We start from the raw sequence: 72,089 nt of genomic DNA on the forward strand, positions 1-72,089 counted from the left end.
GGTTAAAGAAAGAAAAAGGGGGGGGACGGGTTATATAATTGTGTGTACGTTTTTAATCGAGCCAGCAACAACAATGGGGCACTTACTTACCATTTAACTTTACCCAATTCTTCTGTAGAGGGCCCATAATCCACACACCTCTCCAACATACATCTTCCAATTGAATGTAGGCAGGGATATTCCCTTTCTTCCATATTGCTAATTTGTTTCTCTCATGGATCTTTTCTTTTGGGTCAGCAAGCCAATCCCTGGGCCAAAAACTGATTGTTGTTCTGTCCCTGCAGCTAGCAGTTATGCCAATGAATGGCAGGTGTTTAGGAGCCCTCCAGTTTGGTCCATAAATCCCCCTTTACTCTGTAAACCTAACAGGGCGTTAACTCCCTGAAGCTAACAATAACAAATGCAAACTGTTCATATTTAAACATTTTCCCTTATCTCTTCTCAAAAAGAGAAGAAAATTTTAAAAACCTCCAAACCTCTCCTAGCACTACATACTACAATTACTTAAAAAGCTTGTTCATTCCAGTACTTAATTAATTTAGAGCTCAAGTGTTGGCAGGTTTGCAAACAGGGGGAAAGTTTCTAAACACTGCATCTTAGTACAGTCAAAACTACGTCAGCCTCCAGCATGATACCAAAGTTTCAAAAAATGCTGCACCAGTGTCCTCCTTCCTTTCTCCCAATTTGCTTCAGACCTGGTCCCATACAACAAAAATCTTTCATTTCCATGGAAAATACCTGGACCACTAAATTCCTCTGACTTTTACCACTCAGGTAATGCTTAGTGAGGAAGACAGACAGCAAACACTGGGTGTTAGACCTGGACATAATTTATTAAGAGTTTTAAGATAACCATTTGGAGGGTACACCCACAAAATCCCCCCCCCTGCACCTTTATAAAGGTATGTCACCTTTATCTTTATGCTTCCAGGCTTTTAGTGGCTTGTGCCGTACTGTTACTGCACTTTGTATGTTGTGTGGTAGGAACTGCTGGTTTTTCCCCCCAAGGTAACTGATAAATCGACCTAAGCTCTAAAGAGGGCAGAAGTTCAGACCTGACCTTGTGTTTAGCTTTTCCTATTGGCTAACTCTAGGTGGCTTTCTCTGCAGCCCCCAGCCTCTTTTGATCCCCCTTCAGAGGCACGTTACAGTGTCATGTTACACCTTGCGCTTAGGATATATTAACTTGCACTTGTAACGTGAGTCTCTGTGCTCTCAAACAGTAAAACATGTGCTAAGTGTGATCATATCATAGTAAAGTTACAACTTTTTGTTGGAGGAGTTTCTCCAGGTTGTATTAGGTAGCATGCATTCAGCTATCATTGGATTGCTCCCTTGAGGTCATATGAGCAATTGTGATCCATGGGATTCAGTGGCAGGTGTAGTACCCGTTCCTAGGCTCAGCTCTCTTTGTCTCCCTCCACTTGCCACTGGTGGCAAAGACCCAGCTCACCTCAGCACACCTGGGATGGGTTTGGCTGGACTGGCCAGGCCATTGCTGGGCACACTGTGGGGAGGACACAGGCTCCAGGTGTAGGGAGGGTGTTCACCCTCACAGGTGGACACACAAGCTGCAGCACCCAGTGCTAGGATCAGTGGCTGGGTGAAGGTGGAGGCGTGGGTGGGTCAGGGCTTAATGGTCCCAACTGCCCTGGATGCAAGGGCTGGGGAGATCCTGCTGCACTGGTGCCTCACTGCATGCACAGCCTGGCCAGAGCCTTCCTGCAGGCAGGCATGGTGCCCACCTGCCCTGCTGTGCCTCATGCCACTTGGTCACTGCTCTGGGTACAACCAGCTGGCAAGTCTGCCCAGGTATTGCAGGCAATTCTTCTGACTCCAAGAGGGGAACCCACCTTTCAGGGTGGCTTCTATGATGCAGTTCAGTGAGGCACTGTCTCCAGGCTGCCACTCTGATGAGGGAGCTTTTCTCCTGCCTGCTGCATGTTCCTCACTTCTAATACTTGCTTTTAATATGTCTGGGATGCCGCAGAGGAGACAGAGCCACCTTGAGCCTGTGCAGAGAGGGCCGAGATCATAATAAGCATTACTGGTGTCACTGCTCAGAACACGTGCCAATATCTAATTTGGCATGATAATGCTTCCTACCCTCATAGATAAAACAGGTGCTAAACAGCCCATGCAACGAGGCCTAAACTCTCCCCTTCAACAGTGCAGAGAACCAAGGCAACTAACCCACATTCCTTTGAATCTCTCTTCACATGCCTATTTCTGAGGCATGCCACAGCTTAAATTGGAGGTACCTAACTGGATTCTGCCCAGGCATAAAAGAAAAAGCAAGCACAGACTCACACACCCAGGCATGGCACAAAAGTAAGGGTTGCCTATGCATTAAAATTATTCTGGAAGAAGGTAGGGTTTGTATTTAAAACAGAGTAGTTATCCCTAAATAAAGCTGATCACCTTCACCATCAGCCATAAAGCTGGCAAGTCAGTCAGCAACACTGAAGTCCTTGACTTCAGGAAAGCCAACTTGGACAAGCTCAGGCGGCTTGTCAGTGAGGCCCTAAAGGACCATGACCCCAGGGGGAGGGGAGTTCAGGAAGAGTGGTTGCTCCTCAAGGGAATGATCCTCAATGCACAAGCTAATTCTTTTCCATCTTGGAGGAAAGGCAGCAAGAGGGCACAGCAGCCCCCCTGGATGGAGGATGGGATTCACCTCCAAGGAAGAATATTCTGCACTGGTCTGGTCCTGCAGGGAGCAAACCAGGAAAGCCAAGGCTGCAACTGAACTCCAACTAACTTCGAGTATCAAGGACAATAAAAAGTCCTTTTTCAGATATGTGGGGAGCTGGAGGAAGAGCAAGGGCAACATTGGACCCCTGCTGAACCAGATGGGACAATTGACAACTTATCTGGGGGAATGTTTGTTCACCAGAGTGCCCCAAGGGATGATGAGGTCGAATGGTTATAAAGTACTGCAAGACCATTTCAGGCTGGACATAAGGAAGAATTTCTTTACTGTCCGAGCCCCCAAGGTCTGGAATAGCCTGCAGTCAGAGGTGGTTCAAGCACCTACATTGAACACCTTCTAGAAAAAAATTGGATGCTTATCTTGCTGGGATCCTATGACCCCAGCTGACTTCCTGCCTTTGGGCGGGGGGCTAGACTCGATTTTCCGAGGTCCCTTCCAGCCCTAATGTGTATGAAATCTAGGAAATCCATGTGTAGATCTAGGAGAGATACTAGGAAACATTAAGTGTAAATTCCCTAGCTTGTGAAGGGTTAAACTGAGCATGCTTTACCACTCTTTTAATATAGAGTTTGAGCCATATCCCGAGTGAAGCTAAGCAGCCTCAACTCCAACTACAGCAAATGGATGCTGAGGGTAATCGGTCCCTTTAAGGTCAAGACATGCCAACAATAGATCTCTCTGTACAAAGACATTGTTTATATGCAGCAGTTCTCATAATTCACAAAATCCCTGGCATCACACCATAGGATTTTCCTTAAGATGCAGTCACTTCTCCTCCAGATCCAGTTTTTCACGTCCTGGTAGCAGCTGACCCTACAACCATTTTCAGACATAAAAGTCACTGTTTTCTTAACCTGAGAGTGCCCTACTGTAAGCATGCTCATCAGGCAGCTGCACTCTTAGTCCAAACCTCTTGGGAAGGAGCAGAGGTTACTAAAAAGTTTCACTAGTGGAACTTTACCAATGTTAGGACAGTGCACCCTGGTGGATTGCTGAGAAAAATCCCACTTAACTCATGCCATCCTCGTTGACCTTGACAGAGAAGGTGATGGGATAAGACTCCTGTAATCATGTTCCATCTGGTAGCCTGATGAATGAGACTGGAACTTAGTCTCCACACTTACAATTACAAGCATGGCTAAACCAGTATAGTCATAATACATGGTCATTATTATGCAAAGCAGATACATGTGAGAATACAGAGAAGGAGCAAACAGGGGCAATACAGAAGTACCATTTTTGCCAAGTCTCTTTCAGATGAGCTACTTCCTTGTTTTTCCTTAGACAAGATGATTTTTTTGTTAAATTTTTATTCATTCCTTTCTTATTTCAAAAGATCGTAATAGTTAAATATGGGGATGTGGGATGGAGCCAGTTTCCCTGAAGTTTAAGTCAGCAATCTTCCAACAGAGGACAGCTAAGTGTTAATTGATATGGAATTTAATTTCAGCCAGACCTTGGCAGCCACTCAGACAATAATGCCTTTTGTCAAAAGCATCTCAGAGATGTCAACTCCTGGTTGGAAAACTGGTTTTCAGAAGCTCAGTAAGAGAGACCATCCCATAGACCAAATTTACAGAACAGTGAGCAGTAGTTTCTGCAAATGAATGTTTACAGCTGGCTGGTTTATATTAGTTTATTATATAAGTTAATGGCAACCAGGTTTCTAGTAAGAAATCCTAATATAAAATTCTCCAAAATCAAAATTTCTTCTTAATACTATTATTCTTCAAGTAATTATTTTTATAAGCCATGATTGTAACTGTATTTTTCAGCCAGCGCCTTTGCACAACATCCTTATTAAATCTCACAGAATGAGATAATACAGAACTGAGTTGACCTGTGAAACCTGGTTGTACAATCATAAATGTTCAGTGTCCCAAACACAGAGGGAATGAACAAGCCCTAAACTGAACTATTATAAGAAAAAGATTCCTCCATGTTCTCCTGAAGATTTTATATTTACGGAGATAGAAAGCACCATCAGGAAACAAAGACATGGTATTTCAGCATCCCATCTCTATCAACAGTCTGTTTAGAACAGGGATTGGCATGGCAACCCCTGGGACTCATGCCAGAGTATGGCACATGAGGTCATTTTGCTTGGCATGCTACAGCCAACCTGGACTCTGGGCATCTTCTGCCAGCAGCTACCTAGAGCCCGGGCCAGCTGCAGCTGGCAGGCTGCAAACAGCTGCATAGGGCTCTGCAGCCCCAGCATCAGTTCAAGGCTTGTAGCAGCTGTGCACATACCTCTGGGCACATGGCTGGGAAGGCCTGGAGCAGCGCAACCCCCACCATCTGCCCAGAGGCACGTGTGCAGCTGCTACTGCCATGAAGCTGGTGCCAGGGCTGCAGAGCCTGGCACAGCTGCTTGCAGCCTTCCAGCTGCCTGCTTACAGCTGCCCAAAGCCTGGACTGGCTGTGGAAAGCAGCCAGGAGGCTACAAACAGCTGTGCTGGGCTCCGAAGCACTGACACCAGTTCCACGGTGGTGGTGGGTGCACATGCAGCTCGCAGCACTTGACAGGAAACCTGCCTTGTCAGCACAACCCTGACTCCTCCCCCACCATCCACCCCAAAGCATGCGTGCAGCCGCTGCCAGCAATGAGGATTGGGCCCTGTGTGGCTCCCCCATCTCTGGCATGCCAAAGCAAGGCATGGGTGCGGGTTGGGACGATTGTGGCACTGTGGCCAAAAATGTTGCTGATCTCCGATTTAGAAGCTTCACTGAAAGACAAAAACCCCCCTAAACAAACCTGGTCACTTATGAATCATGGAAAATACCATTTTTTAGCAACCCAATTAGTGATATGCTTGTATCTGAAGCATGGGAACCTATCATGTTGCCTTAGCTAAATTAAATTTTAGATGCTATTTTCTATATTCTTGGTATTAAGAGGGGGTTAGGGTGGTGCGGGCATCAAGGTACATGGTTGACAGCCCAAAGTTTGCAAGTTCAAGGCCACAGTAGAAATGCTCAATGGCAAAGCCCTGTTAGATTCCAACAAATCTGCATATTCTGCTAAATATCTTGTTACAAAAGCACAAAAAAGCAAAGGTATTAAAAGAAACTAGCCTGAATAAAAAATAATCTGACAGAATCAGCCAAAACTGAGAGAGAGAGAGAGAGACACAAAGAAGGAAAGAAATAGATGGTTGAATATTGTATTCACCCTTCTTTGATTTCAGCTTTCCATTTTGCTATACAGGCTGCAGCACTAAATTATAGTAGCTCAAAAAAAAAAAAAAAATTAAATCAGGAACCTTCTTGCTATTCCTTGGCTTGAGAAAATTCATTACATATTTGTAGTGGTGCTGAGGAAGGGAAAAAGAAAATTTTCTGGTATAGATGTCTCAATATCACACTCACAAATCCACCCCCTCTCCCACCACATTTAACTAATGTACAGGATTAGATCACTAGAACACACCACCACACACAAAATCTATGACTACATTAAAAATCGATGAAGGAAGAAAAAAATGACACAGAAGCCAGGAAACCTATGACCTTGGGCCACCAAAGCACTCAGCCTTGTTGCATCAGTGGCTACAAGACAAAGCCCACAATTAAAGTCTCCCACAACATACTGGAATGGGATGCTCTTACACCCACCCAGATGATACTTCAAAATTAGACCATATCGCTGCCTTATTAGTGGCATACAAAATTAGTTGCAGCTACCTATATCCAGTAGCCCATCTTGAGGAAATAAATATTTTCTTAGCAATATGGAACATCCTTTCCTTGTTACAGAGCCAACCAGACAGACCACCCACAGCTTCGTGCCTACATATGGTGAGACTGTATCCATCTTTTAGTTTCAAACCCTATGTTGTTTAACTGAAGTTTCCACTGTCACCTTTTTTTATTTATTTATTTTTTTTTAGGAGCATGAAAATTTATCCTTTGGGAAAACAAATGAACTACTAATATAGGGTTTGATTCAGAATCTAATCAAAGCTACCAGAAAAGCTCCCATTGACTTCAACAGTTCAGGAACAGATGCTTAATACCAAGCATTCCTCCTGGATATAGCTCCGTTTGCAAACCTCAATCTAATTTGCAGCACAAAGATCTGTACCAATGTTTATCTCAGATCCTCCCTTGGTAAGGTATGTAGCAAGTAATATTGTATACTCCTGAGCCCTCAGAACCATCTATAGAGGTTTTTCAGTCCTGGCCTTTAAAACCCTCCTTCTATTCAAATCCTGGACCCCTGTTCAGTTCTGCCAACACATTACAGTTTTAACTTATAGGTGGATCTTGCCTCCATGAATTTGTCCAATTTCCTTTTGAACTGGCTTAAACTGTCAGCCTCTATCTAAAGCATTCAAACAAAAACAAGTAGCCAGGCACTGATTAAATAGATAAATAAATAAATGGTTAACAAGCAAGATCTCAGAGGTTAAATTCTAGTGTAAATCTCACTGGACCTCCTGCCCTCCCAGCCCCAACTTTTGCTGCATTTTGTTTTTTTATAGTAAAACTGGCATTTATATAATTTGGCCTAAATTTAAAATTGTGGCTATTCCCATGGAGTTAATTTAATAAGTACACTACGAGACCATTAAAAACCATTATACAAAGTGCACTGTCCCCCAAATTACCAATAAATCTTAAGCACTAAAATCAGCAAGAGGATATACATTCTCCAGAGGGGATGCATAGGCATTTTCTTCTCTATTCTTACAGGTGCTGTATGCTTCCCTGAAGATTGAGCAGTTTCACCTATTCAGGATATCTTGCCTCTGTTTGAGGATAGACTGTACAGGTTTCCCCTGATGACAGTTGCCATTAGCACATGCTCATTTAATGATTTCTCTTGCATTTCTGAAATTCTTTCCTTCTAGTGAACAGGTAAGGTTACTCCTGTCATAACCCTTTACATCATAAGGAGCTAAGTTGCATTCAGGTAAGATATCCCTCATCACACCCACTAGATCAAAGAGTTTCCAAAACAAAGACTTTTTTTGGAAACTAGGAGGAGTCATTGATCTTCCATCCTCTGGTTAGTATTCATCCCATATGATGCATGCCATGATGGATGAGAAGAGCATCCTGCAATTATCCTGCAGTTAGTTCAGATGTGAAGGTTCATAAATTACTTCATGAAATAATATGAAACTCATGTAATATTACCACAGGGCCATAGCTCTACAATATATTTTCTATACAAAGAGAAAAGCTCGTCCAGCTGAAGATAGTAACCTCTGGGAGGTCTATTTCAATATACAGGAATATAATGACACCTCCTGCAAGGGCTCTGTCTAGATAGCTCTATAAGGAACAGGATGACATTTCAAGGTTGTGGTCTTTGACCTCGTAGGTTTGAAATTATGTCAAGATCCGAAGGAAACGTTTAATGTTGGGAATTCATTAAAGCTTCCTTTTCTTGGACATACTAAAGAACACTATATTACGGAAACTTAACCTTTTTGCTTTTTCACTCTCCATAAAACCATCAAGGCTATGTTTCACTGATTTAACATGGTAGTTAAAACTATGGACTTTGCATCAGCCAGTAGAGCAATTTCTACTTACTGACTTATTTCTACTTTTGACTCCTTTTGACATTCATGCCATTAATTCTCTCTTCATACAAGTGTGGCAGACTTACCCAATCAAACTCCAACGTGTCCAGGGGTTTGAGAATCCTCAGTTCTGATTGGTGGAGACAGCTTGAGCCTGTAAACCCAGCAAGCAGCTGGGTGGGCAGTGCATGGATCAGCTCACAGAGAGCCGGCCCTGGGAGCAGCTCGAGGCTGCTTGGGCCCCACATGGTGCATGGGTCGGCACATGGAGAGCTGACCTCGAGAGCAGGTTGAGGTTGTTCAAGATAGCCCCAGCTCTAGGCTGAGTAACCAGAGCCTTACAGTGTGTCTCTGCATTAAACTAAAAGAGCCCCAGGGCCCAGGAAGGGGAAAAACCCCTGGCGTGCGGCCAGGGAAACAGAGTCAGCAAGGGCTCAGCTCTCGTAGGAGTGCCTGGTGCCCAGTGTGGGGCACCGGGCCATCAAGAGGAGCCGGAGGTGCTGCTGGAGAGAGGCCCTTGCGGGACTGGTCACCAGAGGATGAGTCCCGTCTGCTTCAGAGCGGGAGTTGCTGGGGAAGTGGGTCCCACAGGGGAGGCGGGCACAGGACAGGAGGGTCTAAAGCCTCCATTGTGGGAGGGAGCATGTCCACATCCTGGGGCCCTGAAGGGGAGGGGCTCCAGGGAACACCCCATATTTTGTGATTGATGTTGCTTCATACTGTAGAAGTTTATATAGTTATGGGTACTCCTTTAGGGAGTTTATATGGGCTTAGCCGTCTTCATTACCTATATGTGTTTACTGCCTATTATTGGAACTTACCTGTATTGTTGCCTGTGTAGGTCTATTGCATTGTTACCTCAGCTTACCTGGGTTTTTCTAAGTTGATACTTGTACGTGTTTATTGTGTTGTTGCCTTGACTTACTTGTTCCAGGGTATTAATGTTAATCTCTGCAGGGGGTTAATTATTGCCTATGCTGTGTGTCATGGCAGGGGTCCTCCAGGGGGGCCGTGATCCCCTTAAGGCCTCTTCCTCTGTGCCAAGTCGGCCCAAGGGCACCCTCTGATTCTTGCCCGCCATGTCTTTGATGTTTGAATAAGTTTGGGAGGCTGCCTTATGCCCTCTTGGTCACTTCTCGGTGTTGATTCAGTCCCCGTGGTTTCCCACACTCTTCGTGGGTCTCGCTCAAGGCTAGGGTGCCCGGGAAGCACCCATCATAATGGGCTATGCATGGCTCCAACCACTCCTTATACCATGTCCCAAGTCTCACAGTTGGAATAGATGTTGTTTGGTCTCTTGGTCTGCTATCTCGCCCGTCTCCCGGGCCTCCTCCGTACTGACGCCCCCTCCTGGGGCTCTCTATGCCCACTCTGGGCCTTCTTGGTCAAGCCACCTGTCTCGCAGGCCCACCGCACTGCTACCCCCTTTCTCCAGGGCTCACCGCACTGCTACCCCCTTCTCTCCGGGGTTTACCACACAGCTACGCCTTTCTCCAGGGTTTACCATAGGGCTAGGCCCTTCCTCAGGGGCTCGCCACGCCCGCCCTGGGGCTTCTCAATAAAGCCCCTTCTCTGGGGCTCGGGTCTAAGCACCCCGTAAGCTACGCTCTTACTGGCGCTGGGGCCCCCACGCTGCTGTGGGTCCCCTATGAGTATGCTGCGCCCTCACTGGCGTCAGGGTCCCCACACCGCTGTGGGTTCCCCATGAGGCCTCCTCCAACCCCTAATAGCCTCACCCAAACCACCGGTGTAATACATAACAACAAAGCAAACACAAGCCTCTTGGCTATAACTTAACTTAAGGCCGCCTGGCTATAACAACATTGCTCCAATGTCCTGGAGCCACCATCCTTTACTCGGCTCGAGTAGTACCTGCGATCCTCGCATCTTAACTCCAGGAGCTCCAGCTCCTGCTCCTGCTCCTCTGGCTGCTGGCAGGGAACTGCCAGCCTGGCCTCAGCCCCTGAGCTTTATGAGGGCCAGGCCCTGCCCCTTCTGGTCAGCTGACCTCCTGGTTGCCCCTGGCAACCCGCAGCTGTGCTCCTTATTCCCTGCCAGGGCTCTCTCCCTGGCAGTTTCCCCTCTCTAGGAGCAGAGCACCGAGGTGCCCTGCGACACTGTGATTCACCTGTTCTATGTTTTGCAGTCCCTCAAAGTGGTGCAATGTGTTGGTTGTAGGTTATTGTGCAAGGTGTCACATACTAGTTCTACTGTAAATATTTTGTGTCTATTTTTTATATTTATTTTGTATAGCAATAAATTTGTATATAGGCAAGTGCTTTGTCCTGGCCTGACTCTATAGAGAAAAGAGGGAACTGCTCCCCAGTGGCAGGCCCCTCTCACAGCACTCTTGCCTGACCACCCCATCCCTTCCACTTGTGGACAGGGCACACCCCCGGGTCTACCCAGGCTACACAAGTACTAATTTTAAACCTGTCTGGCTGTGGATGGAAGGCAGTGTTGCTGAACATGGAAATGGTACAAAACTGTTCCCAAAATGTTAGTAAAATATCCATTGGTCTCATTTAATCAAAGCTATTGATCACCTGGCACCAGAGTGCAACTCTAGATAGGGTTGAAAAATGTGTAGATAACTCAGAGCAACAGAAGGCATCTACCAGATTTTCTCTGGTATCATATTCCTCTCTATTGTATGGCAAGAGTTGGAATTATGAGTCAAATTTCATGACAGTTCCAGATACCATAGAAAATGTTATGGAAAGCTGAGGTTATCTGGAAACTGAGCCTGAAAACCCAAATGCCACCATAGGTTATGGCTGGACACCAGACTGAAAATGTACTGAAAAGAATAGTGTTTGAAATAAAGTTTGGGATTCTCCTCAGAAAACTTCTGCAGGAGGAAGATCCAGTTCAGCCTGCCAGCCACTGTAGGAACCAAAAATAAAAATAAAACAGGAAACTTCAGTGGGAGCGGAGTTCCCCAGGGAATGAGAGGTCTAACTCTTTCCTCAAGCTGAAAGCAGACTCCAGCACCAAGAAGAACCACCTCAGGCTTTGGCCCACTGGGAAATAAGAGAGATTAGCAGATCCCAAATTAAACCAGTTGGAGCTGGGAGAGCTATAGTGTCCCATTTGGAAACTTTTACTTGATTACTTGGGGTTGTGTGAGCCCAGCGTATGCTCCTGCCAGTGGTGGGGGGGGTCAGACTAGATGATCTATTTAGGTCCTTTCTGACCCCTAACTACCATGAAACAATGAATTCTTGGGTGTTTTCCTCTTTTGGCTACACAAACCTCCCCCCCCCCCTCCAAAAAAAAAAAAAAAAATCAATATCAATAGAATGAAAGCAAAACAATCCCCCAGCCCAAATATAGACTGAAGTAAAACCAAATTCCAGATTATATTCCTTAATCTCTCTTCCATTTAGGCATAACTGAGTCATCAATTCTTCTTCAGAGACTGGAAGAATGGACAGGACATACTTCCAGCTATATCTTATTCCATATTTCTGGGAATAACATGGCAAACACATGTTTGACCCCTAATTTAAAGACACAGGGAGGAACCATTGAGAAGCATGCTGAGGACTAGCCCAGGATAATATTCTTTGACTCAGATGATCTTGTGCAGCTACTCTTTCAGTTTGTCAGTCTGGAAAATGTTCCATGTTTAAGGGAAACATTACTGAGGAATTTTTAATCATAATGAAATTACTTTTTCCTCGCTCTTTATATTAAAACTATATATTACAATTATATGGCACTTTTTTGTCCTGTAAAAAAAAAAAAAAAAAAAAAAAAAAAAAAAAAAAAAAAAAAAATTAAGCTCTTTACAATTTTTCTGACTATTGCATCCTGAAACACAAAGCTTCTAGAATCAGAGGCCTGCAAGTACTTTCACCAAAGGCACAGTGGGCAAAAATACAATCTGGCTCTTTATTGCTACACCATACTAAGGACAGGAAATGCTTCTGGATGTCAGACAAGATACAAAGGCACACAAGAAAACCCATCGATCAAGTACAAATCTCCTCTTCCCCTTTTTTTCCCCCCCTTTTTTTAACCATAGATGCACTTTGGGAATGAACACCAAGCTCAACATGGAGTTTTGCTTGAGTTAAAAACTGCAGGATTAGTCTGTTTCTTAGTTTCCTTTTTTCCTATGAAGAGATATAGTAACAAGGAGCAAGGGCATGTACATCTGAAACTGTATAGGGAAAACCAGCAAATAAAAGTTGGCAAAGAGCTAGTTTATTGCAGGGAATAATGATTATACTGCATTTGATTCTGAAGGCCTCCATCCCCCACATTACTAAGCCATACTGGGATACAAGATGGAACTGTGCGCTAGGTAGCGGTATTTACAATGCCTCCAGGAGCAAAAGAAACACTCACCATAACAACATGTGTTATACCGTTTCTATTGCCAAGCACCACCCAGAAGGAGGGGAGTGCTCAGATCCTCTTAAAAATTCCTCATCAGCTAGCAGCCTTATGCCCAAACAGACATAGGTATAGTCAGGATGATTAGCATATGATATTATAAAATATCTATTCATTACCAGACATCCCAACTAGATGCTCCCAATATCCAATTCATACATACAGCTTCCCTCTTTGCCTCTTCCCAGTTGGGACTGAACTTGAAATTCAGCTGCAAATATTTCAACATTGATGATTCACCATTTAAAGGACATCCAGGGAGGTTCTACAGTACCTCCAGACCAAGTTCTCTCCTCTGTATTTCCTTGGCTTGCATGCAGGCTTATTACCCTCCAGGGAGAGCTGAGTTAGAACATGTCCAGATACCACTGAGTTCCAGGCCTATGCCTGTACTGATGGACCCTGGAGTTCCTAATGATTATTACATAGTGGAATCAGCTGAATGAGATGCTAAATTGCAATCTCATTCCCACACTGAGCCTCTCCACAGACACAGCTGATGTTGATCCTCAAGTGGAAGAATGGGAGGAGGAAGGAAGATCCATCTGTTGCTCATTTGACTCAGAGAAACCACTTACTTTCTGATCTGAAAAATAACCTGAATAAAATAGAGTATGTTAAATAATGTCCTCCACCCTTTCATTTAAAAGTGGTCACTCTCCATGAATCCAAAAACGTAACTAAAAAAGTAATGGTATATCCTGTTGCAAAATAGCCCCTTAAAATAAATCTTCTTTTCCTAGGTTATTGCAGATTTTTAAACCTTATTCTTCCTAGAAAGATTGGCAAAAATCTTCTTTAATATTGAGCTCTCTTAGGAGTAATATGGCTGATGCAGCATTACACATTTAGGGTCCAGATTCAAATAAAAAAAAATGTTACCATGGCAAAGAGTCTTGTTGCAAGGACAACATAAACAATGCAAGGTTAAAGAAAAAAAACATAAAAGTTCCCCAAAATATTTCAGAAGCCCTGCTATAGTGTAGGATTTTTCTTCTATTACATAATGGTGAGTTTGTTGCTGCTTTAGTAGAGTAACTGTGATGACACAGCCTAGACACTTATGAACACGTAGAAAATGTAAAAGCTTAATTGAGAATGCAAATTTCTAAATCAATACTCCTCTGAGACCATGTTCTCACATATCTATGCCCATTTGTTAATGGAACACTGCTTTTATTACTGTTGGTATTACAGTGTGTTGTGAGTCCCACATCGGGGATCAAAGAGATCTCCACTGTATAAGGTGCTGCACAAATGTTATTAAAAGGCAGGCTGTGCTCCAAAGTGTTTATAATCTTAGTGATAAGAAACTGCTGGTTCAAGAAAACAAATGAGATTATGGATGGTGTGAAAGGGAAATGTTTGATAAGGGAACAGTATTATGAGCACAGTTGTTCATATGCTTTAATGTGCAACCTGTCTACCTGTTATCAATGAGTATTATTCTGTAGGCATCAAAGAACAAGTTTGTTTTAGGGAAGATTTGAAAAAAGTATCAAGTAATACCTTAATAGGCTTGGGGATGGATTGTACCACATATGAGAGAGAGGCATGAGAAAAAAACATGAAGGTGCTTATGAGAGTAAACTAACAGGTAGCAAAGCTAGGTTTGAGGTTAAAAGGTTTTCTCCATTGATGGAGAAATAATACCCAATTGGTAGGGCAGGGCTAAATTGGAAAAGATAAGAACAAGTCAGTAGAAAGGCTCCAGAGGCATGTGTGACATAGTCAAGTTGATAGGCCAGGATGATGATCTAAGCCACAGATTTTGTATGGATATTGGGAGGGTGAGGCCGCAAGAGCCCAGGCCAGAGACAAACAGATTGCTATACTCGAGACGAACTGAGGAAGGCTGGAAAAAGCGTTGTGTTTGTGTGGAGAAAGGAGAGATCAGATCTTGCCTATGTTATGTAAAAAGAAGCAGCGGGATTTGCATGTGGCCGAGAGGGGGCAGTCTAAAGAGAGGACAGAGTCACAAGGAGGTGACCCAGATTACAGGCTGGGGCAGTTAAGAGCAGTAACAGAATAAAAGGAAAATGCAGAAAAGGTGTACTGGGATTTGAGGGGGGGGATAAGGATCCAAGAAGAAAAGTATGCAAAATGGGTGGGAACTTCAGAAGGGGGTGCTAATAGGAAATGAGTAGAGAGAGCAAATCAGTGAAGATGATGGTGAGAGCAGGAGAAGGAAGTCAGTCCATGATGGAGCAGTGTGGTCAGAGCCATAAGTGAATGGCAGGAAGACACATAAACCATTAAGCTGTGAAAAAGTAAATGATGAATTTCCTAAGCACAATATTAATGGGGAAAGCCTATAAAGCCAGAGAGGACTTAAACTGCTGGCCATAGCTCTTCTCTGAATTAATTCTTTGAACTTGTGTGTTAATTGGTATAAAGAAATACATTTATTGCATATATATTATCTTCCACAAACATCAATGAATGAGCAGTCTTGCAATCATCCACAGTGCATCCCCAGCACATCTGGGGCTTTTCAGGCACGTGGCCATCTTGGTGTAATTTCCAGATATCAGTCAGGTATCAGTCATTGCATGGTGGGATGGGCCTACAAAGTTCTGTGGGAATGATAAAGCTGCGTTGTTTCTGGCTTCCTGTCAATGTTGAAGGAAACTGCTGTATTCTGCATTGATTTACCTAGATCTGTGCTAACCACTTGCTTACTGGTGTTCCATCTACTACATTCAATACTTAAAAATGGCCTGAGGCAGCTGTTTTATGTGGATTCAGAGCCACATTAAAGAAGTTAGAGGTCCTACACGCACCAAAACCCAGGCCTCTCTGGGACTCTGTATTCACTATAAAATAGTTCTCTATTCTTAACTAACTATAACCACCCTTGCTCCAGGAGGCAGAAGGAGCAGTATATGAACCCTTTGACAGCAGCATCTCTGCCCCAGACTGGCCTCCAGCTCTTTTTAATGTTTTTTTTTTAATTTTTTGAAAGCTAAGATTCTCAAAGTAAAAACAAGACTGGTGGGGATCTCTGTGGGTCACCTAGTATAGCCCCCTAGCAGGATCATTAAAAAACTTACAGTGACCTAAATATTCCACCACCCCTTCACCATCCCCCTAGCTTCACCACCCTACTAGCTAGAAATTGCTTCCTAACATCCTTGTGGCAATTTAAGTTCATTACTTCTTGTCCTGTTCCCTGTGGACACAGAGGACAATTGATCCCCATCCTCTTTTTGTATCTGAAGACTGTTATCAAGCTCCCCTCAGTCTTCTCTTCTCTAGACTAAACAACCCCAGTTCTCCCAACCTTTCTTCATCTGTCATGTTTTCTGAACCTCTAATAATTTTTGTTGCTCTCCCCCAGACTTTTTCTATTTTTACCATGTTTTTCTGGAAGTATGGTGTCCAAAACTGGACACAGTACTCTAGATGAGGCCTCACCACTCCTAAATAGAGTGGAAGGATCTTTTCCTATACTTTGCATATGACATGTCTACTAATAAACTCCAGTATGCTGTTAGGTCACTTTGCAATGGTGTTAAACTGTTTCTGTAGCTTGTAATCCACTATAACCCCCAGGTCCTTTTCTGCAGTGCTGCAGCCTAGCCAGCCATTCTCCATTTTGTATTTATGCATTTGATTGTTTCTTCTTAAGTGTAGCTTCTGGCCCTTGTCCTTATTGAATTTCATCCTATTTATTTTGGACCATTTTCCCAATGTATCAAGGTCATTTTGGATGCTAATCCTGCCCTATAAAGTGTCTACTACCCCACCCAGCTCAGTGTCTTCCACAACTTTACTAAGTGTACACTCAATTCCATCCTTCAAGTCATTAATGAAAATATTTAACAGTGCTGAGCCCAGGACAGATGTCTGGGGAATCCCATTTAATACCTCCTCCCAGTTTGACATGGAGCCACTGATGACTACTCTTTGAGCAGAATTATCCAACCAGTTATTCATTTACTTCATAGTAGTGCATTTAGACTGCGTGTCCATAACTTACTTATACAGATGTTGGGAAGGCAGTATCAAAAACCTTACTAAAATAAAGATAGATCACATCTACTGCTCCCCACATCCACAAAGCTCATCACCCTGTCACAAAAGGAAACCAACCTGATTTCCTTCTCTGGCAAGGGAATGGGCTTTGTGACAAGAAGAATCAGGTGATGTGATACAACTCAACTTCAGCAATCGCAGGACTCCCAGAGTCCTGTCCTAGAGCTGATTCCCTTGACATGTGCTTCACAGGCCTATACTAAGGCCTTTGATCTGGTATCCCATGATGTCCTCACAGGGAAATTGGAGAATTGTGGGCTTAACTGCTCAACAGGTAGGTGGGTAGGAAGCTGGCTGCGGGGTAGGACCCAGAGAGTTCTAATGAACGGATCCGTGTTCTCCTGGAGAGAAGTAGCCAGTGGTGTCCCTCAGGGGTCTGTGCTTGGTCCAGTGCTTTTCAATATCTTTATCAATGATTTGGATGTGGGGGTGAAAAGCTCACTGACCAAGTTCACGGACGACACTAAGTTAAGGGGGAGCATGGTCATGCTTGAAGGTAGGCTGCAGATACAGGGGGACCTGGACAGGCTGGCAAGTTGGGCGGATCGGAACCAGATGAAGTTCAACATTGAGAAGTGTAAAGTGATCCAGCTGGGGACGAACAACCCCTAACATATTTACAGGCTCGGTGGTGTCAAACTGACTAGCACCACGAATGAAAGGGACCTAGGGGGAATAATAGACCATAGTATGACCATAAGCTGTCAGTGCAATGCTGTAGCCAGCAGGGCAAACAATACTGTGGCATGCATCAACTGATATATCTAAAGCAAAACCAAAAAAGTGATTCTTCTGCTTTACTCAGCATTGGTAAGACCACAGTTGGAGTACTGCATACAGGTCTGGGTGCCACACTTCAACAAGGACGTGGAAAAGCTTGAGAGAGTCCAGAGAAGAGCTACCGTATGATCAGAGACTTGTAAGGCAAGCCATATGAGGAAAGGCTGAGGGATGTGGGGCTCTTCAGCCTAAAAAAGAGAAGGCTGAGAGGGGACTTGGTAGCAGCTTACTGCTACATCAGGGGAATACATCAAGGGCTCGGTGAACGACTGTTCACCAGGGCACCCTTGGGAAAAAACAGGAGTTATGGCCACAAACTCCTGGAAGACTGTTTCAGGTTTAACACTAGGAAAAACTTCTTCACAGTCAGGGTGTCCAGTCTGTGGAATAAGCTCCCTCCAGAGGTGGTGCAATCACCTACCCTGGAAATCTTCAATCGGAGACTAGACAGTCACCTTGCTGGGGTCACCTGACCTCAGTTGTCTTTCCTGCCTAGAGTGGTGGGGCTGGACCCGATAATCTTGTGAGGTCCCTTCCAGGCCCTTACAATCTATGAATCTATACCTATGCCTTAATCTAGTCCCCTAGGGACTCAACCTATTGTACAACTCTTGCCAAACAAGCATTCAGCAGAACTTTTCAGTGTATCATAGTTGATACCCAGGAGGCATTGCAAAGATCTTATTGGCATATTGCGCCTCTTTCCACTTATTCCTGCTCCTCATCCTCCGGATTTGTGTCAAGCAGGCTTTTCACACTGCCTAAGTACAAGCAGGAAGACCATTGAGAGCACCAGAGAAACACTCTTCCTGCCCACAGTTCCTGTGTCCAGAATCACAGCAACCATGAGCGACCAGGGAGAAATGACTGCTGGAATCCTGCAACTCATCCCTTGCATGCCCAGGATGGGCCATGCCAGGTCATTCTGGACCAGCTAGACTCTTCTATTTCTGCACAGGAGCTGTATGGGGACAGACAGGCCCAGGTCAGATAGACTGCAGCTGTCTAGCAAATGTTCCAGGGGCAGGCAAAAATGGATTTTCCAGGTTTATTTTTAGGTTTGGCCAAACTTAGGCAACACTTCATGGAGACAGCAAAAGGCACAAGACCCTGACATCAGGACTTGCATTCACCCCTGCAGCATTTCAAGTCTCCATTACTAAACAAAGGGACACCAGAACTTCTGGACCAAACAGCAATGAGATTTTTTTTTTAAACATAAGAAAAATCTATTTTCTCTCTAAACTTCATTCAGAAAAATACATGAACCTTTCCAAAAAAATTCTACCTCAGGCAGAGTCCTGCCAGGAATGCTTCGACTCCAAGAGTTTACGTTTGGCAAAGTTATGGGCAACTGAAAACAGGGTCTTGCCATAGAATCTTTTAGGCAGCCTTATGTCAGGCATTATTTGTGCTGCCTTTAATACTTTATTTTCTTTAACAGGAACTGTGTTGCAGGACTGCTATATACCCTGGGGCTTCCTGTCTTTAATTTCCTTCAAATACAGTCTTGGTCTTAAGCCTTCCTTCCTAAATAACCTCTGTCTCTAATTATTTTTTTAACCAAAATTACAACTTAACAAGCACACATTCTCATGGGGCAGAGTCTTTAATTATCATGATGGCAATGCCCATTAAAACCTGAATTTCACAGCATTTCAATGACCAATTCAATAGGTCAGCAAATAATTATACAACCATCATTACCAAAAATGGTTAAATACAATCTTTTAATAAGTCTTTATGGATACCTTTAAGTTGTGTTATTCTGTTACATCAACTGAACAATTGCTGTGGTGGGGATATTTATAAAGTCAGCCGCAAGAAGCTACATATGCATAGTATTAAGTGGGTACATAGCTTACTAAATCATTCAAAAGTCATGTCAAATTATTTTTGGTAGAATAAATTCTACAGTTGTTTCTCAGCCTTTATTCAGGCAAAATTTTCATCAAAATCAATGGAAGAGCCAGATCTCACTGAAGACAACCCCCAAGCTGGAATGAGAGAAGACCAGTTCTATGCTTTGCATACAACACCCCTACTAACATACTCCAGTATGCCATTAGGTTGTTTTACAGTGGTAGTACACTGTTTCTAAATGTGTCTTTAGATCATGGTTTAATCTTCTAGGACCACAGGACTGAGTTGGTCTTTCAGTATTTCAGGTAATGCGAGCCAACCTTTTTCAGCAGGCAAGCCCACTAATTATAGCCCTGCAACCTCTGAGGGCCACTCCAATTCATCTCCCTTCCCAGTCTACTGCTCAGCTTTTTGCTCCCTGCCCTGTGCTGCCTGACCAAGCTGCTGCTCTGCTTTCTGCTTCTGTCCATTTGCTCCCTGCCTCTGCTGCTCTTCTTTCTGCTTCCTGCCCTATTTGCCACTATGCTGCCTGTTCCCTCCCCAATCTGCCACCCAGAGGCTGCCCGTGACACCCCACTCTAAAGGATAAAAACACAGGTCTTTGCATTTTATTGCATGTGAGGTCTGGATCTTCCAGAGAAAATGTAGGACAAGTTCGCTCCCATGTTCTTGGCCAAATTCTCAGTGTACAGGGCTGAGGTAGAGGTGGTGTTTATACTAATATACCATATTTTGAAGCTCTGAATTGGTTGTTTGCCTGTCTGCTGCTGTGTGGCTACTTTACAGTGGGCACGTCTACGCAAGATGCTACTGCAAATTTATTTAATACTTGTATAATCAAGTACTAAATAAACGCACAGTAACCAAAGTTACTGTGCAGTAGCACTGGTGAACACCTGTTTAGTGACTCCAGTGCACAGTAGCCTAATAGTACTGCACAGTAGCGTATTAGCACTGTCAGTGCTATTATGTACTACCGCACAGTATTATTCGGCTACTGCACAGTTAGTGTCTTGTGTAGATGCGCCCTGTGGTCTGTATTCCCAGGATAAAGTATTATTATAACTCTCATTTTTTTCAAAATGATGCTATAAAATATCCATCCAGTGTAAATCTGTGTTTAAAGTGAATTTGGGACTCTCAGTCAGGTGCTACTAGAATACAAAAAATGAACAACAACAATATAATGACAGAGATACTTGATTGAACCTGACGGTGACATTCTCAGTTCATCCACACAACAGATACAGCCTGGAGAATGACACTGCAGTTTCCTCACTCTGCCTAAATAAATGTGTCTGAACTCTGACTTAGAGGCACCATTGTAATAAAGCCAAGTGCTGCAGGCAATTACTGTATACATCATATTCTCATCCCAGGGCGGGATAGGACTAGTCCTCCAGATCCCAAACCAGGTCAGGACTATCTGAATTAAAGGAAAACTTTTAACTATTGCTAGTTTGAGGGTCAGCTATCCACTCTATAGCCTAGTAACAAAACCTCTCTCTCTCCTCCTCCACCATCCGCACCTGTGTATGTGCACCAGCACGTACAAGTACCCCCCTCACCTACGTGAGGATAGCTCAGTTTAAGTGGCCTGTTTGTTTCTTTTCTCTCTCTATCGGGACTGCCAACAAGATTTTCAGTCGTTTGGGGATATAGACTCATCCGCTGTGAGTTGTTCTGACAGATCCACTGACTCTTGTGCCTTTGGACACTGCACAGCCACCAGACAGTAATGGCTTTCAGTTGTTATAGATCTTGGATCAATTTGAACAGGGGAAGTAGAATTGGAGACATCCGTGTCCTTTTACCACACGTCCCAAGCCACCCAGTCAGTTCCTCTACTATAAATCCTCATATTCTTCATGTGATATTAGGGGCTTCTGCAGATTAAAAATTAAAAGTAATTTGCCTTTCCAGATAGATTAGTGACTAACAAAGCAACATTTCTCAAAGCCTCAGAGTCATGTCCTGGGAATAGAGAATTACCAGTTGTTTCCTCTCAGGCTTGTACTCAGATGGAGGGAAAACAAGTCAAATGCATAAATCTTTCCCTTAATCATCTGTTACATACACAGTGATGTTTTTAATCTCCAAATTTGAATATGGATGAAAATTCCTGAAATACTTCATTACCTTATTGAAGGTAAAGGCCTGACTCGAGGAAAACTGATCCATCTTAAAAGCAAAATAGAAAATAAAGGCTACACAAGTCTCCATGCATGTTATACTAGTCTAAATAAAATGATGACTAACATCACCTCAGCTTGAACTTTCCACAGCAATTAGCTAATGTATCTCAATTTATCTTTCCCTGACAGTTTATGATTTTAAGGAAATTTGAGATGTTTGTTTTTTAAAAAAGTGGACATTTTAGCACCATCTGCTGGTGTTAAAACTAGCTCTTGAAACTAAACACCAGCTACCTACTTCATTTTTATTCTCTCAAAGCCTACTTCTGGCTCTTATTAGTAAAGGTTAATTGCTTGCCTTTCAACTACAGATCTTGGGATTGGTCTTGTAGCTCATTTGTGTGAGACTTGCATCCTGATAAAATAAACCCTCTAGGGGCCATATGTCAAGAATGACACAACGTAAAAGAAATATCACATCTACAGTTATTTCCAGGAGTGCCTGTTTCTTAAGCTTAAAAAACAAAGAAACCTAATGTTCTATAGGATAACCAGACTTTTTTTTTTAAAAGCAAGGAAACCTAATATCTTATGAGGTAATCAATTTGCTTTTTCTGAACTGTTTTGAATTTGATGTTATTTGGCTGCAGTATGATGTTGAGAATTTTAAGTCCAATACTCATAATCCCAAACACTTTCTGAACTCACCTCCTTTGCCCCATCTGACTTCATCATTCTGCCCTTTCTTAACCCGTCCACTGCCACATCCATTTCTTTGTCATACCCACTGATGCACTGGAGCAAAGTTTAAAAAGTGCCCCATCATCACCTTCCTGCAACTAATGGTGGGAGAAGTTGGGATCCACTTTAGCTCCCATGGTACATTAGAAAAGCTTCAGGGTTATGCCAGCCTAATGACATTCAGGGATTCTCCTACATGACAGGAATCTTGATCTCTTTGGACATCCATTCCTTCAGCACTTCTCTTCCAGGGAATGAGTGTGTGTTAAGGATCAGGCTTCTTGTTTTCACCTGAAAAACCCAACATAAATCTATTTTGATAATATACCAAATTCTGCTTAGTCTGGATGGCCCTCTCATCTACTATACCCACAGTCATCTATGTCTTTTCTTCCATGTTGCCTGATAAAGTATACCCTCTCAATCCAGATCTGCAGTCATTACTTTCACTTCATTTAATTTCCTCCTAAATATTTACATCTAGACTCTATCTTCCCTCTGGTGGTAGAAATGATTCTTCCGCTGAGAATGCCCTGTTACCTCCTCCTGTAAATTTATATCTGGGCTTCTTCTGTTTTTACATTGTACCATGTTATACACTAATAGTCTCTTCAATAACCAAGCCAGGCACCACTTGGTGCTCTGAAAATAAGGACCATGCCCTTGAGATAGACTTGGGATTGGATTAGCAGTCAGTGTAGGGTGCAAGTTTAACAGTGTAATATGTGTTGCTATGGTGTGCTTATTAAAGGGCTATGAAAATAACTGGGAACTTCTTGCTCTGCCAAAGGATCACATACATGCTTTTTAATTCAGATATGACTTGGGATGCAAGCTCCAGTATTGGAGTATCCTGCTGTGATCAGCTTAAGCAGCTGCTGACCCAAGGAAACTAAATGGCCATGAAAACATTAATTGCCTCTTGCTTTCCCTCCCACCCGCACAGATAAGGTAAGCAATGCCCATTCCCAGGCTGCCAATAAATTCTGTGTCCCAAAGAATGGTGACAGAAGGACTTTTCAGATAGATGGCGGGGGGTAAGTTTCAAAGTGGTGCTCAAGAGGGTCAAGTCAAAAATAAATCCGATTATTTGTTAAAAAAGATTTGTGGGTGTGTGCCCCCCACACTCACTGCTTTGAAATGGACCCCTTAATGTCTGGAGGGGACACAAGGCCTAAGGGTCTTCTATGGTTTCAGAAGATAGAAAGGCCCTGACCTTTAATAAAGATAATTCTACATCAACAATTCTATTGCTTTTGCATAACCTTTTACATTAGACAGCTGACAAAAGGTGCAGTGCAGTAACCCAAACCGATTCTCTAAGAACTGTGGAGAATCCAAGAGCACCCTTGTTATATGAGTTGATGAACAAACTAACCTTATAGATTAGAGACAGGCATGGATCCAGTAGTTACGCTCGCTCTTTATAGAGTACAAAAGAGGCCAGATTAGTAGTGTTAGCCCATCTGTAATTTTGGGCGATGGCTAACATCAGTTCTAAGTTTATCTGAATCACTTCATCCATCTCTAAATTACTTTTATAGCTCTGCATATCAATTGCACATACACAGCTGCCATCAATAGCACTAGAAGTCATTTAAGGGGTTGTCAGACATTGCAAATTTGGAATTTTAAAACTTTTTTTTCCCATTGGAAAATGCTGTTTCTTATTTTTAAATAAAGAATTCAGTTGAACTTAAAATCAAAATTACTTTTTGATTTCTGACATTCAAATTAATTTCTAGTAAAAACACATACAAAATGAAAATGAAATATGTCATAGTAATATAAATGAAACATTTCAACTGACCTGATCCAATTCCCACCCCCAGATTTTCAGTTTACAATTATCTTCAAGACTGGATGGTTTTTTTAGAAAAAAAAGTTTGAAAACTTGATCATTCTTGCAATTTTCTCTGCAGAAATGGGTGATGGTTATAGCTGAGTGGGGCTTTACCAATGATTTGTGAAGATAATTTAATGTTTTTATTTGGCCTTGGGGATACAGGAGGATTTTTGACATTATGTTTTTAAAAAGTATGTTTTCAAAAAGACTGTCATGGGCACCTAAAGCATTGAACTGGTGCACTTTCATTCTAGAATAGTGAAACCCCAAGTGAATGAATGGCTAAATGACATTTGGATGTCTAACTTTTAAATAGTTCAAAGTTCTGGCTTATTCTGATCCAAAAAGTTTGTCCAGACCTGCTTTTAGGTAGTAAGGACGAAATAAGTTTGCAAAATCCAAAAGGAACATCATTCAGAAAGCAGTCTGCTCTACCTGTGGTACCCAAGTTGGTTTCCCACTCAGTACTTTGTTGCCTATACAACAGTTTGCATGCCTTGAGCTGAGAGACAGCAGGCTGTGGCATCACCATTGACAGGAAACCGTAATTTTTGTGTCTGTTTCATTTATATATGTTTCAAAAGCCCACATTCTACATCAATCCCTGTTACTGCCTCCATTGATGGAGATGCTATATCTCCCAGAAAAAGATCATTTCATGACTTCAGGGTCTGTTATTTTCTGATGTAAAACCCAAGATTGTTAATGGGAAAATGAACACAGAGGAAGAAGCAAACTAAACCTTCAATAAATAAGCAACTTATTGTGTATATTATTGTATTGCTTAATTTATTTAAAATCAAGAATGGACAGTCTGTTCAACACTGTATGGGATAGAAGGAGGGAGCGTCCTAACCCCGAAATTCTCAATTTGAGAGGTTGAGCAAAGTCAACAATTGAAAACAAAATAAACTCAGGCACAAATAGTCCCAGCTAGTGGAAATGTATTGCAGAACAGCAGGAGTTTTGTCTATTAAAGTTTTAATGAGCCATAGCACTAACCCTTGAAAAGTGTTCATAGAATAGGTGGGTTCTTTGGAGAGAATATAAGAATTGAAGCTTGCTACATAAGGAAGGCTCTAAATCTAAGGAGCTGCTTAGGAGACACCCAAGTAGTTCATCAGGAAAATGATCAAAGGGAGTAGTCAGGGCTACGATGTTGCTGAAGTGAAAAAGAGACAGGAAGTGGTAAAATGTAAGGATGCAGTATTATGGCTGAAGTTTAATAGCAGGGAATTTAACAGGTTACTGAAGATGAAGGGAAATTTCTGGAGGATCACCAGAGACAGTGAGGTGACTGTGGACAATTTTTTGTGTGGTAGAACTTTGGGTAGTCTACAGGCTGAAAAGAAATAGGGCAGGTGTTGGTATGGTGAAGGGGATTGCTGATTAAGTAATAATCAAAAATTGAACAAGGGTATTAGTAACAGGCATGCTACAAGGATATTAGTACAGGCAGGCATGATTTTATGGAGTGGTACAGAGTGTGTTCACTGTTTTCATCCCCTCACTCCTGGATGGCTATGATAACTTCTTCTACCAAAATTAAAGCCTGCTCATTATGGCAGGTTCTAGCTTTAGCTGCAAACTGATACCTGTGTAGGTTGTGTAGATTCAAGGCAAGAGAGTCACAGCAGGAGGTGGAGGTGGAACACACAAGTTGTGCAACTCCTCCACCCCAAACCAAAAGGAACAGGGACTTAATGTATCCCAAGGCCGCAGTGACTCTCCTGAGCCACCCGTGCTGGTGAAAAGTGCAACTGAGCTGAGGCATCCCAGGTCTTAGCCAATACACTTGAGACAGTCATCTTGCCCATGACCAGTAGCAACTAAGCAAGATGTAACCTTAGGAAAGGACATGGCTCACAACAATAAAACAAGAGCTTTACCTGAGGGAGATGTCAAGGCACACACCCAGTATGTAGCTGCATGACACAGTGCAGTAGTATGCAGGGACCCCTCAACCTAGCTGTGACTGCATTAGGTCAAATACTGGAGTCTGAGGCCGTGTGTAGACAAAATGGAGCCCTAAATTGAAGCGGTGGGTTTTAAAAAAACACTGTTTCAATTTAGGGCTGATTAAACCCCCTGTTTCATGCACACACCCCGCTGACTTACCTGCCTCTCCGGCGGGGAGGGGAGGGCAAGCTGCTGGTGGGCAGAGTGGTCCCTGGGCTGCTAGTGCTTTTCTCCACGGCAGTGGCGGTCCATCACCTGCCCTCAGGCACCCAGCTCGGGTGGTCCCAGAGGGCACCGCAGCCATGGAGGGAAGCACTGGGTCCTCGCGCAGCTCAGGTTGGCAGGCTCTGGGGGGTGAATCAGGCTTGCCACTTTTTTGGGGGCAGAGCCAGGTTTCCCGGGCTGCTGCCAGGCTGCCTGCAGGGCTGTGGAGCTGCACAGAGCCCCGTGCTTTGCTCTGCAGCTGTAGGGGCAGCAAACTAAAACTCCTCTTCAGCAAACTAAAACTTCTTCGAGGACTTTTAGTTTGCTGCGCCCCAAGTCATTTAAGGCACATTATGCCGCTGAATTTCCTACAGCCGCTGGAATCAATGCACAATACGCCGCCGAGGTGTGCAAACACCAACATCATTAAAGTGGTGCCAAAGCATTTAGCCCACTAAAGTGTCGTAAATATACACCTTAAGACAGTAAGGGACAGAAATTAGTCTGGTCACTTTTGGTTCCAAAGCTAGTGCATGATCAACTGGCTTGGGTAACTGCAGCATTGCTACAAAATCAGCGGTCACAAAATTTATCCAAAACCTAATGCAAAATCTCAATTCTATCATGTATCATTCTGAACATTAGAGATAGCCCATGAAAACAAAGTTTAGATGTGGCTTTCAAAGAAGAGATTTAGCTCTAGGAGTTTGGTTCAAGCACATTTCCAAAAAATATTATATTATTTTCTCGTTCTCCCTAAAATATGCTCCTTTTTCCCAGAGTCAATGTTACAGTTTTTAGTTTGAGCTTAGGAAATGAGTGAAACAAATTTATTCAAAGAATGGTGATGACGTGGGAGTGGGAGAGAGGTTATCACCTTTCCTATTTTAGATAAGTTCTAAGCCATTGGTAGGCAACCCCCAGCACAGGTGCCAGAGAGTGGCACATGATGGCATTTTGCTTGGCACACATGCATCAGGACAGATGATGGGGAAGGGGCCGGGGCTGCACTGCTGTAACAGGAATCAGGCCCCTTGCAGCTTCCCCACTGTCTACCCCTGGCACACCAACATCTTACAAGTCAAGGTCGTGGGTGTTTTTGGCGCACTGTCCACAAACATTGCTGACCCCTGCTCTAAGCCCAAAATCTTTGACATTCTTTATGCTTTAAGACTGTTCCTTTAGGAAATAGGCAACTGGAAGATCTGTATGTAAAATTCCTAGTTATTTACTCAGAAAGTTTTGGTTCTGGGTTCATATTTTATCCAAAGAAAATGCATGATGTAACTCCAGATACTGTGTGTCAGAAAATTGAGAAAATCTGTTGTTATATTTGCTTCATCGAACCATCTGACCAGTAAATTATGGAGAAAGTTTTGCATTTTAGAGGGATTAGCAAAATTAAAAACAGGTGATAGGAATAGACTTTAGACAAATCTGAAAGACCTATCTAAAGTCTGTTTTTTCACCAATTGTGTCACCTTGTAACCAAACATGTGAAATTCAAAAATAAAGCAAATCTTGCCTGGAAACAAGGACCCTCCTATCAAATAAATATGTGAATAAAAAAAGACTTACAGCTTCTTGCTAGATTTTCCTATTTGCCCTCCCTCTCAGCTTTGGTTTCAAGCCTGGTCATTTTGGGGAAAAGAAATGTTATATCTGATCATCTGACAAGGGCTCCTGAAGCAGCAGCTTATTTTTTCACATTTTAGAGAAGAAGAAAAGGAAACCTTCTCACATATAAAATATTTTAGCTTAATGGCTAATTCTTGGCTTAGCTGCAATTTTTCTTTCACAAAAAGTGCAACCTCACAAGGTTTCCATACTTTTGCAGGCAGTGCAGAAAAACTTAAGTGCAGCAAGGATAGCTTTTGAGTTAGATGGTTAGGTGCCCTAGAATCCCTTACCCCATCTGCTTCTTCAAAGCCATTGTGCTAGTTTAAGTTCCAGCCTATACCAACAGACCAGGACGAAACTTCCCAAGTAACAGTGGGGAGCACAAAAAAAAATCAAGCATTGGAATAATTAGTTTTTACCATCTTGCTAACTATGATTTTCACTGATGAATGAACAAAGATTGTAATGGATCAGCAGCCTATAATACCAGCAGGGAATCAAACTCACCATTCTGTGGTTGTATTCTGGCAACCTGACATAAAGTGCAAATGATTCCCCACCTCCATCACATTAACAGTGTTGTACAATTGGCTAAGGGAATTCTTCCTCTAGGTATTTCAGTACTATACAAAGCAGTGTAATACCCAATGATCTACTCTGATGTAGAAGATTCAGCACTAATTCAATATGTCAGTAAGTGGAAGCTCCCCAACCCCAAATAACAAAATTAAACCATTGACAAAGACTCTGAGAACGTAGATATGTCTTGATCTTAAGAGTAACAGTTCACTTCAGTAGCACTCTGTTTTGAGAATCTTAATTCCTCAAGCACAACAGAAGATTTTTATTATTTCTATTTTGCTAGTACCCATAGAGTCCACTCAGGATCCTCTCTAGGGGTTTGTGGTATTTTATGCTGAAGGTTTTGAGTTTGGTCCATAACTGTGTTGACATCAGCAGCGATGGACAGGAGATGTTATGTAAGCAGAGCTGGCCTTAGGGAAAATGGTGCCCTGGACAAACTTGTATTTTGCCCCCACGCGGAGTCATCAGTGCTGCTGTAGGAAGGCAGGAGTGTGGGGCACAGTCCAGTGGGGAGGCAGACTGACATAGTGCACCAGGCAGGAAGGTGGCAAGACACCGCTGCTGCTGCTGTTGAAGAGCAAGGCAGGTAAACTGGAGCAGGTGCCACCCCACCCACATGTGTCTGGCCCAGCTCCTCCTGAGCAGCAGCTGGAGGTGGGGGGGTGGGCTCAGCTGGGCACCGCTCCTACTACCTGGGGCCGGGATTGGCCAGGGTGGGGTAGGTGCTGCGAGCATGGGCTACTCACACGTATGCATGTGTGGGAGTGTGTTTGGTGTCCCCCTGACCATGGCACCCTGGGTGGCTGACCATGTTGCCCAACCCTAAGGCCAGTTCTGTACATAAGGGTAAAAGTACTGAAGTTTTGGTTCAAACCACTTCCAAAATTCCCAAAGTTTAAGGAATTTGGAGCCAGGGCTTTGACTCTGGCCCAACTCTGCTTCCCAAAAAACACCATCTGGCTGGGAACAGTAGGCCCAATTTTAAGTATCAGGCATACCCAAAAATCAGAATAGGATCTGTGACTATACTGCAATGAAGCCCTACTTAAGGCACCACCGGCACTGTCTGATTCTTTTCTAAGGAGGCTTATTAACACTGAAAAATATGATTGAATAAACTGGCAAACAAACCCTTAGGGTATTTCTCAGGTGGGAAAAAAAGAAAACCCTGATCAGAATCCTTTCAAATCATAGTGAAAAAGTTGAAGCACAACCTCAATATAGCGTGATGAAATTTAAAAAGATGTCATGTAGTCCTGTCAGCCACATCTGTGACCCATATGCTGCATGTAACAAGAGCATGTGCCTTTACCTAAAGAGAACATTATATGTTGGATAAGGCAAGGGCAAATGTAAAAATGAAGTAGAACACCTTTCCATTACAAACACAGTTTGTTATTTGTGTCACATCAAAGAAAGAGTCTCTAGGAATTATTGCCCTCTGAAGTCATTTAATTATGATTAAGTGAACTAAGAACTAGTGTAAATGGTATTTTATACCCCAGTGAATTAAAGTATGAGATCTAGTCAAGGTGAATAAAATTTATGGCCTAAACTCATGCAACCTTACAGTAATTTCATGACACTTTTACTACCAGCCTAGCCATTGCGGTTCTTGAAACAATTAAAAGTACACAGGCAAATTCTATTCTTTGGACACTTACAAGAAACTTTGGGTAGAATAGAGAACAGGTTACTTGCTTCTTGAGTGATTTATACAGTTCTCTTTCCATTATAGGAGGGACAAAGATAATGCAGGGCAAACATGAGCTCTGAGCTTGTTTAAGAAAGAGAGAGCGAGAGTTAGCATACGTGGATATACACACCTCTCTCTCTCAATTGAACCAAAACTGACCAGAACAAAACCTTCCCATCACAAGGGGAGAGCGTGTAGCCGATTCCAAACTCTTCTCTTCCAAAGAGCATGTTGGCTGTGCTGAGACCCAAACATGAAGCCAGCTGGGAGGTCTGTAGGCTCATATATATAAAAGAAAAAAGAAAAAAAAAAGGGAAAAAAGACACACTCTGACCTTTCTGAGCCTTTAGTTCTACAAAGAAACATTTCCAGACATTTGTCTGCAATTCCTTTAAGAAGGTCCAATAAAAGGGAGAAATACAAAATGTGTCAAAAAATATTACATTTCACAGTTTTTCCACCTGAGAAAAAAGGCTCCTCTTCCAGTGACATGTTAATCCAATCCTCTGTGACTGTGCAAAAAGACTCCAGGAAAGAGAGCATAATTGTGCAAAGTCCAGCTAAAGTGCAGAAACTTGGCTAGACAGGGAACTAGAAGGTGAAAGTTCCAGGTAGCTGCTAGGGAAGGAAACCAATGAAAAGAAGAATAAGAGTGAATTATGAGAGATGTAGAAATAAGGGTTGAAGCTGAATTTTAATAATATAACTGACCAAATATCTTCAGGATCAAGATTAGATCCCATGGAAGCTTCCCGAGTTGTAAACCCAAAAAGTCTTGCTTTCAGAGAATCTCTAAAAATGCACACACAGCTAATACAACCAGAAACCCATCCTATGGGAAGCAGGATTTGCACACCCATACATTTATGCATATTTTGAATGTGCAAATATGTGAAGGCAAGCAAATATCAACAAATATTACAAGTGTGCTTTCAGAGACCCTTTAGGAACTTAAACTCACATTTAGATGAATCTGTGTAGAATGGTAAAGCTAAAGAGGAAGCAGGTTATCTATCCTCAGCTACCGTAACCAGCTTGGCAACATTTACACATTGTTAAGATAAAGATTATTAAAGCCACCAAAATCTAAATTAGAACATGTGCGCTGACCCACAAACTTGTGTTCAGTTTATAGTTTTGCTCATCTCAGCCCATCTTCATCCACTGTAGATCAGTGAAACCTTCTTTGTCTAGAACTAATACATGACTTCATTAGTTGGCTTTGTAATAATGCTGTCCCAAAAGGATGTTGATGACACTAAATTAAAATATTTTGAGCATCCAATATGTAATATATGATGTTTCCCAACCCATAGCTAGTTCAGTCAGGGAGTGTCCACACGTCGCCTTATGGCGACGTAGCAATGCAGTACGTTGCCGTACAGCACGCTACAGCAACATAGTGATCACACAGGTCTACATGTGATCTCCAGTGACATTGCCGTAGCAGTGTGCTCTCCAGCTATAGCATGCTGCTACAGTGACATAGCAGCTAAATCTAACCGTGCACCGTGCCCATACTGCACCATGCTTTAATACTTTCAAAAGGAAGTACTAAAGCATGGCAACATGTAAATATGCCCTCAGAAAACTATACAGTGACCTCATATAATACACCAATCCTGCAGACCAGAATTGATTCTCGTGCAATTTTGTTGAGGTATCTATTCTCACTGGGACTGTTTTCAAATGGTCAGAATCTCACTTAATGTACTTTGTGAGATCACTGGCACCATTGGCTACATCATGAATTTAATAACAGAAACAGATTAGAGCTTTTTTCCTCTATGCCAAACACAGATACATCAGTGCCACTCCAAACAGCCTTTACCACCCATCAATCAGGAGCAGCTTTCCTGAATCTGCCCACTGTCCCTTGCCTCTAGCTCTTCATTTTCCTCTGTTATATACTGCTTAAGCTCTACAGGTTGATATTATTATCTCTGACGTACAATTTATAAAAGAGTAAAAGAAGTGTTTAATGCCATGAACTGGATCTAGTGGTGAGGCAGGGGGTTGTACATAGGCATTTACTGTGGTACAAACTGTAACATTAAAGACTATGCCTCTCAGTCAACAGAAGCCTAAATGTTAGACAAAACAAGACTCAAAATGAGAGGACTGTGGAAATAGTAAACTTTTTCTCTCTGTGTAATGCATCTTTAAATGGCTAAAGATTTAATTGTGGCTACTGAGACCAGAAGTCATTTTGTGTCACAGCAGACCGTCACACAGAAGAGATATACACACACACACTGTCTCTCAAGGAGACATTGTTTTGTTCTTTCTTGCTTGCCAATTTTGCTGAAATAAAATCCTTCATACCACAAGTCTATAACTGTTCTCTAAATATAAAAAATAAAATATAAGGCAGAAAGTAATAAGTGTACCTGTCTGGGATAGAGGTATATTCAAGGATTGACGTAACTCCTAAGTAGCTTAATATCTTTATTCTGCACTAAGATAAACAATTTATCCAGTGAGGGTTCACTGGCATACAGAATGAAACAATAACAGGGAAGTGAATTCACAAGCGTGTATCAGAAAGGTGAAAGTGAAGGAAATGTTTGTTCATATCTGTACATGTCCATAGAGCAGATACTGCATCTTGATGTACATGTTGTATTTGTATTGGCATCCCTGGCTATACTGTCAAATGTGACTTTGCAGTGCTTTGCACCACAGTTATCAGAGAACATTGGTTCTCTCTTGTCAAACTAAGTTGGCTCTATCTCCAGGTGAAAGGGGCACACATGAATGAATGGGCTTGACTAGCCCATGTACCTTCCATCTGCAGACTTCCCTAGATGTGGGCTCTATGCTGTGTTGGCTGGAAGAATGTGTGCCTTCAAGGGATATTTGCTCACGAGCACAATTTACTCAGAGATGTGCCTGCAAGATCAGTCTGCAATACCCTTACCCCAAGGAAAAACAAAAAGAAGAAATGTAAGGTAAGACTGGAAATTAAAAAGCAAAAAGGATAGAAATCATCAAAACCAAAAATCTGTTTAAAGCCAAACAATACAGGAAAGTTTAGTCTGCCTTAAACAAAAGACATTCCCATGCACCTTTTCCAGCAGCTGCCTACTCCCTCTCCATGACAGTGTTGGAAAGAAAACTCCTGTACCCCTCCCTTCCCTCCCTCTGTTATCGTTGTCTTGGCAGATTTCTTCACACCCTTCATTAAGCCTGATTCTCTTGCTCATTAGGTAAAGCCAGCATGATTTCCATTTGATGCTTTGTATCACTGTTCATCTCAGGGAAAGTACAGTAATGCCTTCCACCAGCGATTCCCAATTTAGCAGGTCTGTGACTGTACAGTATCAGGGAAAGCACAGCTGGAGAAATAAAACCCGTGTAAATAGCTAAAAAGATAGGTAAAAGTCTGGGCACAGATCCAAAAACACTAAACTATAGACTCCCAACATCTGGTTCAGGGTGGACTCCCTAACACTGAGTAAGGAAAGACTGGAAAAAAAGAAAGAAAAAAATTATTACTGCACATTTTTCATGGTTTTTTTTTTCTTTTTTGATTTAACAAAAATGTTTCAAATTGTTACAGCTAGGTTCTCTATTCTTGTTACCTCCTGCTCAGTTTAATTAAAAAGAATTGGTGTCTTGAAAAGGCTTCTGACCACCCTAGAGTTTCATACTTGTATATTTTATTGTGATGAAAGCAAATGGTGGGTAAAGAATTCCAATCATGCTGATTATTCAGTTTCTTCTTTTTCTTATCTGGGACTGTGTTTATAATAACATATGTGTGATAGCTTTTTACTGATCTCTGCAGTCTTCCTATAAATTGCTAAGTACCTTCCAGTCCTGTTTACTTCTAAAGGAGATGATGGTGCTTAATACCAGTGACATTTAGGACTTCAACCTTATCAGACCATTACTTTGAGAAAGCTCAAGAAGGTTTCTGGTTTAACCATTATACTGTCTGAATAGCTGAGCAGTTTTGTTGCTTGATGAAACTAGAGATGGAATGAGGAATTCTTCAAAAGCACATAAGTGGCATAAATTCAATTAACTTTCAGCAGCTTCAATGGGATTTGTGTTCCTATATTGCTATGGCTCTTTTGAAAATCCCACCCCACAATGTTTAGTTTAAAAAAAAGAAGCAGCTTTCCACAATACATGCACCTGAGATAATAAGCTAAAATTTACACATTGCCTCCAGTCTCCAATCATCTCAGAGGGTGCATCCACGGCCGTGTCCATGGCCATGTGGCTGTGCCTACAACAGGCCATGGCGCATCACCACCTGACCCTCATGCAGAACAGGCTCGGCTGGCCTGATGTGACCCAGCCTGGCCCGCCCAGCTAGCACGTACCTTTGGACAGGAGCCATGTATCCTGGAGCCGTGCTTCCCAGTCTTGTCCAAAAGCACGCTAGTGGGCCATGCTGGGTTGGGTACAGCCAGGCCTGTTCTCCCTGCACAGACTGTGAATCTGGCAGCTCTGCCACCAGCATGGCCCAGTTGGTGCTGCGCCCAGGGGGGGCTGGTGGAGATGGCAGATATGTGGTGGCCTCCCCACAAACCCCACATCTCCCCCCATACCCACCCACACACCCCACATCCCTCGACCCCATTCCTGCAAACGCTACACCACCTCCACACCCACCCACATAGCTTCACACTCCCCTCCTGCAAACCTCACATCCCCCTATCACCCAGTGTGCCCAGCTGCCAGACAGGACAAGATATGCTGTCCCTGAACAAAACCAGCTGTCCCCATATCCTGGTTAGTGAAGGGGTCAGGCGGAGCTCTAATTTTTCTATGATAAGAAAGCCAAAAGAAAACATCAAAGCATGTAGAGATTTAGAATTTATTTCATTATGATGATACAGACACTGGTAGGCTTCCAAATTGCTTTAAAATTGCAAATATATTGCCCAACTGATCTCTCTCTCTATATCTATATAGATATATAGCGGTCTTTTGTTTTAATTGTACAAGAACATGGATTTTGGAGTATTTTAGAGTGAATTTTTGAATTTTATTTACCAGAGAATTTGCAGTTTTTAAATAGGGAACACAAGGATTCCTGCTAGTGAGGCAAGTGGTAGGACCAGGCAGAGGAGCTTTCTCAGGTGTGGCACCCGGGGCCTAGCTGGAGGGTAAATGAGGTGGCTGACCTCCTGGCCATTTGGGGCCAGGAGGATGCTTTGACAGTTCAAAGCAGGCCACCACACTGAGAACACCTTCTGGGCAATAGCTGCCCAGATGGCAGGCCGAGGGCACACATGGCAGCAGTGCTGCACAAAGGCCAACTCTGCAGCCATAGCCCATTGGCAGCTGGCCCAGAGGAGCAGATGCCTCTGCTGTGGCAATGTGGTCCCTGTCCAGGTCTGTCAGGTACACAGCCTTGGGGCCACATGCTATCGCAGGTGGCAGCAGGTCATATCCAGGCAGCAGCCCCCACTGCCAGACTGCTGCAGTGGGTAGAGGGTGCAGGGAACTCTAGATTAGGGCTGCTTCAGCAGTCCAGCTGGCACAAGGGGCTAGTGTCCCCAGATATCAATTGACCAGGCCCCAGAAGCTCCTGTCTATCTGTATCTTTCAATCATCGTGGGCCCTAAGGCCCAACCGGCTAACTAATAGCCCCTGCTGTGTGGGGCCAATGGATGAAAGATACAACACAATTCTTGGAACAAAGGCAGCAAAAAACAGGACAGGAGTGATCTGAGGGTCACCCCAGAAGATTCTGAATGCAAGTAGCCTTGAGTTGCTTGCCAGGGCAGCTTTTTATACTGCTGGGGCCAGGCTCTAGCTCCCCCTGGCTGCAGATCTGGGAGGAGCTGGGCAGGGTCATTTTGCCCCGAGTGGCACAATTTGCCCCACACCAAAGTGCATGTCCAGGCATGTGCGCAGAGGCAAAAATCCCCGGCACAAATTTGTGCCACTCCTATTTGAGCTGCTGCAAGCATACATGCCTGCATGTGAGGATGCACCCAGAAGGCTTATCAAACTGAATGGTTATTAAGACACTCCCATTGCACTTGTGAGTTTGAATCTGAACATAAACTAGTGCTTGTATGCTTTTAAACCTATATCATACATACAAATAGGGGAGACAGACAGACAGACAGACAGAGAGATAATAGGTTGGGCTGCATAAAATACGATGTAAAGGCTAATCTTTACATTTAGCCAGGAGTTTTGTTCTCCTGCCTTCTCCTAAAGCACGTGTAGAATTGTGTTTATTAGCTCAGAATTTGTTTCTGTAAGAACTTCTTTACTGTGTGTTTTCTTCCATTTTTTAAACAATGTTTTAAAAAAGTGGACTAGTGTTAAATGCCATGATACACAGATTGATCTTAGTTATTATGCATTGCCACTGAGATTGCAAATATGTCATGAATAGCAAAGTATGGTTCCGTGATGATCTTTCATAACTGAAAAGTGAATTTTGTTGAATCTTGAGACTCGATGGAGATAAAAAACCCTCTGAGAAATACCAATAAGCCGCTAAGAGAACTGTAGTCCTGAAAGGTATGTGTATGATTTTCTCCTTATGTTTTGAGCTTCAAGAAGCTGTTAACACGATAGGATTCTGTGTATTATACAAGACGCTCAAATCATAATTCTAATTCTGAACCTAGTTGATTTAGATAATGTCAATTTACACAATATAGTTTATACCTGCCCACAACTGTCACTCAGCTAGTTAATGGTCAGAAAATACTGGACTGGTGTCCAGCTGCCCGAGACAGGACCATAAGAATAAAGCAGTTCACAAAGCATTGACCATGCACCCAAACTACCAATTGTTAACACCTTCGTGCCACATGGCTGTTATAGGGTCTTTATCTATCTACAACAGCAAAATAAAAAAATTCAGTTTGGGTTGTTGGTTTACACAGTTCAGAGGCTGAACTGTGCTCTGTCTTTCCATCAGTAACTCAGGAGGCAGTTCAGCCATTGTGTTACTCCAACAAATCAATTGCCTCCCTTGACTTCCACACTAAACTAAAAGAACAGTTACAGATGAAAAATGGCATTTCGAATAAAACAGAAAACATCCTCCCCTTGCATTTTAACCAAATAAAACAGAACATCTTTAAGGGACGAGGTAGTCTTCAGCATTGACGATGTTTATTTATTGCATTTTGCTCAGCTTGGAAAGCCCAGGTTCATTTTCATTTCTAGTTGGCGTCACTGTGGGGTTCTTCTGCACTAGCCATTGTTCCAATGTCCGGGGTAGCAAAACTGGAGGGTAATGTTTAAAACTGAGCCTCCTTAGAAGGAAAAAAAAAATCTTACTTGAAAATTTCATAGATTTCATAGACATTAGGGCTGGAAGGGACCTCAAAAGATCATCGAGTCTAGCCCCCTGCCCCAGGGGCAGGAAGTCAGCAGGGGTCATAGGATCCCAGCAAGGTAAACATCCAAATTTCTCTGGAAGGCGTTCAAAGTAGGTTCAAAAAACCCCTCTCCAAGTCTATTCAGAAAACTGTAGTAAAACATATAATGAATATTTGCAGCCTATCCAGCAAAATGATCTAAGCAAAATGCCTCAAAATAAAGGTATATCCTGCCTTTACCTTTATTCCACCTTATACACAGCTTTATATGCAAATTGACCAACAACTTGTTGAGGCAAATTCTTAGCTACCATGCAAATGAAGGCAAATACACTAAGCTGGATAATTTACAAGGAAGTTGTTTTATATTTTCAGACCTCAGGCTTTTCACCACCTGGACACCAGTTCTAAAGAGATGACCTCATCATTTATCATTTTACCTTTCAGTGCTTTACTTAATACATGACCTGCTCAGTAAAATATTTGCAGACTTGGTACTCTGGTACTCTATCCCATTACAAAGGCACGCATAACATTTCACATCTCTTTCATGCAGGTGGTCCTCTGTTCTAACTAAGGGCCAAACAGAGTATAAAGTTAGGCTAGTTCAGCAGTGTCTGAACTGAAGGTATCTGAACTGAAAAGAGGGTATATGGTAACCACAGATGCCAAGTTTAGCTATACATTTCAAAGATAGTGCTAATTTATTTATTTGGCTTACAGTGACCAAATCCATCTGTCCAGTACAAATTATCAACCACAAGCTGTCTACGAGTCACTAAGAATCAACTTTTTTTATTAAAATTGTTCACATATGTACTGCAAAAAGGTATATTAGCTCTTTCAAGCAGTTCTACTCCATTACATTTTATGAGTAAACATGTCTGAGGAGGAAGAAAAGAGGGGAAAAGAAAAATATCAGATACTTTTATGTTTGCAGTTTATTTTTAAAACGTTTAACAGCATAAAGCTCAATACCTTTTCAGTTCATTTCTCCACTTCTCTTTATTCCAAGGAAATATTTCCTGTGCTAGATGATCTCTCTCTAAATAGCTTTATACTAGATCTATATGTAAATATCTTTAGACACAGCAAGTTATAACCAGCAAAAAGCATCCATCAGTGCCAGTATCTACACAGAGGAATTATAGTACATGCAGGCAACAGGCACGTTTTTCAGCTTGCTTTGAGGATACAGTTGCACAAGTGGATTTGATCTTTATTTATTTATTTTCTTTGCTATGGTAGGAGATCTGAAACTTGGTATAGAAGACGCTCAGTCCTGATAGATACTGGCTGGCTGCATCTACACGAGATGCTGACTGCACAGACGTTACTAAACAGTACTGTACTAAACAAGTACAGTAACGAGTGCTACTGTGCAGTTACGCCAAAGAACAGATTTTTCATGACACTGACTGTGCAGTAGCTTGTGACTACTGTGCAGTAGCATCACGTCGTGCTTCCTGCCATGCAACGATTCTGCACAGTAGTCATGGGCTACTGTGCAGTAAGTGTCTTGGGTAGACATAGCCCCTATGGATGAGGCCACAGCTACAGCAGACGGTTATGGGGACACATCACCCGTCATGATTAGCCCCCTCCAAAAGGGGACTATATAACTAAGTCAAGAAAGGGACATGAATAAGCTTCCTTATACAGCTGTCCAGTATGAGACCTGGCACCCATTCAGTTGCAATACAGAGCTCCTCCTTAAACAGAGGCTGTCAGTGTATCCTAGTCTAAAGATGCTCAGAGCACAATGTGGCAAAGTGGGGTCCTGGACCAGACACAGTGCTAGTTTCCCCACCTATCTTTGGACATGCCACCCACCTGTCTCTCCTGCCACACCTTGTTGTTATTTACATTGTCAATTAAGGCAGGAGGCTGCCCATTCTTGCCCTGATGCCAGGGGGCGCTATCTGTGGCTCCGTTCCTCCCCTACACCACAGCTCAGGCCTCACAGATGGCATCCAGATGACAATGTTCCCAGATTAGAGCCGGACCAAGCTTAGGCCTTATTGCCGGGCCTCAGTCACACACACATTCATACCACCCTCCTCTCACTAGGGCCTCACACACTCCACCCCCTCTCACAGGGTCTCTTTCACGCATCAACAACTTATACTGCCTTGCTCCCTCTTGGAGCGGGTCCCTTAGGCCATAGGCTTCAGCTAGTTCGTACCTTGGATGGCAGACATCTTTTGGGCCTCTCCCGTGACCCTCACTGGGGTAGTGCCCAGCCAATTACCTGACTAGGTCTAAGCTTGCCCTGGCTCCTTCCGGGGCAACTCTATACATGCAGACATACCGGGCTCCCTGCCCTCTGGTTTTCCCCCTCGCTGGGGCTGCCCCCTCACTGGGGCGCCATATTTCACACCGCCCCCTCACTGAGGCCACCCCCCTACTGGGGCTCCACATCTCCACCCCCTCACTGGGGCCATGGGGCTTCCCTCCCTGGTGTGCTCAGGTGGCCGTACCTGTGCCTGGCCCCAACTACCTCTCCTTGGGGCCTTGCAACCTCCATAGGGCTTAGGTGTCCACAGCCGTACCTGGCCCCCACTCTCACTCCTCAGGGTCTTGAACCCCACAGGGCTCAGGTGGCCACAGCTGTGCCTGGCCCCAACTACCTCCGATGATAAACGACCCACCCAAAGGTGAGGGCTGGGATTAAGGTGCCCCTACCCACCTTTCATCGGGCTGGTAACTGGTCTGGCATTTCCTGGGGGCTCCCGTGCCACTGAGAGCCCCACCAGGCCACCCACTCCCAGCAGGGTGCAGTTTTAGGTCATGCCCAGGACCAGGAGCCTCCAAGCCACCCCCTACAGCTCCTACCCTCACCTCCAGGATGTTGCATGCAGCCCTGCAGCCAGGCAATGTTACTGCCCGGCTTGCCAGCAGGGAACTGCTCTGTTTAGATAGGTGGCCAGAGATCTAAAATGGCCGCTGCAATCAAGCACCTGCTGGCTGCTCAGCTCAGTTCTTAAAGTGGCAGGCACCGACAGTGCACTGCCACACATCTCCCCCACTTAAAGTGGCAGGCACTAATGGTGCCCTGCCACACAGGACTTGGAACTCAACTTGGCAGAGCTGGGCTGGTGTTCAGAATGGAAATGTTAGACCTATCCGTATGGCGATAATTATCAAAAGCAGCTCAATCTCCAAGTTCCAGGCTAAGGCACTCTTGTTTTACTAGAAATAACAATAACAATAATCCACTCTTAAAGACATTAAGTAGCCGTAATGGCAACAGATAGAGCCGCAAGTACTAAGTGCCTTAAAAAATGAAGATAAGCCAACATGTCTCTAACATGTACCTACAAACAGTTATTCCTGAGAGTCTCCAGTCTCAGCACTCACTAGGCTCTGTTTTTTTCTAAATCCATAATGTTCATAAGTCTATTTCAAGTGCACCATTTTGAGCAAAATATTCCAACTATTGTTTTTTATGGCACATCTTCCCTTTGAACATCTCAAAAGGCTTCATAATCATTACTATTCTTACCTTCTGGACAGAGAAAAGGGGCACAAAACACTGCAAGGACTTGCTGGAAGTTTCCCAGTAATTCAGTCCCAGACAACTGTGCATTTGAGTTCCAGACTCCAACCAGAAGCCTACACTGGCTCCCAGACATATCACAAATGTTGTTTATTTCAGATCTTACATTGTTTTTAGAAGTGAACTGCCTTTTTGCAACCCCAGATCACAGAGGAACAGTCACCACCTGCAGAAGCACACTTATTTCAGTGCTCTCCTGAACTGTGATCTTCATGCTTAGTTATGATTATACAAGAGCTATGAAGCGAGAAGAAGATACTGCACTTGTGTATAATAAGCCCTGCTAGAGGGGTAGGGATGGCTGTGCAGTTTAAGTGAGGGCAGCCTACAGTTCACCTATCTGGAGAGGAAGGTAGTGAAGGTTATATAAGCAAAGTCACTGGTGGAATGCGAGGAATGTACACAGAGGGTGTGCCCGGAGCAGGGCAAGCATGTGAAGCTGCGGGAGCTCAGGGGCAAGCTCTGGATGCAGGTTGAGCAAGTTGCTTGACAAAAGGAGCTACTTTTTAGAAATGGAATGAGTGTGTCCCAGCTGGTGATTAAGTCCCTTGATTCACCACTGAGAAGCCATCAGCCACCACCCTGGGCAATGCAGCATGTTGCATATTCTTAATGTTATAATAATAAACATCTTCATGCATCCTCTACCCACTTCCATAGATGAGAGCTTTACACAATTATGTGGCAACTCAATCACTCATGGGACACAAAGCAGAGGGGAAAAAAAAGACCTGCTCAATATTTTGAGAATTGTTAGGACTTGGTAACTTTTCTTCTCATTTTTTAAAACTGTGCTGGGCAAATAACTCAGAACATTCACATGAATATTTCACTTTTGTGTCCTTTCCACAGGCACTTGCAACAAGATCACTGAGAAAATGCAAAGAGAAAGTGAATTATACATTTACATGCATGGAGGTTTGCAATAGGATTGCTTATCCAAATCAAGGGGGAAAAAAGCCTCACCCAAAGGACAGAAAGCAGAAGTTCTAGTCTGCAAGTGAACCTGCATGAGTGAGCTCATGTGTACTTACAACATCCAGTAAATTTGGCTGTGTGCAATGGTCCACTCAACACAGATGTGACAGCAGATCTTGGGCTGCAAGAAATACTTACCACAGAACTAGACATTTGCCTTTTTTTTTTTTTCAGCCCATAAATTTCACTTTACAATATCTTGTTGGAGCTGCAGCCATTTACACCACAAACAACAAGATTGTTTACAAGTTCTCAATAAAATCCCCTTCATTTAGAAAATTAACCCATTTTGTTTGGAAATTTAACATGTACACAAGTGACATTTTTACAGAAATGGTGTCATTCCTGAGCCCATATAAAACTGAAAAAGTAATACAAGCCTTGCATTTGAAGTCATTTTTAATCTTGGTACAAATATTTTAACACACTTCTACTTCAGTGTCAGTCCACAGAAGTTAGCCTATAATATGTTGAAAGGCCAGCAAAGAGCCATTTATATCAGCACAGGTAAGAATACATTCCATAAAACAAATAATTTAATCAGAAATCTCTCAAAGGAAGATAAAGGATCCAGGGCAGAAATCAACTGCGTATAAATCCAGCAGGAATTCTAATTGACACTTAAAGAATAAATCCTACTCTCCCTTCTATATGGGCATGTCTACATATGTGCTTTCTTGGTCATTAGCCTATTTTAATGTGCATTAAAGCATCACTGAAAAAGCTGTGATCTTTAGTTAATGTGAATTAAGGGAGGCTAATGCGCATTTTCTAGTACCTCACAATGGAAGGCACTTTTACATGTCCTTTGGGGGTGAACTGGTGGGTGGTGCTTTAATTAAGAGTGGCTCTGAGAGCCGCTCTAATAAAAGTAGTGCCACATCTTATATGTTAGCCTCCCCACCTTTAAAAATGGGGTGCTTAAACTAAAGCTCATTCAGCGAGCTTTATATAAAACACCCCTGCCACCATTTTGAAGCGCAGGGATGCTGATACATGAGACACAGGCGGCTGCTGGAGTGCAGCAATTGCCATGCTCCAACAGACTTGATTCAAGTCTCCTCTAACGCGCTGAAATTCTAGTGCATCAGAGCAGCCTCTGCACTCATTTATAGGTGTCCAGAGGTACTAGATTTAATGCACATTAACTAAAATGTGTTAATGCATGTGTAGACACTATGGGCATTTATACACGTGCTCCGGGAGTGGGGGCAGAGGGGTGGGGTGCTTTAATTAAAGCAGCTCTGAGAGCCACTCTAATTAAAGTGCTGAAGCGTTGCATGTATCAGTGTCCCCACACTGAAAAATGGCAGCGGGGGCACTTTAACTAAAGCTCATTGAATGAGCTTTAATTAAAGGGCTCCCACCACCATTTTTCAGTACAAGAGACACTGGAGTGTGCTGGAGCACCATAATTACCATGCTCCAGCAGGCTTGATCAACCAAGTCTGCTCTGACGCGCTGTAATTACAGCGCGTCAGAGCAGACTAGCTGCACATATATAGGTGCACTATGATCCTATATAAAGTAATACAGCTCTTGCCTACAATTCTGAGGGTTGCAGGAACTATTCCTACACTCATGTCTGCCCTCTTTTCTTCCAGGCTCCATTGATGAAATTCTTTCTTCACAATTAAGTCAGAGAGGTTGCACATATTTTTCCATAAGGGAGAAGAAATTTTGGCCCTCAGTATATAGATAACTAAAATGTGGCCCCAGCTCCTAATCTTTTTTTTTTTTTACCTGTGCTTTTGTGGTTTTTTTACCTGTGCTGAAGGTTTTTTTTCTTTTTCTTTTTCCTTCTGTTGGACATTTTCCATTTTCCTTCAGCATCTTTCCATAGCTCTATTTAATTTTGTTTCTCTTGCTTTTCAGAACATTTGCCAAATTTCCATTTTTTACACATCTACTTTGGGAGCTAAATTAATCTTCGTAGTCATCCAAATTGGATTCTTGTTGCTTAAGTCTGTGTTCTGACTAAATCAGAACATAGTACAATGACTATTACTACTTAGAAGCTCCACTGATTTTTCTGGACCAGAGCTGGGGCATGAAGTGCTACAAATTAAGACTCAGTCTCTTCCATCTTCACTGTAGGATCACCATAGTTCAGGATGAAGAAATCCCGCTAGCTCAGGTTTCAACCTGCAGTGCACATGACACACATGACAGGGGCAGCCTCAGTGTGTGGCAAATGACAGACTGGGAAAAGGACAGGTAGCACTGCAGCAGATTGGGCAGGAAGCATAGAGCAAATTAGTAAATTAGGCTGGGTAAGAGGATGAGTGACATTTGGGGAGGGTACAGGGGTAATTTGTGGCATGTGTGTCAAAGGTTAGCCCTCACTACAGTAGCTTTTCAATACTAATGCAAACCAGTCCTCAATCAAGCAGCTTAAGGAAGGAAGACTGTACAATATTCACTTTTAGCTTCACAGGGAAAGTACAAGGGTATGGCAGTTCTTCTGCCTTAGGAGTTTCGAAATCATTTTCATCAGGAATCTCCAAGTATCCTTTGCACACTGAGGTGCTGTTCAGCCTGAGGAAGAAGGGGATTGGCAAATGAAAACACAAAACAGAAATATTTTATACCACGTGTACATCCAGATACAGCAAGCACCCCACTGTGATTCCAGCTGCTGCCATAATCTTATCAGAGATAGGGGAGAAAGGTGCTGGGAGAAAGAATGAGGGAGCGAGAGATTACCAGTATTCAAAGCATTTAAAAATTTCATGACATGATAATGTTCTTCCAATCCCTAGTTTAATGTCAAAGTTAGATCCCAGAACCTTTCAGTGGTAACATCCTGAACATCTACTAAAGAAATATTCTAGCTTACTTTTATTCTGTTACACAGACTGTGAGAGGGTTCTGCACTTTTATCTTCATCTCCCCTCTTAACTCGCCTGCCACGACTTAGATGTGAAGAAAAGACAAGGGGATCACTGTTCTTTAGTGTCTGAGAAAGATAAATGCCACCCAGATTTTAAAGTCTCACAGGGTTAATTTATTTCCAAACTAAATGCAATACAATTGTAGCAGTCTCATCAATTCTTTCATTTGCCAGAACAACCCATTATTGAGAAGGACTCTCCCGGCTGGATACACCTTTGCAACTTTGTACCTAAATTATACTGCTATTTGCCTCATTAATGATATGTGATATCTGTGTTTCTTGTGTTTCTTTTTTTGTTACAGACGGCTTGTGCTGAGAGCGGCTTCCTGCTGTTTCTTCACAGCTGGTCTCTCCACTCTCAGGTATTAATTGTTCTCCCAAGGTAGGAAGCTTGAGAGAAGCTACTCTCAGTCCCCGTCTCTCCCCTGAGGGGTACTAGCTCTCTCTCCCTTCCTGAGCTCCTGTCCGCCACCTCCTGCTGCCTCACAGTGCTCCCGCAGTTGCCTGAGCCACCGGGTCTTCTCCAAGGTGATTTCTTTCTCCCCCTCGGCTTAAGGCGTCTGTCTCCTGGCATCCTGCAATGCTCCTGCACTCACTCATGCAGTGGGGTTTGCAAAGAAGTATTTTCCTTTTTCTGACTGACCTGCCGCCTCTCTTGAAGGCAGTCTCTATCGGCGTCCTCCGAGATTACAGGTATGATCTCTCCTCCACCTTCTGGAGTTCCAGTAGTTTTCTTCTTTGTCTTCTGGTGCCCAAAGGCAAAAATCAATGCCCCGCCACCATCCTTTATCCCCCAGTTTTCACAGGCTAATCACCCGAACCTTTCCTGGACGTGTAATGTCCGCCACCTGACAGAGTTCATCGTCGGGTCAATCCTGCCCGACTCTAAGTAACAGGGCTCCTGCCTGAGTCCCTCTTACACACCTCCCCCCTAAGATCAGTAGTTCCCCTCATCCAGAAACAACCCCCCATTGCAACAGAGAAAAAGGAAAAAAAACAAGAGGAAGGAAGAACAAACAGACAAGAAACGAAAGAGTTCTTCTAAAGCTGGTATCTTCGTTCACCTTCTGACAGGTAAGTCTAGGTATTGCCTTGTTCGCTGTCTGGGTGAGAGAGAAAGTCGACGTTCCCGCTCCATCTCCCTGCACAATGTTTTACTGTAAAATAAAAGGGTTGTAAGACCACCTCATTAGCCCAGCATTATCTCAACCAGCAAAAGGGTGCATCGTCAGTTATCAACACAAATTCCCTCCTGAGGAAATAATAACGGAACAATTCTATTCCCCATCGGATAGCTAAACATTCTCACTCAATTGTAGAGTAGTGAGTTTCTGCAGGGTTTAATATTTTACTGGCGAAAGCTATGGGTCTTTCCTCGCTCTTGATTTTGGCAGTGTTCAGATTTGGTGTTAGCTACACCTGGTACCTCCCTGAACATGTCACGGAAGTCTCGTACCAGGGCTTTCATGTCTTCTTGTTGCAGGATGTTTAATTGGTTATCAATTTCTGGTTCTCTGAGAGAGTTTGTTAAACCCTGAGGTACCATCACCTCCTCTTCATCAAATTCATTCACTTCCTTCATCAACCACCCGTCTCACTGTCACCACCTCTGTAAGAGTTTGATGTGGTAAATCTGTTTCCTTCGGGTAGCCGTGGTCCGGAGAATCTCATAGTTGACTGGTCCTGTCCATCTTGTTACCCGAGAGGGTCCCTGCCACTGGGATAAGATCTTATGGGAGTTATCAGGAAGTAATACTAACACCCAATCTCCCACTTGTAATTCTCTCTCCATGGACCAGATGTCATAATGTTGCTTTTGTCTCTCCTGGCATTGACTCAGATTCCATTGAGCTATCTCTTAAGCTTTCTCCAAGCATTCCCAGAAGCCAACTGCCACTTGCGGTAAAGTTACCTCACCACTCTCTCTTTTCCATTCTTCACAGATAAGATCAAAAAGTCCCCATGGACTATGACCATAAACTAATTCAAATGGGGCGCACCCTGTTGAGGCTTTCGGGGCCTCCCTTACGGAGAAGAGTAGTGGGGGTATCATGGCATCCCACTGCTTGGGATCCCCTTGAATGCAAGCCTGAATCATTCCCTTCAAGATGTGGTTAAATCGTTCTACTAATCCATCTGTCTGAGGGTGATAGATAGAGGTACATAATTTCTTAATCCTCAAAACTTGGCAGACTCCTTTTAGGATTTTAGACATAAAATTCTTTTCTTGATGAGTAAGGATCTCGTGGGAAATGCCTACCCATGCAACCCACTTCAGGAGGGCTCCTGCTATTGTTGTAGCTGTTACTGATCTTAGGGACACTGCTTCAAAGAAGCGGGTAGAATAGTCAATGATCACCAAAATAAATAGATACCCTGTTCTGCTTCAGAGAAACGGCCCTGCCACATCCAGGGCAATCCGGTCGAATGGGCACTCTGCCAGTGGCATGGATATCAGGGGTACCTTCACAGGTTTTATCCCTCCTGTCTTTTGACACTCAGGGCATTCAGCACAAAATTTTTCAACCATTTTGCAAAGGCTGGGCCAGAAGACCCGCCATTTCAGATATGCCTCTGTCTTATCTTGTCCCAGATGCCCTCCCATGGGAAGCCTGTGGGCAACCCATAGTAGAGTCTCCCAATATTTGAGAGGAATAAGGATCTGACTCCTCTCCTCCCCATCTTTGTGGTTTTCCACCCGATAAAGAATGCCCCTTCTTACCTCATATCATGGACTCTGTCCTGACTTCTGGTGATCCACTATTTTTTCTTCATCTTTAGCCATTTGAGACTGCCAAATATTTTGGAATAGGGGTTCTTGTCTTTGCTCATCACAAAAATACCCCTCACCTACCAGTTGCTCTATATCTAGGTCATCTTGTTCATCCTTCTTTGGATCTCCAAAGCAGGCTGTTCCAGGGTCCCTTTCCCACTCACCCCCTTTCTTGGTGATGACTCATGCAAGGACTTCCTCTAGATATGGCCAATCTACTCCTAAGAGCATGAGGCAAGGTAGTATTCTGGCAATTTCTTCTGTGCAACCGAGTACTGTCAGCTGAACCCTCCTGCGTTCATAAGTGTATGAAGCCCCATGAAAACAGATCACGCTCACTGGGTTCTCCGGGTTCCCTAGATGGGATGGAAAAAGATCGGCCCGAATCATTGACTGGGAACAACTGGTATCGATCACTGAAGGTACGATAGTGTCTCCTATTTTTACTTCAACCACCAGTTTGTTTTGACGGCCCAGCCCCTTATGTCGGCCGAAATTGCAATCCATTTTTTCATCGTATTATTGCCGGCAGTTTCAGTCAGGACTTTTCGTGGACAGAACCATGAGATGTGCCTTTTTTCCCCACATCTGTAGCACATTACTTCTCTCGAATCCCAAGTTCAAAGTTCTCAACCCAAATTCCGAGTATTCTCTCCCCGCCACGACTGGTTAGATGTTCCTTGATGGGCCCCAGATGTTGGACCTCCTGAGCAGTCTCTCCTAGGGGCCTTGCCCTCTCTTTCTGCTGCAGCATAATCTTCAGCAAGTTGTAGAGCTTCTTCTACAGTCTTAGGTTGATGGCATTGTACCCATTGCTGGGAACTACTGCTAAGATCAGTAAGAAATTGCTCTAGCACTATAACACCTATCACAAGACCACTAGCAGACAGAAGACAAAGACACACTCTGCTAGTGTGAATTACATTAAGTACATTGTTCTAGGGGAAGCTCATTGATGACACTTTACACCTGACAGCATTTTTAGTTTCCTTGAAAGAAAATAAGGGCAGCAGATACTATTTTTCATTCATAATAATATTGGGCACTTGAAATCTAACCAAGACAAGCAGCATAGGACTATAAGGCTAGGAACAGAAATCATAGATAAACTGGTATAAGTAATCGGAAACCTGTTCAAATCTGTAACACACGAGAAATTCAGTGCACATAAACTGCTTTCAAAATGGCTGAAACAGGTTTAAGGTAAATGTGGATAGATGTAATATCAGACTTAACTGATTTAGGTTAAATCAGTTTATTGAACTTCTGTCCCAAATCCCCTCCAGATACAAGTTAACTCACAGTCCTCCAGCATCCTAGAATGCTGTGCACCTCCCCTGAAAACCCCTACTCGCAGGGTGAGCAGGCCACTGCAGGCATCTGGGTGCATTTCTAGAATCAAAAGTGAATGTCTGTTCATTTGTTTATGGATTCAATCTATGCAGCTTTGACTAATCTGTGAAGATTGAATCAACTCAGCCTTGAGCTTTTTGATTGTCTGTACTTTTCCTAAGAAAGTCAAAGAGTGTTGATCACTTTAAAAGACCTTATTTCTATATTTTCAAGCAGTTAGGAATGTTCCTTCTTCCATGTGTTTTCATGAATTTCCTGCATTTATGGAATCAAAGCAGAAAAAACTTACCTGGAGCTATCTGATAAAAAAAATAAACCAAAATATTTACAACATCTAAGAGCTTGTTTTGCTTTAGGGAGATATTTAGGACATTTTTACATGTGCTCTGAGGCTGGGGTGGAGGGTGCTTTAAAAAAAGTGCCTGCAATATCTCATGTATCAGCATACTCACACACTTTAACTAAAGCTTATCGAATGAGCTTTAAAGTGTCTCCATTGTCATTTTGAAGTGCAGGGATGCTGATACATGAGATGTAGAGGCTGCTGGATTGCATTAATGAGCATGGTCCAGCAGACTCGATTAATCAAGTCTGCTCTGATGTGCTGTAGTTACAGCACATTGGGCAGCTTCTGTGCAGGTTATGATTTTCAAATCTTACAGGGGGACTCTTGTCTCTTATGTGGGGCTCAGCCCCCCTGAGCTCCCATTTAATTAGCACCCTGGAAACTGGTACAGCACTTGAGATCCCTAAATTTACATTTGCATTCATTGCCATTTCTGCAATTTTTAGCATCTCTATGATATTTTCACCAACAAAACACTCACCATAGCAAAATACTAGTACTGCAAAGAAGGTTGTTTGAACAGGTGAGGATACATCACCAGTAAAATTGCCCATGAACTATCCCCTTCTATTACTATTTGATGCTAAAGGAGCAAAGCAAATGCAGAATCTAGAAGTTAAGAAGGGGTTTATGAGTGCATATTTTTCAAAGAATCAGAGAGATGAGAGGGGAAAATACCTATTAGGTCACTAAGCGCATCTCCACTACCTCTGCCAGGCCAGGATTACCACACAGCTCCCTTTGAAACTGGCACGAGTCCAGCAGACTCCAGTTCCCCTTGCTCAGGTTATGTAATGAAGGCTTCGGAGAGCTTTACATAGCCTGCTGACTCAGAGAACTAAAATTGGCTCCTCACATGGAGGATCCATTTAAGATGCTCTCCTGATTTATCTGACTTTCACACGCTCTTGGCATGTGGCCAGTACCCTTCCAGGAGGTTATCTGGCGCTGCAGCACTTAAACACAATTTTAGGATTTTCATCCTTTCTTAACTCATCCAAATCTTTATTATTGGTTCAGGAAAAGATAATTGTCATTCCAATGTGGCTTTCTTTGAGATTTCTGACTGTGACTGACTAACCCTTTGAGTGCTAAAAGAGTGCAACAGAGAAAAGAACTACATTTGGAGAGATGGTTACCTTAGAAGATTCCCTAAGAAAGGAGGTTCTGAGTGCAATTCTGGCAGGAGCTACGCATAAGGCCCCTCCAATAATCCTACAACCAGCTTAGTATGGGGTTGTCTTTCCTTGAGGAGAGGGAGGTAGTTAGCCATGTTAAGCAGAAGGCAGGGTGGATATGCACCTTGCAGACTAACTAAATAAGCTATATGTAACCTGGGTACAGCCAAAGGTGTGCCCTATTCACAAATGAATGGATGGGTAGGCAGGAGGGGGTGCTGTGAGAGGGATGCCAGAATTTCAAGCAGATCCTTCTTTCCTCTATAGAGTTAGCCCAAACCCAAAGTTCTTAACTATATACGATTTCTTAAGTTATAATATACATAAACATAAAACTAAATATCACATACATATATTTACACAGAGAACACTAACCAATAACCAAGGTCAAACCCTAAATAACACTATTTACAACATCACAATACAACATTTCAATTACAAAATATAAGGTGCAAACATGAACAATCTTAATAACATTTATCCCTTAATATAGTCCCTGACCCATGGCAAGAGATAGTCCTCCTTCCAATGGAGTCCCTTGGGGGTGTCCAGGAAGCACCAGGGACCCCACCCGTTAGGCCTTGACTAGGCACGGGGCTGCTCACCCAGCCCCTTCTCTGGGTTAGCCCGTCCCAAATGTCTTTCCCCTGTGGCTCAATGACTCACGTCCCCTCAGGTGGCGGTGGTCAGGGCGCAACTTGATGGGGTCTCCTCTGCTGGAGCGCCTCTCCAGGCCTCTCCTGTGCTGCTGGGTTCCTCCCCACCCTGTGCCCTGCTCTGGGCACTGAGGGCTCAGCTCCTCTCAGCTGCTGGCTCCTGGGCCTCCTGCCGCAGCACTACCATTTCCCCATGCCCTGGCTTGGCACTGAGGGCTCTCTTAGCACAGGCCAGGCCCTTCAGGTTCTGGCCAGCCATCCTCACGCTGGGTGGTTAACCCAAGCAGCCTCCGCTGCTCCCTGGCTCCCAAGTCTTGGGTCTGTGCGCCGCCCTTGGTACCATGGGACCTGGCCACTGAGCCGCCTCACTGAGGCCCCCAATGCCCTGCCGGGGTTGCAGGCTCAAGCTGCCACTTGCGGCTCCCAAAGCCTGGGCTCCATGCACCAAACCACGCACCGTGATGGGCCCCAGCAGTCTCACACTGCTTCCAGGGCCAGGCCTCTGCGCACCGTCCCTGTGCACTGTCAACAGCCCGAGCGGTCTTGCACCACTCCCAAGGCTGCTCCTCCAGTGGCAGCTTCAGGAGCCTTGGGCCTATTTCCTGCTGGGGGAGAGCTCCCCAGCTTTTCTTGGCTCCGCTTTTCTTGAGTCCCTCGCTGCATCTGCCCTTGTGCTGGGCACCTGGGTCCTTTTACATGCTCCAGGGCTCTGCCCCAAAGTCTTCCAGAACTGACAGTGTACAGTCTTCAATCAGGTCCAGGGGAGCTCTTCTTCCCCTCCCCTCAGGAAAGGGGCGTGACTTTATTTCTCTTCCTGCCTCCTGATTGGTGGATGGGCTCCACCAATCAAAACAGCAGGATCTCAAGCCTGGGATTCAACCCAAGCTCTGAAAGGTGAACCTGCTACATATATATGGAGAGACAACAAGTTTTTGTGAACTTGAATTCACTTCATCAGATGCTGGCTTCCCCAACCTCCAGGAAATGTCCCTCAAAGCCTCCAAAGGAATGAGGGTGCAGAAACATAAGCCATGTATTTAGGCAGTTCTGGTACTTACCTCCTGCCTTTTCCATGTAATTCATGCTAGCAGCAGACACAAACGTGAGGCAATGAGTGTCTATACAACTGTTGGTTGTGGACCAGAATTTGGTCCCATATGAACAGTGCTTCTGAAGCATTGTTTTCTACCTATTTAAAATGTTTCCACATGTTGGGCCACAATTTGTATGTGATTTTGTATTTATTCAGCTCATATTGCATTATACATAGGAATTCCCTTCCCCAACACGGAAATGCATCCACTTCTGTGTAGGGAACAAAGCAACTGTTTTATACCACATAGCAACCCTACAGCTTAGATGAAGAAAAATAATACTGTACCCAGTTGAAAATATATGCAGAGGCCATGCTGTTTTGTACGATGGCTGCATCAGTTATCATTTTCATCATAAGCCCCCATTGTAGAAGTTTAGAAAGGAGCTGCTTTAATATATATATCTGACATTCTTGCCATGCTAGCAGACAGAATGGAGACATGTTTTGCTTTGTCTTTTTCTTTTTAAAGTGTTTAAATCTACTAGATTGCTTTCCATCCTAGAACAGTAAAAATAAATCATTGAATTCTGAAAAAAAATAAAATATTGGAGACATTTCATTCTTTCCTCTGGTACTTCCAGCTATTTCTTCCTACTTATAAATTGGCCTATGAGGCACTTTTCCTGATGGTTTCAAAGAATCAGGAATAGAAGAGGTTTTTCATTTCATTTTCTTATCACCTGACAATGAAGGCTATTTTTAAAACCAAAATCCTACCGGCCTTTGTCTTTTCTAGTTTTGGGAATGATCTGTGGGGTGTTATATTTTTTTCAGCAAGCAAAACAACTGAAATGTATGTGAAAGGAAAACAAGATTAAAATCAACAGATGTTTAATCAATAAGATTAAATTGCCACTGTTTGACATTAAGCAAAATTTACAGTCTCTGATCAAAGATAGACAAGAGTCAGGAAGGAAAGATTAATTGACATAACATAGTTAATTCATTGAATTCATACTTTCACAGTGTAGATTCTTATCTGGAAGAAGACTGTACATTTTGTCTGTGGATCACCGGAAGTTCTTAAATGAGGTTTGTGCTCTCTTTATTAGGATCACATATATATTAACCCTGCAGGGTCCTAATTTTGTGGAAAAAAACATGGTTTCAATTCAGCCTCCAGTTACACAAAATGTTCTAGTTAGAGTATAAACAAAATCTGAAGAAATCAAAATAGTTCAATTTAATGTGTCTGAAGTTGCTCTGTGTACTCAGATGTCAACTGAAATGCCTTATATACTGACACTGATTGGGTCTACTGAACAACTGCAATGGCCATGCAAGTGCCTATTTGAATCAGAATGGTTAAATGGGCATGTCTTACAGAACTGGAGATGCAAGTCCATTTAAACATTTTGCCCTAGTATAAAGTTGACTGATGCTGCATTGCTCTAAAAGGGCCTCTCAGCCTAAAAGGAACCATTACAAAGCCATTGGGCACATATTTCACTTGCATCAAAACATTGTTGACCTCAGTGGTATTGACAGTCACTCATAACCATCTACCAAAACCTACTAAACTTTATCCTACATGGGGTAGACCAAAACAGCAAAGTTGGAAATTAAATCCAGGTCTCCTAAAGGGTACTTAGAACACAAAGAACACTCTGAATACATTTAACTCCCATTTTCTTCTACTTTTCACTCTTGTTTCCGATATTCTTCACACTCCCCACTCCTGGGTTTTTAAGGGGGGTGGTTTTTTTGGTTTGTTGTTGCCTTCTCTGATGCTTGACTTTGCAACTTTTGCTGCTCCCTGTACTTGAACTGTCTCCGACTTTCTGTCTGCCAAGTATCCATTCATCCTTTAAACTGCTCCTCAGGACCATTTCTTCAAGGGCTTCTTGCCACGAGTACTCCCTCCACACCCTTTCTCCACTGAATGCTTCAACCCATAGAGAATCTATTTCAGACTGTAAAGCTTTTCACCAGAGATTGTGCCTTGGGTCTATGTTTGCAAAGCACCCAATTAATATACAAAAGTTATTGATACTATTTTAGAAGCTATTTTAGCCTAAAGTGCCTGTCTTCCCTGAAGTCAGAGAGATAAGTTACGGATGACCATTTTATGTACAAACCGCAATGGAAAAATTTTAATGGTTTCAGCCAGAAAAACTAGCAATCAAGAACCTTTTGGCAGGTCTGAATTTAACTTAAAGCTGCAAAATACATCATTTGACAATGTTTCAAATCTTGACCAAACCTTTACTGGAAATTACAGTAGCGAAACAAAGCAGATTCTCTTGAGACATCCTCAGTTGTCTACATTGCAGCAAACACTGTTAATCATCTGGAAGCTTATAAGCATTTATTTCACTTAAAAGGGAAAGTTCCAAATGATTGTAGGATTTGATGGAAAAGAACTCGCTGAAGTCAATACTATTTAAGATTCTGGCTGTACTAGTCATTGTCAAAATTGTTAGGCTTGAAATATGATTTCCCTTAAATTATTGTTTCCTTATGGTAGGGTTCAAGTCCCCTAGGGCTCAAACCTACACTTGTTCTTTGTGTGACCAACTGGCCAGAAGTTTCACAAACAAAACCCAAACAATTCACCATAGGTCCCCCTGATAAGTAAAGTCATGTATCAGTACTATTATTATTACAAAAGCTGTAAAGATTTCCTGGAAACTCAGCTCTGAAGTTTCTGGATAAGGTATTCCTAGCTAGACTTTGTAACTAACATACCTCTAGGAACTTACTAGTTTCCACTGTATCATCTTATTGATTCCTCAGAGCTTATAAGCTTGTAAGTTTTCAAACTTACTAAAAGTCATGGCACTCTTTCGTATCACTTCTGTCACAGAGCTCTACCCCATCCTAAAGACTGATGTAGATGCAGATGACCCAGCCCTGCAACAGTGGTGCACTGCCTCCTGGCCCACTTTGCCATTATTCCCAAATCTTTGCAGAATCCCTGATGACCTATTGTGGGACACCAGGGTGCCATGGAACAAAGTTTGAAGACCACTGAGGATAGGAAAGAAGAGGAGAGGAGAGGAGGGGAGGGGAGGAAAGAGGAGGAAAGTGGAGGGGAAGGGAGTTTGAACAGAACAGCCTCTACCCCTTCAGATAAGGGATAATCTCCATTAGCTGAACAGAACTACAAGAATGACTCATTCAGATTCATTCAGCTGACACTGGCACTCAGGGTAGATGACTGGAGACCCTCTGGGTTAAAAACTGTGGGGAACACGACACAGGGGACACAATGGTGGGAGTCTACTACAGACCTCCTACCCAAGATCACCAAGCTTGACCAGGAGTTCACCAGGGAATTGTCTGAGGCCACACGTTCCCCGTGCATGGTTGTCCTGGGACACTTCAACTATCCAGACATCTTGTGGGAAGAGCACTTGGCCAAATCCAAGTGGTCACAAAGCTTTCTCTCGTGCATGGATGACCTCTATCTGATGCAAGAAGTCTATGGCCTGACGAGAGGTAAAGCGCTGCTTGACCTGGTTCTGGCAATGTGGGATGACCTAATCAGTGACCTAATGATTGAAGAGAAGCTGGGTTACAGCGACCACGAGCTGATCACCTTCACCATCTCTTGTAAAGCTGGCAAGTCAGTCAGCAATACAGAAGTCCTTGACTTCAGGAAAGCTGACTTTGACAAGATAAGGAGGCTTGTCAGTGAGGTCCTAAAGGGCCTCAGCCCAAAGGGGAGGGGAGTTCAGGATGAGTGGTTGCTCCTCAAAGGAGCGATCCTGGATGCGCAAGTAAAGTCTATTCCATCTCGGAGGAAAGGCAGCAAAAGGGCACAACATCTCCCTTGGCTCTCCAGGGAGCTAGCGGACCTCCTGTGTCTAAAAAGACAAACCTACAAAGGATGGAGGACTGGAGCCACCTCCATGGAGGAATATTCCGCACTGGTCCGGACCTGCAGGGAGCGAACCAGGAAAGCCAAGGCTGCGACAGAACTCCAACTAGCTACACGTATCAAGGACAATAAAAAGTCCTTTTTTAGATATGTGGGGAGCCAGAGGAAAAGCAAGAGCAACATTGGACCCCTGCTAAACCAGATGGGACAACTGACAACCGATGCCCAGGAAAAAGCCAACTTGCTAAATGGGTACTTTGCGTCGGTCTTTCACCAGTGCCACAGGATGCCCCTGCCCATTATGGGACAGGGAGGCCCAGGTGAGGGAGATTCCTTACCCTCCATCAATGTTGACCTTGTGAACCTTGACAGGCTGGATACCTTCAAGTCAGCCGGCCCTGACAGTTTATATCCCGGGGTACTCAAGGAACTGGCAAGCATCACAGCTCAGCCCCTGGCACAGATCTTCAAGAACTTGTGGTGCTCTCATGAAGTGCTCAAAGTCTGGAAGAAGGCCAATGTGGTGCCTATCTTCAAGAAAGGGAGGAAAGTTGATCCGGCAAACTACAGGCCCATCAGCCTGACCTCTATCCTGGGGAAGATCTTAGAAAAGATTATTAAAGAGGCCATTCTTAACAGACTGGCTGAAGGCAACATCCTTAGGGATAGCCAGCATGGGTTTGTTGTGGGTAGATCCTGCTTGACCAATCTTACTTCCTTTTATGATCAGGTGACCTATCACCTCGACAAGGGAGAAGAGATTGATGTCATATATCTTGCCTTTAAAAAAATCTTCGATCTGGTATCCCATGATCACCTCTTAGCAAAACTGGCTAACTGTGGTCTCAGCCTCACCACGATCTGCTGGCTGGGGAATTGGCTCCATGGTAGGACCCAGAGGGTGGTGGTTGATGGAGGTCAATCGTCGTGGTGTCCTGTGACCAGTGGGGTCCCTCAAGGCTCTGTCCTTGGGCCTACACTATTCAACATCTTCATTAATGATGTGGACATTGGTATCAGAAGTGGACTGGCCAAATTCAATGATGACACCAAATTGTGGGGTAAAACGTCCACACCTGAGGACAGGAGAGTGATTCAGGCTGACCTTGACAGGCTCAGGAAATGGACACATGAGAACCTGATGGTGTTTAACACCAAAAAATGCAAGGTTCTCCACCTTGGGAAGAAAAACCTGCAGTATGCTTATAGGCTCAGCGGTGCTACAGTGGCTAGCACTACAGGCAAAAGGGACTTGGGGGTCATCATTGACCACAAGATGAACACGAGCCTTCAATGTGATGCTGCAGCTAGTAAAGCAAGCAAAACACTGGCTTGCATCCATAGATGCTTCTCAAGCAAATCCCAGGACGTCATTCTCCCCGTGTACTCAGCCTTGGTGAGGCTGCAGCTGAAGTACTGCGTCCAGTTTTGGGAACTGCAATTCAAAAAGGATGTGGAGAAGCTTGAGAGAGTGCAGAGGAGAGCCACACACATGATAAAAGGTCAGGAAAACAGACCTTATGATGAGAGGCTAAGCGCCATGGGACTCTTCAGCCTGGAAAAGCGCAGGCTCAGAGGTGGTCTGGTGATCACCTATAAGTTTATCAGGGGTGCTCACGAGACTCTGGGGGAACGTCTGTTCACCAGAGCGCACCAAGGGATGAGCAGGTTGAATGATCACAAACTCTTCCATGACCGTTTCAGGCTGGACATAAGGAAGAACTTCTGTACTGTCTGAGCCCCTAAGGTTTGGAATAGACTGCCACTGGAAGTGGTTCAAGCACCTACTTCGAACTCCTTCAAGAGACAATTGGATGTTTATCTTGCTGGGATCCTATGATCCCTGCTGACTTCCTGCCCCTGGGGCAGAGGACTGGACTCAGTGATCTTCTGAGGTCTCTTCCAGCCCTAATGTCTATGAAATCTATGAGATATCAGCAGCATGGTGTGGAATGCAGTCAGGGATAGCGGGCCATAGGGGTGAGTAGGGGACCTCTGCAGTAAGGGCAGCATGGCTTAAAACCTTTGCTGCAGTCAAGAAGGGTTGCCAACCCAAGACTTTTTTTTAATTGATAATTTCCAAGATTTGTATTGACAACCAAACCTTTTTATTGTGGTTTGAACTCAGCCCTTGTCCAGTCTGGCAGAAGGGTTATATTAATATTATGTAAAACGTACATCAGAAAAAAGTTTGATTGTCAGTAAAAAGTTTGCAGACTGTCAGTAAAAAATGGTTTTGGTTGGCAACCCTGTGTTCAACCTCCTTTCACTTATTCTTATCCTGATAGTAAGAACCTAGAATTTTCCCTATTTCAGCTGAAGCTGGTCTCGCAACTACAACATTTATATCTATAAGTACCAAATAATCACTTCAGAGATATGACAACTTACTTTCTATTTACATTATTAAATCTTTCTAAGTAAGTAATTTTGGGGCTAATCCACTGTCAAACTACAAAGAAAAAACATCCCCTTATTTTTTTGTTCACAAAATAAACTTTTGATGTATGCTCACAGATTATTTTTCTGGCAAAGCTATTTGAGTGTAACACGAATGCAATGTGTGATCTCACAATCAGCAGGAGATCACAGTACTGGCCAGTGCTCACAGAACAGCCAACTAACCAAGAGGACTATCATGATTGTAGTCATGTGAGAAAGGGATTTCTCTAAATTGCCTCTAACGGAAAATGTCCAACTCTTTCCTTGTGTCTTTCCCAATCCTTTATCCGAATTTTTGCTTGTCTTTTTTTAAAAAAAGTATACACTTCTTGCACTGCTGTGCCTAACATCCTGTGTGTGGCTCCTAAGCAGGCATGCTGTCAACATTTCTGACCTGAAACTCTGTTTATATCATAGGAAGATCTGTCAACACATTTCCAAGTTCTGCGAAACAAACAACACTTGCTATCATTGCTCAGGTTCTGAAGAAGATGAGTGTCAGCGCATGAGCTGCTGTCAGGCTGTCAAGCCCTAATTGTCTTTCTAAAACAGAGATCTCTTTGTTGCATGAAATATTTTTGGAGCCAAGGTATGAGAATATGTTTATTTTCTTATCTCCTTGATGAAGTATAACTAGTGCTTCTCAAGCTCAGAGAGTTCTCACTGAGCTTGGTTTCCAGGATTTCAACTCTTTACTGTTCCCATTACGTTTTTCTTGCAAAGTGGAGCTCTGTCTAAACTATGCAGCCAAAGTTATGGTGTTTAATCTGAGGTCTGTCTCAAAGTATCTTCCTAACTTTCCTAATCTATAATTAAATCAGGCTAAAAACTTAGATATGGTGCAAAGTGGACAAAAAAAATCTGCCCAATAGAGCAAATTTAGTCAACTGTCAGTTTCCAAACCATTTGAAGAGTATTGCACCTGCCAGCATATGGCTAAACAGGCCACAGAAGACTTATCCATTGATCAATGTCCCCTTCCAATCTGCATATCATTGCATTCAGGATTTGAACTGAGACTCATGTGACTGGTAAACAGCTTTTCTAACAGAAAACAGATAGCCCAAAAGAATGTTGCTTTTAAGAAAATGCCAGATCAGTCAGATTGTCTTTAGGCAAAACTCAGATAGAATTGTTTTTTGGTGGTTTCTAGAAAGTCCAGATACTAATTTTCTCCTCATAGCCCTATGTGTGGAAATCTTTATAGTTAAAACATGGTGGGGTAGGGGTATTTATGCACACAGTGTGGCTCTCATAAATGCACAGACTAAATCATGTTTGAGTGTGTGTCATAGATTCATAGATTCATAGATGTTAGGGTCGGAAGGGACCTCAGTAGATCATCGAGTCCGACCCCCTGCATAAGCAGGAAAGAGTGCTGGGTCTAGATGACCCCAGCTAGATACTCATCTAACCTCCTCTTGAAGACCCCCAGGGTAGGGGAGAGCACCACCTCCCTTGGGAGCCCGTTCCAGACCTTGGCCACTCAAACTGTGAAGAAGTTCTTCCTAATGTCCAGTCTAAATCTGCTCTCTGCTAGCTTGTGGACATTGTTTCTTGTAACCCCCGGGGGCGCCTTGGTGAATAAATACTCACCAATTCCCTTCTGTGCCCCCGTGATGAACTTATAGGCAGCCACAAGGTCGCCTCTCAACCTTCTCTTGCGGAGGCTGAAAAGGTCCAGTTTCTCTAGTCTCTCCTCATAGGGCTTGGTCTGCAGGCCCTTGACCATACGAGTTTCCCTTCTCTGGACCCTCTCCAGGTTATCCGCATCCTTCTTGAAGTGCGTTGCCCAGAATTGCACGCAGTACTCCAACTGCGGTCTGACCAGCGCCCTATAGAGGGGAAGTATCACCTCCCTGGACCTATTCGTCATGCATCTGCTGATGCACGATAAAGTGCCATTGGCTTTTCTGATGGCTTCGTCACACTGCCGGCTCATGTTCATCTTGGAGTCCACTAGGACTCCAAGATCCCTTTCCACCTCTGTGCCACCCAGCAGGTCATTCCCTAGGCTGTAGGTGTGCTGGACATTTTTCCTCCCTAGGTGCAGCACTTTGCATTTCTCCTTGTTGAACTGCATCCTGTTGTTTTCTGCCCACTTGTCCAACCTATCCAGGTTGCCTGCAGCTGTTCCCTGCCCTCCGGCGTGTCCACTTCTCCCCATAGCTTTGTGTCATCTGCAAACTTGGACAGAGTACACTTCACTCCCTCATCCAAGTCGCTGATGAAGACATTAAAGAGTATCGGTCCAAGGACCGAGCCCTGCGGGACCCCACTGCCCACACCCTTCCAGGTCGAGACTGACCCATCCACCACGACTCTTTGGGTGCGACCCTCTAGCCAATTCACCACCCACCGGACTGTGTAGTCATCCACATCACAGCCTCTTAGCTTGTTCACCAGTATGGGGTGGGATACCGTATTGAAGGCCTTCCTGAAGTCTAAGTATACGACATCCACCCCTCCTCCTGTGTCCAGGCGTTTCGTAACTTGGTCATAGAAAGAGACTAGGTTGGTCAGGCACGATCTGCCCGCCGCAAACCCATGCTGGTTTCCCCTCAGCATAATCTGCCCTGCCGGGCTCTCACAAATGTGAGCCTTGATAATTTTTTCAAAGACTTTACCAAGGATGGAGGTGAGACTGACTGGCCTATAGTTGCCCGGGTCCTCCTTCCTCCCCTTTTTGAAAATGGGGACCACGTTAGCCCTTTTCCAGTCTGTGTCTGTGCATGTAAATTAGTTACTAGTATAGTTACTAGTATAATCAAAGTATGTTATTTCTAATAGTATTCCCAGAGCATTGTATTTTTAGAGCAATACAGTATTATGCAATTACTTCAGGTTCATACTTATGCTCCATGTCCTTATGTACCATTGATGAAGCAATGTTTTTAATGTCTATCAGAACATTACATTTTCCTATATTAACATAACAAAGATGTTTTTTTACCTTACAAGGCAGTGCTTGACTTTGAGCCTCCGTGAAAACCTATCATCTGTGCCAACTCATACCAAAAACATGGCAAGATTGGGGCTGAGACACTGTCCATGTTGGGAGGATGGTGGCAAAAGGCTTTTGGGTACACTGGCCTAATCAACCTGCTTGGCTTTGCAATGGACCAGCTCAGCTGGATGGCTCAGAGGGAAGGCCACACAGTCTCAACTTCACCAAACCCTTTCCTTTACAAGTCTACTGCCATGTCAGCGTCAGGCTACCCAGCATCTTTGCTCACCGGAAAACCCACAAAGATCAGAATGATGATCCTGTTCAGTCAGCACCTACTGCTCCCACTGCCAGGGTCTCCGACTCCCCAGTCTGGGCAGCTGTCCAGAGGTTGAACAGTTCTGGCCTAAGCCAACAGGCTGCAGTTACACGTGAAGAAGCAAATGGACCTATCTAATTACTCTTAATCATTATGTTTTCATGAAAATCAGACACTATACAGGTACCAGATGACCGTAGAATGATCAATTCTGGAAGAAATGGGCACTTAATTTCCAGCAGCATTCTATGCCTATGATGCACGTTCCCAGCCAGGGGCATTGATGTTCCTCTTACTGTGCAGCACCTATAAATCTCAGTAAAGGCTTCATTTGGCAAATCCTGCATTCTTTAGTCAGATACAACAATAAAGTCAGGCATATCTTTGCTCTTATAGGTACCGTTTGCTATTTATGGCTCCACCAAAAGTTTAGTTGTTTGCATTTTTTCCAAGCCACGCTTTTCCAGCTAGAACTTCTCTTTTTGTTCCTCATAGGCTGATTAGCTTTCTAGGGTTCACTTTAAAAAGAAAGCGCATTTCCAACAGGATGCAGCAGAGATTCTTCAGACATCATTTATTTCCCATTTGCAAACTACACAGGTTAAAACATGTTCTTGGAGTTCCCAGCCCATGTAAATATTATTTACAAGAAGTGTCCTTTTTCATTTAAGCATAATAAGCTAGTTTTGGCAAAGGTTTACCTGATGGAAAGAATGCAAACTGATGCAAGCAGAGGTAGCTGAATGATTACGAACCATGAGAACAACATAAAGAATGTTCTGCTTGTTACTGAGATACAAATGTCACACATTTCCAATAATAAAAGTATTGTGTGCAATACTTGGTACAATGCTTTGTATAGTGCTTATATACAACCCACTGGTGAAGCCAGGAAAATGCAATTCCTAACATTACTGTAATAGGATTTTATTTTTTTTTATGTTTTTTGTTTTTTTTTTTTACAAAATTGGACTTTTTTTTTTGATTCTTTAAAAGATGAATTGTTCCAGCTACCAAGCTGTACCTCTGAGTAATCTTACTGATCTGAGTAATCACATATCATGGTTTAAGACTATGTTATAGAAAGGAACAATAGAAGCGGCCACTGTATATCCTTATTTTAAATTACTAGCCACATACTGTTAAGAGAGAACTTTTTCCAAAGTACAGCGTCACATATGGATTGGATTTGAATGTGCCTACTTGTGTGACACAAGTACATGAGACCTGGATATGGAAGTAATGCTATCCATATAAGGCTTCACCTTAAGACTATATGGACATTTCAGCTGGTACAGAATGCCACTGCCAATTTCTGAAGCAGTCTGTCTTATGCACATCTCCTTTATGCTCCACAAATGATAAAGTTTCTGCTCAACTTCCTGCTATATTTTAAAGAAGTTTGTTTAACCTATAGAGTTCCAAGGCTGGAATCTTCCTTGAGAAATAAGGGAATTAGAAGCCCAACTCCCATTGACTTTCAGTAAGATCGGAATGTATAAATGCTTTTTGTGCCTTTGAAAATTCCAGCCTCAGCAGTTTGGGTCCTGACTACAATAGAAACAGCTTCTCTCTTCATGTTGTACTGCAGCAGCTGTGAACAGCTGAGCCCCTCCAGCTATCAGATTTCCCAGTTTAGATGGCAAGAAGATGACAGGGACAAGGTTTTTTGGTGAGACCTTCTCAACTCGGGGAGCTACTCTTAACAGCCTTGGTCTACTGGAATCTGGATTTGGTGACCTTTGACACGTACCACCCAGTCTGTTTTCTTCATTTGTCTGCTTCTTCCAATGTGACTTTTATGGAGGTTTCTAATGTAACAGTTGCACAGTGCCTAGCAGAATGAGATTTTGATTGGTACCTGGGGATCCTAAGTATTATTGCAATACAAATAAGAATTCTAAGTGCCTAGAATTTAGAGTAAATGGCTCTATTGTAGCACATTGGCAAAAGCAGGAAATATTAAATGAAATGCTATGTGAACATTTGCTTTAATTTTGCAAATAATTAAATTAATCATTTCCCTTGTCCCCTTTGTGTTTTCTTTCCCAAAAATAGAAAAATAATAGGTGAGTTTATGGCACAGATGTCTGCAAAAAACAAAATTCAGTGTCATGTGTGCATACATGAGAATTCATGGCTAGATATAGCTGCATACCCTTTGAGTCAGGGAACAGAAACAATACCATATAACTGATGTGCTAAAGCACAACTAAGCAGCAATAACTTGAATTTCAAGTACCAATACTTGCAGGGAACAGGTGACAATCTGGCAACCCTTAGACACAACATGGGTTGGACTAGATGACTTTATGCACCCTTCCAGTCCTACTTTCTTATGACAATAATACTCCCTTTCTTAAAAAAAACTTGATCCTAAGCTGAAGTAAAACAAAAAATACATCAAATGAATTCAAGCAATTCAGTCTGCTCATGGATAGTACACAGAACAGGCTAAATTTACACGATAGTTATCTCAACAAGAATTATCTTAACATGGAGACATTTTCTTGTTTTGTGCTTCTAGAAACTTGACCAAAACGAACCAAACAAAATTCTCCCCTGTAGGCAGTGAACTTCCTATCCTCACGATTTGTGACAAGCAAAGGAGAATGATTTTCTCAACAAACATGTAATAGATGAAAGTGCTATTGAAAGAGATCAGAAGACTAAGGAGAGATTAGTGATTCCGATAAGAACAAAAGCTTTCAGGGTAATTCATCTTTTTTCTCTAGCTCGCATGTCACATGTGGTTAGAATTTACATAGGCCCATTAGTTCTGGCTGGTGTTATACGCTGGCAGTTTTGTGAGTTCGTATGTCACAAGGCTATCAAGAAGGTTCATTATATCACTCCACAGGAACCTGAAACAAACATTTCATGCTGTTGGTGGGACCCTGAGAAATGCCCATAGCAATAAAGAGCACCTAATAAGAGAGATATGAGCACCTACCTCACCAGTAGGCTGAATATTGCTGCAGTGTCTAATTAATAGTAAATAGGACTTCAGTTTCTGGATTTGAACTTGGAAAGAAAACAACTCTGCGTGTGAAAATGAAAGTATTTGTCACAGATAAATAAGTAGTGATACTTGCCGTTTTTCAACAAGTGCACTTTTATGACATTTTTTTTCCCACTAAGGAACATTAAAAAATGGATATTGTCTGTATTTGTAGTGCTCCACAGACTATGAATATGAAATCCCATAAGTGTGCCTCTCAAGGAGCTTACATGTTCTGCTTTCTCCCTGCAGATAACAGACTCCACATTTATCCTCTACATTCTTTCTATTCAGTACACCCAAACAATTGCAGTACCTTAAGCTAGACACTTAACATTTTTGTCTAAATGTTTAGCTGCTAACTTTAGACACCCAAGTTGGAACACGCTGCTCTAAAAACGTTAGGACATTTGGGATCTGATCCAAAGCCTGCTGCAGTGATGGAAAAGGCTCCCTTCGACCACAGTAGATTTTGGGTTTTCACGCTAGAAAGAACTATGGTCATCTAGTAGGACTGCAGGCATAATACAGCCCATAGGATTCTATCCAGTGGTCCCAGCGGGGCAATCAGGGCAGCCAATCCACTGAGACCACAGGCAATAGGCCCCACTTACTCAAACCTTTAAAAGCTTGGCCCAGAGCAGTGCTCTGTCCAGGCAAAGGTTCAGACTTCTGACCTTCCTTGCTTTACTTCTCGTATCTCGGGCTCAGATTCTGGGTCACCCTGACTTGGCTCTGGCTTCTGATTCCAGTCCAGATGCCTTGCTCACCCTGACCTCAGCACTCGCTGCCGGTTCTCTCTGGCTCCAGTTTCTAACTCCTGACTACTGGAAACCTGGCCCTTGGACTTCACCTCTGCATCAGGTGACTATCCATGACCACCCATGCCCCAGGTCTTAGCAGGAACTTTTCAGTGAGCCTTGGCATGAAAGCTACTGTTTTCCAACTTGAATACCTCCAGTTGGGCATCTAAAAGATGACAGACATTTCCAGAGGAGATGAGAAACTACAGCTCTGTTAAAGTTAATGCAATACATGTAATAGTAATCAAACTTTATATTTCTGTCTGAGGTTGGTTAATTACATTTCAAATCGGACATCAAACACAGTGTATTTTAAGTTCAATGCAGGGGAAGCCTTAACCATATTTTATTCTGTTTACTAAGTAACAGTTGAATATTTTTCATAGAAAGTGTCAAAATAAAAAATCTACCATTCAAACGTATCTATCATACAAAGTGTTGTGATCATGCTTTGGAAGATACCTTATTTTGTATTTTGCTTATTTATGCAATTTACATGCTGCTCATAACCCTTTTCAAGTACTACTAAATAAATCTTATACCCGGAAGACTGTTTTTTGCCGATAGAAAAGATCAGCAGAAATCATTCAAAAGACTGATCAGCTTTTGATGATGATAAACCCTAGATGATTTTTGGGTCCTGATTTCTTAAGAAACCCTACTAGAAAGATCTTTTTATACTGTGTTTTGGATACCCAGTCATGTATTTACAGGGTAAAATATTCAAAGGCATCTCAGCGATTGGGGAGCCTAAGGGTATATCTACAATGCAGATGGCAGTGTTGCATATAAATACCCATGCTAGCTTTAAATGAACTATCTTGCATGTCAAAAATAGTGTAGCCAAAGCATTGCAGTGCCCAACCCAGACTAACCCTACTCCTCAGCTAAGCTCTATGCTGCCACAGCTGAGCTGCTTCCAGTACCCAGGCTAGTACAGAGTAGACCCTGCTCCCAATTCTGTGATGAGCAAGTGCTATAGAGCCAACATTCTCCCTAACCGCACCTTTAGCATGATGCAGCTGCGCCTGCCATGTGGTACATGAAACCCTGCTCCTGTGTGACAACTTCTTCAAGTCTTCAGCATAAAAGGGTTGAGCAGATGACTGGCAAGCACATCTCCTTTGGACCTTGAATGTCCTCACTAAGCAAAGCCTTGCCTCCAGTTCCTGCCTTGGATCCTGTCGGGTATCCAGGTTGTAGCCATATTGGTCTAGAGGAAAAAACAATCAGGGCTTATGGTAGAGGTGCTATCTTTTATTAGAACAACAATATTTTTACAAAAAAAAATTCTTTCATTGCAATCTTTTGGGCACAAACACCCTTCATCAGGCATTGGAGAAAAGATTGTAAAAGTTCTCCTGAGTAGAAATGAAAGCTCATATTTCATACAGTCTTTACCAGCTAAGAACTGCCTGCCAAGAGGAGTTTTCTGTCTGTTGACACCCTCTGTGAAATCCTATGAAATGTGAACTTTCCTTTCTATCCAGGACGTTTACAATCTTTTCTCCAATGCCTGATGAAGGGTGTTTGTTCCTGAAAGCTTGCAATTAAAGAAATTTTTCTTGCAAAAATCTTGTTCGTCTAGATATCCTCTACCATGATCCCTGATTGCCTTGGATCCTGACGCCTAGACCATTGCTGTAGCTTTGTCCCCTTGATCAGCTTCACCCCTCTCAGTGCCTTGACTCTGATGACATTGATCAGCAGCTCCTGACCTAGGCTCAGAATCCAAATGTGCAACCTTGCTCTAATGACTGCTCTGAACCTCTTATGTCCTAGTCTGATACATCTCAATGAATGCCTGGAACAAAATGCAGTAAAACAGCATCAAAGAATAATTTACCTTACAAGGACCAAGGCTATTCCCCATACATCTACTACCAGTCTGAAGCCTGATTGCTACTGGTTAGCATTGTGGGCCAGGTCAAGTCATGTTAGACTTTGGTCATGGCCACATTCCTGATAATTTTACACAGGAAATGGAAGACTGGGGTAATGCAGCCATTAGCAAAGCAAGTTATGTCTGTATTTAAGTTTTTTCATAAAGCAATAAAATAGTTCAGAAGACTAGTATGAGATTTTAGTCCTCTACCAAACTGCATCGCATTCAAAGTGCCATAGGAGAATTGCTACAGAACTCTTCTCTTTCCTCATCTACTCAGTGTGTCAGGATCAGTGTTCTTGGCTCCTGGTCATTGTTACTATTTGCATTACATTAGTGATTAGAGTCTGCAACTAGGATTAGAGTCCCACTTTACTTGGCATTTTACAAACATAAACCATTTGTCATTTTAAACTTCAGAAAACTTCATGTGAGAATCTGGACAGTGCTGTTTATTTGTTTTCATTTCTGAAGGAAATAAATAATTTTTTTTTTTTTAAAGTCTCCTGTAAGGAGGTGGGGAAAAAATCAACATCTTCCCTAAGAGCTTAAATATATCTCCCAGGCAGCCTGAAGAAAGTGTTGGTATTCTGTACCACCCAGTGCCTGCCCATTTCTGTGCTCAATTACCACAATAAATCAGAAAACCTGTTTGTTACAGGCTCTCCTTCCATTACAGCCGTAGCTCTGGTTAACATCTTCTGAATCATCCAATTCATCAGGATCACATACATTGGGTTTTAATCCTTTGATTTTTTTTTTTACTTTGTTCTAAATTTTTCGCTTCATCCCCTTGATGACAGAGAAACTGGATAAAGATAAATAATTCAGAATAGCATTTTTTTCTCCTCTACTTTTTATTTTGGAGGGGGGTGGGGGGGCCAGAAGGGGGAACAAGGGAACTCTCTATTTCACAGTCCTTTAGTGGCATCATTCAGCCCTGACAGTGCAGCCTGAAATTCAAAGATCCTGTAAAGCAGAGTGATCTTCTGAAGTACAGTTAGCCTCACTGTGCACTCGAAGTCATTAAAATGATATCTTTGAAAAATGTTTATTAAATAGACAAATAGCCCAGTTGTTACTGCAAACCCTCCATCACTGCTACGTCCTTCACTGCTAATTTCTGTACAAACTAAAAAACAGGAATTGAATTACAGCTAAGTGTAATTGCTACATAAATTATACTGAGTGTCAAGGTCTGGAAAGGGAAATGGGGAACAGCATAGGTTAGAGAGGATTGCTAATGTGCTCTGGAGTCATTCACCTATCAAAACTAACCCCCGGGTACAAGTACTGGCAGATGTTGCCCCCCATCTTTTTACTGCCTCTCCCAATATGCCTATAGGTTTAACATACTCCTGCTCCATTTCCCCCAAACTTTGGGTTCATTTCAACAAGTTTAGGCTACTTCACCAAGCCCATAGCAATGAAGTGGTTTGTGTGGCATGGCTGCATTCAGTGAATTAGCCAGTCTCAAGTTCTCAGAGTTCACGTGACTTTAAAAAACAAGTACTATATATCAGCAGTACATACCCAGGCATCCACTTGTCACGGAGCATGAGGTTTACAGGCCCATGCAGACTTAGCTCCTTCAAGTTAGGACTGAAGCAGGGAGAAGGTAACTTGCACAGCACTGCCTTTAATCTGTGAACTGAGACTTACATTTAAATAGTACATACTACAGGGTAGGAAATGCCTTTTATTCGGTTAAGCAGTGCCTAGCAAATTGGGATTCTTGTCTTTGTTACGGTCTCTAAACGCTACCATAAAACAAACAACCACACACCCAACCACCATCTGCGAATGAGAAGACTTCAGTCTCCAGCGGTGTCAGACTCATTCCTTTTATACGTATCACAACATTCTCCCCACCTCCTTCCCCCTCTCACCCATATGCGTGCATACACACAAAAATATCACAAAAAAAGTAATGATAAGTAACCTTAAAACATTCCAAGCTCTGGTGTTTATTTGAAACCCTTTGTTCTGGAAATCATGCTAGACATATCATGAGGTATGGCTTTAAGAAGCTTTCAGAGACTAATTTGCCTTCTTCCAAGATAGAATTACCCTTAGAACATAAGGTTTTTAAACAAATGTAGGCTATTCATAAAAGCACTAACAAACTTTGATCTATATACATGACACCTCCAATATTTTAAGTAGCTAAAGTTGTATAACTTTTGCTCTCCACATTTATAAACCCTGTAAGAAGTCTGAAAATATCCTGCCCTTCCCTCCTCCCACCTGCTTTGGTCCTTTTTTTGTTTTTCTTTCAAGAATGGCAAGACATTATAGCTTTTCAAGAGAGTAGTTTATTGACCAGTGTAATAGATTTAAGAACTGAATATGAGGTTACCAAGTAAAAAATCATCTATCTAGCTGTACTATATTAGAGGGAGTAAGAAGATGACTTGAGTGATCTAGTTATTATAAATGATTAAGCATTTTGTTTTGGATTAATTTCCAAATGGCTATTAGGGGAAAAAAATCTATGGTACCAACAAAACTACAATTTCTAGCATCCACTCTTTAAAAGAAAAATTAAACCACAAATACAAACCCTCTTGTCTAGTCTTTGTTACAGAAAGATTTTAAAAGCTGTTTTCGATTGGATTTATCTGACTTATTATGAAGCTGTATAAAATACTTGGTACAAAAGGCTTTGAGCTCTTGCCCTGACTTGGCATGCTTGCAGAGTATATATCTTACTAATAGTGGAAAACCCTAACGTAATAAACTTGAACAGAGAGAATTTTATGATGAATCACAGAATCAAAGAAAGCAGTTCTCTTAGATTATTCCTTCCGAATTAGGGCCCCACAAGCAAAGATATCTAGTACATCAAAATAAACTCAGAGCCCAGCCCTGCAAGACGTTGAAGTCGATCAGCAGCTGAAGACAGATTCACTGCTTTTTCAGTTAAACCTGCCTTCAAAGTACAAACTGGCCAACAGAATGTAAGTTTTTTCAACAAATAGTCAGGTGCTAGACAGAGATCAAATTTTGATTAAGGAAGTGAAATTATGCACTCAGGGTGGGGAGGAAGAAGTGGGGGGGCAAAAGGGTATGCCGAGGGAAAGAGACTCTTACCTGGCCAGGATACTGCTGCCACTGTAGCAGCATCAGCTCTGGTGGCAGCAGCAGCTCCATGGCTGGGCTCCCTGGGATCTGATCCTGGTTTCCATTCACTCCCCCCCAGATACATACATATTGGGTACAGGGCAAAGGCTCCCAGAGTGGGGAGGCACCATTACAGTTGCCCAGAGACGTTGCTTGGTGTGAGACAGCTGCCCAGCTCCTATGGCTGGGCAGGAGCAACAGAGGGCTGCCCCTTCTGCCCCCGAGCTCCCAGTGAGGGGGATTCTAGCATCCCATAATAATCAGTGACCAGAGCTGGTCCTTGCTTACCCTGCCCTCATTAGGCTACTAAATAAAAAGACCAACATAATTTCTCCTCTCTCCCTGCCCATAGTTTTTGGATGCAAGCAAGGCTAACTGTGCCTTGTCATGTATCCACAGATGCATCACGAGTAGGTCCAAGGAGGTGATCCTCCCCCTCTACGCAGCACTGGTCAGGCCGCAGTTGGAGTACTGCGTCCAGTTCTGGGCACCACACTTCAGGAGGGAAGTGGACAACATCAAGAGGGTCCAGAGGAGGGCCACTCGCATGATCCAGGGACAGCAGGGCAGACCCTACAATGAGAGGCTATGGGACCTGAACCTGTTCAGCCTCCACAAGAGAAGGCTGAGAGGGGATCTAGTGGCCATCTATAAACTTACTGGGGGGACCAGAGGAGATTGGCTGAGACCCTGTTCCCCAGAGCACCTCCAAGAGTAACAAGGAATAACATCCAGAAGCTGTTTGAGAGTAGGTTCAGGCTAGACATCAGGAGGCACTACTTCAGAGTCAGGGCGGCCAGGATCTGGAACCAGCTTCCAAGGGAAGTGGTGCTGGCTTCTACCTTAGGGGTCTTCAAAGGAGGCTGGATAACTACCTAGCTGGGGTCATTTGAACTTAAACTTAGTAGGGGTCATAAGAGCCATGTACTCATTCCTGACCAGGGCAGGGGGTCGGACTAGATGATCTGCTCAGGTCCCCTCTGACCCTACTTCTATGAATCTATGATTTCCTGGTCAGGGCCTTTCAGTAGAGGACTGGCAAATGGTGTGAATAACACTGGCTCCTTAAGCTTTATGATACGTGGAAGTCAGGCATCATTTTACCAGTTCGCAAAATGCTTAAACCAAGGCACTGAAAAGCTACTATCAGCATTTTCAAATGGGTGCGTGAAGTGAGACACCTAACTAAATCATCTGAATTCCAAAGGTGCCAAGCTCCCAGAGACCTCACTAACATGAAATATTTTGTGGCAGAAGTTGATTAAATGAAACAATTAAAATAATTTGAATTAGATGCACAGATGATCATATCAGCGCAGTAACATCAGACCCAAAAGTGCTGAACTTTGGGCATCCAACTTTGAAAAATGAGGTGTCCAACTGAGGAACTGAACCCACCTTTCTAAAATACTGCCTATTTTTATTATAACAAAATTCACCTGAAGTCAGGGGAAAAGGGCAACTTACACCAAACTTTTCA

This window comes from Alligator mississippiensis, chromosome 8 (assembly GCF_030867095.1).
Source record: "Alligator mississippiensis isolate rAllMis1 chromosome 8, rAllMis1, whole genome shotgun sequence".
In the NCBI taxonomy this organism is placed as follows: Eukaryota; Metazoa; Chordata; order Crocodylia; family Alligatoridae; genus Alligator; species Alligator mississippiensis.